The sequence below is a fragment of the Lepidochelys kempii genome, chromosome 6 (genome assembly GCF_965140285.1).
Source record: "Lepidochelys kempii isolate rLepKem1 chromosome 6, rLepKem1.hap1, whole genome shotgun sequence".
Classification (NCBI taxonomy): domain Eukaryota; kingdom Metazoa; phylum Chordata; order Testudines; family Cheloniidae; genus Lepidochelys; species Lepidochelys kempii.
This window is the reverse complement of record NC_136385.1, coordinates 96490040-96562128: the sequence shown is the minus strand read 5'-3', so window position 1 is coordinate 96562128 and position 72089 is coordinate 96490040. Positions and strand designations below refer to the sequence as shown.

Here is a 72089-nt window from a genome sequence, read left to right as displayed (position 1 = left end):
AATTTTTGACTTAGGCACCTAAATCTATCTGTGGATCTAGCCCTAAACTTCTCTGGTCCTTTGTTCTCTCATTCCCGTCTGTGAAATGGGAATAACACTTTAGGGTACATAGAAGCCGAGAGTCTAATTTTTGTACAGGGTCTGACCCAAAGCTTATTGAAGTTAGTGGGAGTGTTATCACTGACTTCCATGGACTTTAGACAAGACCCATAATGTTTTGAGTTCCTCAGATTAAATGTATTTTAAAAGCACAAAGTATTATTTAAACTTTGAGTAGTTACTATTTGTCAGTTCATTTGAAAAAAGGGGCACTGATCATGACCTGCATTTCTCAGTCTAATGCCTGCAGAAAAGATTCTATGGAAGCCCCTAGGTCATGCTACTTTTCAGTGCTTTTTCCATTTTGTCTATGCCAAAATATCTAGTAAAAATTTTACAGAATAAAATTGATTAAAATAAGTGATAATTTTATTGCTGCCTCTCAATCTACCAAGATTATACAGGACAGTATATACCGAATTAATTGGAACTAACACACGCTGAAGACTTGAATGGATTACTGACACAGGATGAATTAACCAGTTCAAAAATAAGCCCCAAACCCCTGGATCAAAGCAACCCAGAACTCTGGGAAGGTTTGGATCTACATCTCAACTTTTCATCTTGCCCCTAACTCTCTAATGAGTACCTCTCTCTCCATCCACCAAGCATTTCAGACAAATGATTATTTGGCTTTCTAGTTGCTCTCAGATCCTACAGGTGGATGCAATCATGTTTAAACATAGTTTTAGGCATTTTCCAAACTATGCTAGGAAAGACACTCTCCAAACACCCAGTAAATGTTAGTATGCTGTGTGGATTTTCATCATAAGACAGTAGTGCTGCAACTATGTTGTAATACGGTTTGGTCTTGTTGTTTTGGATGGGTAAGCACTTGTGTTATAACTGTTATTGAACCATGGTACAGATCTGGAAAACTGGATGGTGTTACCATCCAGTAGGAAGCAGTGGCTCAACAGTGTCTCAAATCAGATGTCAAGAATTAACATTCATAAACCAGTCGGAGAGCACTTCAATCTCTCTGGTCACGCAATCAGACATGAAGGTCGCTATCTTAAAACAAAAAAACTTCAAATCCAGACTCCAGCGAGAAACTGCTGAATTGGAATTCATTTGCAAATTGGATACTATTAATTTAGGCTTAAATAGAGACTGGGAGTGGCTAAGTCATTATGCAAGGTAGCCTGTTTCCTCTTGTTTTTTCCTACCCCCCCCCCGATGTTCTGGTTTAACTTGGATTTAAACTTGGAGAGTGGTCAGTTTGGATAAGCTATTACCAGCAGGAGAGTGAGTTTGTGTGTGTGGTTTTTGGGAGGGGGGTGAGAAAACCTGGACTTGTGCTGGAAATGGCCCAACTTGATGATCACTTTAGATAAGCTATTACCAGCAGGACAGTGGGGTGGGAGGAGGTATTGTTTCATATTCTCTGTGTGTATAAAAAGTCTGCTGCAGTTTCCACGGTATGCATCCGATGAAGTGAGCTGTAGCTCACGAAAGCTCATGCTCAAACAAATTGGTTAGTCTCTAGGGTGCCACAAGTACTCCTTTTTCTTTTTGCGAATACAGACTAACACGGCTGTTACTCTGAAACCTGTCAAAGACCTATATGGATACTGGCTTATTGGGAGTCTGTTAGCTCAAGAGGTATGGATTTTGCTTTGGAATGGGTGGAATTAGGCTCGATCGCTGCCAGCACCATAAACAAAGTTCTTGATATCATGGATGTGCTCTTATGATGTCAGTGGGGGAAAAAAGAGTTAAGCCACTTTGAGTGCTCTTGAAAATCCCACACATGTGGCCACAATTCTGTTACACAAGAACTGTAAAGACCAGGGCTGTAATACATAGCTTGGCACTGTGTATGCAAGGAAGATCAGACCACGTAATGCAAGGAAGGCATTACTGTGTTATAGTATGCTCCTGTGACATATTAAGATTTACTGTGCAGTTGGGTCTTAAATCCATCAGTGTCTGAGGCTATTGAACACTTTTCCTTTTTGTTGTTGCTCTTTTAATATTAGACAGTTGATCTGCAGAAACCTGTGAAGCTAATGAAAGCTGAGTGATGCTCCATACTAATCAGCTCCTGGATTGCTCTTGGAACTGACATTTTCATGAAGATAAAGCTAGGCTAATTGGCTCCTCTGAGTTTCTCATTTCAGATCGGCTTTTCTGGGTAGCTATTTAATCAACCACTTGTAACCTGGCATCTAATAAAGAAAACTTGTTGAATCATCTAAAATTGTTTCTGAAAATATTACTGGCCTTGAGATTTTTAGATGGGGCACAAAACAGAAGAATGACTCAAGGGACTTCTTTTCCTTCAAAGACAAATTAAAATCACAAACTTCATAGCTTTTGGGTTAGCAACAAGGTGAAAATGGAAATATTAAACCAAATGAATAGCATATACTCCAGGAATAACAGTAAACATAATATATTCAAATAAAAATGTAATTTAAATGAGCCAAATCCTCTACTCTGCACTCTCAAATACAGAGAAGTGGATGACAGATCTAAGGCTCTGTGTAGCTCTGCCTTCCTGGAGCAGTGCTCATCTGGGAGAAGGCAGGATCTGTTAGAGGTCAGGATTTGAAGGAGACAACCCATGGATCGCTGGCTTTCAGGGCAGGTGATCTCTGCCTCCCTGTCTCAGCCACTACACCTGCCCCACTGCACTCACTTATGCCACAACCAGCCCTACAGCACAGGCATAACTTCTGTGCCATGTATAAAAGTCAGAGGCTTGCAAAAATCCAGTTAGACTATGTGTGATGGGTTGTCACCCCTGGCATGCACTCTAGGAGCCATGGGAACAGCTGTGCCTCCTAACCCCCAAGCTGGGCAGGCCTCTCTCATACTGCTTTGCTGGTGATTCAGCCAGCCCCTCCAGGCTCTGTTATCACCCAACATGACAGCAGGTGGCGCTACACAGCAAAGTGAGCTACCAGAGCGCTAGCCCTTGGCCTGCGCCACTTCCCGCAGCCCCTATCGGCCTGGAGCAGTGAACCACAGCCAGTGGGTGCCGCAGTCGGCCAAACCTGCAGACACGGCAGGTAAACAAATTGGCAAACTCACCTGAATGCACATCTGAACTCTGGATCTTCACTGATCAAGGACAGCAACTGTGCGTGGGGTGCAGTGGAGGAAGAGGGGAATGATGTGTAAAAGGAGCACTTAGTGTTTGACTTTCACACAGCAAGGTGAGAAACTGGGCAAAGAACACTGCCCAATAAACTGTTTGGTTTTTTGGTCATATGCTTTTGAATCGTGGTGGTGGTTTCCAAAACTAATGCTTGGTTCCATTTTGTAGTGGTAAGAGGAATTCCTAGATACTGAATCCTGTTGTTGCTGATTCCACCTGGCGGAAGTTTATATAAGGTAATTAAGAGTTTGCACTGTAACTGTACATGTGCTAACTCTAAAACTGTAACTCTTCAGTCAGAAGAGAAGCATTACCAAGTGTGAAATACTAGCTCATTACAAGAGGTGTTATCTCCTCTCCAACAAAAGAAGTCCCATATACACCAGACCACTGTGGATCAGTAAACAAAAGACTTTGTTGATTACTCCCCCTATACCCAGGATGAGGTGACGTGTAGATGAACTTATCCCATCAGTTTGAACTCTAAGGGAAAGGAATAAAATTCCCTGACAAGAAGGAACTGTGTCTTCATGCTGCTTAGACTCTGTGGGGCAAAGATTACTAAGCATAAGCCAAAGATCTGCAGCTGCTTAGCATGGGTTCCCCAGCTTTCACATTACAGCAGCTTCTATTACCTTTTTGAACTTGTGCCCACAAGGGCTGGGGTGGGGGAGATCCTAGTGAAAGGAGGACACTTGGCCCTAAGAACTATCCTTTACTGAAGGAAGGAAGAACTTGCACTCCAATCTGCACGGGGAGCCCCTAGGACACGCAAAGGGGCTGCAGGGGACTCTGGCTGTTTGGGACAGTTGACCAGGCAGGACCCTGCCAGGGGCAGGGAGTCCTCTGCAGTGCTATATTTTCCACACTTATCTCAGGGTTACATGGGGTCACAGCTGGCTACATTCTTATACGTACAATTTATGCTTATTATACAAACTGACTTGTTTACAGGCAAAAATATGCTGAGCTATGCTACAATATCTTTTGGCAGGGTCTGTCGGACAAAGTTCATTGAAACTGCCTGCATCCTCCGCTTACCTCCAGTCACATACTCAGTCCACCACTTAACTCCTCACCAATCTTCTGCAAGCTGGCCCCTACAGAACTTAAGACTAATTCATTTGTTTTTGTATGTTTACCTGCTTTAACCTTGTACATAACTCACATTTCTTTTTCTTAGTTAATCTTTAGTTTATCATAGGATTGACTACGAGTGTTGTCCTTGGTTTGAGTTCTGAGGTGCAAATTGACCTGGGATAAGTGACCAGCCCTTTAGGAATGGGAATAACCTGAATATTGTTGTGATTTTTGATTAAGGGACCATCTTATCATGAAGGGAAGATTACCTGTGTGGCAAGATAGATCAGAGTAACCAAGGGGACTGTCTGTGTGTCCATGTTAAGGCTGTCATAGTGCTTGAGCAGTTTACACTTGATATTTGGTTGATGGAAATCTAAGTAGAAATCTAACTCACACCCTGTTTGAAGTTTGTCCCCTTTTTTTCAGTTTTCCCTGACGTTAGTGATCATGCTCATGAGCTACTCCAGGGAGCTTGACAAAGCTAATCTCTTTCTCCTAGTACAATTCTTATTATCTACTTACACAGCATCTTGTAGGTTTATAGGTGTGCTCGTATGGCTTTAGCCCTCAATCCTACACAATGATTCAAAAATCTACCTCCCCAATCCTGACCCATCTCCATCCATCCACTGTCACATTTCAACTGGTCTCTGACGTTTCTTTCCAGTATGTCTCACCGTCAGCTTAAATTTAATATGACCACAACTTAACTCCTTCTTCCCTACCTAGCAAGAGGTTTGTTTTATTTTAGTTTAATAAGGACACCCATCACCATGGTATTTGTGTACTATAAACCCTAACCACACCACTCCTGTGTAAAAACACCACCTTTCTTTCTGATACTCAGGCCCATAACCTGAGTATCCTCTTTGACTCAGAATCATAGAAGATTAGGGTTAGAGGAGACCTCAGGAGGTCATCTAGTCCAACCCCTTGCTCAAAGCAGGACCTAAACCACAACTAAATCATCCGAGCCAGGGCTTTGTCAAGCTGGGCCTTAAAAGTCTCAATGATGGAGATTCCACCACCTCCCTAGGTAACCCATTTCAGTGCTGCTTCACCCTCCTAGTGAGTTTTTCCTAATATCCAATGTACACCTCCTCCACTGCAACTTGAGACCATTGCTCCTTGTTCTGTCATCTGCCACCACTGAGAACAGCTTAGCTTCATCCTGTTTGGAGCCCCCCTTCAGGTAGTTAAAGGCTGCTATCAAATCCCCGCTCACTCTTCCCTTCTGCAGACTAAGCCCAGTTCCCTCAGCCCTCCTGCCCCCAAATAATTTTCATTGCCCTCCACTGGACTCTCTCCAATTTGTCCACATCCTTTCTGTAGTGGGGGGCCCAAAATTGGATGCAGTACTCCAGATGTGGACTCACCAGTGTCAAATAGAGGGGAATAATTACTTCCCTTGATCTGCTGGTAGTGCTCTGACTAATGCAGCCCAATATGCCGTTAGCCTTCTTGGCAACAAGGGCACACTGACTCATCTCCAGTTTCTCATCCACTGTAATCCCTAGGTACTTTTCTGCAGAACTGCTGCTTAGCCAGTCGGTCCCCAGCCTGTAGCAGTGCATGGGATTCTTCCATCCTAAGTGCAGGACTCTGCACTTGTTGAACTTCAGAGACTACTTCCTCTTTCTAAACAATATCCAAAAATTCCTCCATATCACCCTGAATATCTGGCCTTTTCTTTCTGTCCATACCACTAAGCCTCTTGTGCAGCAACTCATTGTCTCCAACTACTGCAACAGTCTCCTCTCTGGCCTTCCTGACACCCGCTTCTATTCAGAACACTGCTGTTACAATCATCTTCCTGGGTAGTCATTCTGACTATCAGGGCACCATTTAGGGAAAGTGAGGGGAGGTACTTGCCCCCCCACCACCAAGTTTCGGACCACAGTGGCATGGAAACAGGAAAATGAACTACTGCTCCATGCTCTCACCAGAGGAATCAGAAGCCCTTTGTTGTGGTCTGAGAAGTTGCTTCAGGGCTGCCCCTAAGCAGCTGGACTGGCAGCTCTCCCTGGTCCTGGGAAATATTTCCCTGGCTCTGTCTGCTGCTTCATGCCTGGAAGTGCAAGAGCTGACCCCCCTGACAGCCTACATCGCCAGCAACAGTGGTAGCAGCCCTGGGACCAGAAGGGCACTCAAAGCACTTCATGTGGGTGAATAGCTCCTTGTTACCCAGCTGGTAGGATGAAACACAGGAGAGAGCAGTTTCTGGATAGCTGTGGCCAAGAGAAGAGACCTGTTGAGTGCTGATCTCCTTAAGTCTCTCTTTTTCTCTCTCTCTCTACCACAAAGCTGACCAGTTTAATTTTCAGTGTAACAGCCAGTGTTTCCCTTATACATTTCAGTTGCTGCTAGTGGAAATTAGAGGAAGTTATTATACATACCTATAACTTCTCAATCAGAAAATAAAAATGTTTTTGTGACCAGTTGTTTACTTGGGGTGGGGGGGCACATTGAGCATTCTCAATCAGGGCAAACTGTGAAGAATGGGGCAGACAATCCCCCAAACTGGTAGTTATTCTAATTAGATTCACCAAGCCAGCACCAAAACAGCTTCTACAATACCTTGCTGGTTACCCACAAGCCAAAAACACAGCTCCCTTAAAGCAATCCATCCTTGGGCTCCCACCCAGACAGCCAAGTCAAATATGATAAGGATTACTGAAAATCTTGTTCGTCATACATAAAGTTCTACCAATCCCGAGGGATCGGACACATTACCTGCCAGGTCAATTAATATTTCAGATCTCACCCAAATACACACTTAAAACCAATTCTTCTTGACTAAACTAAGATTTATGAAAAGAGTATTTTGGTTAATAGGTCATTATACATAAATATATGAATAAATTTCTTAGGTCAGTTTTATAATAAAGATGGTGAGTAGCTGAACTGCAAAAAGTTCTTTCCAGAATCAGTTAATCAGATTATAGTCCAAAAAGGCAGTCCATAGACAGAGTTTGTTCAAATTCTTCAATGAGAATTAGCAGGACAATCCAGACAGGAGCTAGAGACCTCAGTCTTGTGATTCAAGCTTCCCCTGACCAAGCTTCAGCAGCTCTGAGATAACAGGATCAGGTCCCTAAAGTTATTTTACAGAACTCTGGCAGGCCATTGATAGCCTCTTGATGCAAGTATTACTTGGGTGAAGCACTGTGGCTTTGAAATAAAACCTCCTATTTCCTATGTATACACAGGTAATTATCCATTAAGCAGTTCATAGACAGTTTACTACAAACTTCAAAGAGAAATATAGCCAATGATATCATACCAAAGTTCCATCTAAATGTTAATATTCCCATCTGATCTCTGAATCAATAGAATATAGTAACAGACAGGAACCATCTGGTTACATCGTTAATTTCTAACAAGATACCTTTTAGTATTTAGTATTTCTAACAAAATACCTTTTAGTATTTACCTCTACTTAAACAATAGACTAGAGCTTTGAAATGCAAACCATCTAACATGGCTTTGCTAGCTATTTATAAGGAATGGCCCTAATTACCATTTACATACTTTTCTAATATGTCTTTAAAGGTAGAATTTGGGTCATTTAGCCTGCTAGTTTTATGGCTCAGTGTCACAGTTTTCATTTTTGAATTTGTCTATGTACCCCTGGAGGGCTCTTAATCCTTCTAGGTTGTAACAGCCTTGGAACAGGTCTCTTTACTAGTTTCATTAATATACGAGTATGCCCTTGAAATAACATTGTTTAGAGGGCAAATTTTCTTAACATTTAAGACATATAGTGTCATATTTTCATAAAGGCGTACTTAAGAATCATCCATTTGGGACACTGCAGATACATATTCAGGATTTCTATATTACATTATAGAACTGAACAGTTTCCAGAGGCTAAAACAGGCTTTCAGATCAGTCATTTGTAAATGCAAGTTAAATTTTTAAATTCATTTTCATGTTTTGAATCGTTACACCTTTTGTACCTTGAATTGAAGTGTATTTTCATTTGTGCTGGAGAAATATCTAATGCATTGTATAAACAGATTACAATGTTTAAGACTTTATTTCTAATTACTGAGTAACTTAATATGAAAAGAAAACACACTGTCATTGGAAAAGGGGATAACATTTTTATCTACTGGAAATACACTTTCAGGTGTCTTAGTTGATAGGAAACCCATATCGGCCAATCTATTGTGATTTTTTTTTCTAATTATCACTTTATAAGCTTTTTTGTCTTTCCTGTTTTTTAAGACATTGTGGGGAAAAAATTGTTTTCTAATTTGTTAGTTATTCCATGTTTTAGAAGAATGTTTGAGGGGAAACTCAACTACTTTAGATTTCATAACTTTTAAATGAAAAATGAGATGTACAAATTAAGAGTGCATATGTTTTCTTCCAGAAGGTAACACAAATGAAAATAAAGTATGTGGGTGTTTGGGAGTGATTGGTGTGACGTTGTAAGGACAATGATATTGAGCAAATATTCTGCATGGATTTTATTTACCCGTTAAGTTATTAGTTCTTGTATTAAGGCTCCGATTTACTGATATAGGAAACTAAATGCAAAATAATGCACACTGAAAAACATAATCCCAAATATACATACAAAATGATTGGGTCTAAATTAGATGTTACCACTCAAGAAAGAGAAGTGGGAGTCATTGTAGATAGTTCTCATAAAACATCTGCTCAATGTGCAGAAGTAGTCAAAAAAGCTAACAGAGTGTTAGGAACCATTAGGAAAGGGATAAATAACAAGGTAAAAAATATGCCTTTATATAAATCCATGGTACGCCCCCATCTTGAATACTGTGTGCGGATCTGGTCACCACATCTCAAAAAAGATATACTGGAACTGGAAAAGGTACAGAGAAGGGCAACAAAAATGATTACTGGTATGGAACAGCTTCCATGTAAGGAGAGATTAAAAAGACTGGGACTTTTCAGCTTGGAAAAGAGACGACTCGGGGAGGATATGACAAAGGTCTATAAAATCTTGACTGGCATGGGGAAAGTAAATAAGGAAATGTTATTTACTCTTTCACATAACACATGAACTAGAGGTCACTCAATGAAATGAATAAGCAGCAGGTTTAAAACAAACAAAGGGAAGTATTTCTTCACATAACACAGCCTGTAAAAATCTTTGCCAGGCGTTGTTGTGAAGGTCAAAACTATCACAGGGTTAAAAAAAGAACTAGATAAATTCATGTAGGATGGGTCCATCAATGACGATTAGCCAGGATGGGCTGGGTTGCAACACCATGCTCTTGAGTATCCCTAGCCTCTGTTTGCCAGAAGCTGGCAGTGGACAAAAGGGGATGGATCACTTGATTGCCTGTTCTGTTCACTCCCTCTGAAGCCCCTGGCATTGGCCACTGTTTGAAGACAGGATACTGGGTTAGATGGACCATAGGTCTGACCCAGTATGGTCGTTCTTATGATACCTCAAGGTTTGGGATTGGGAATATTTTGCTGAATTATCTCCTGATTGTTCTAAATTTACATATCCACTTAAAATATGGCTTTGGTGTTTCTATATATTTTTCTTTCTTTATATAGGAATTAGATACAATGCTCCTGTCAGCTACTGTCTAAGTTATCTGCAAAAAACCTAGAGTTTTCATGTACCTATGTAACCCCTGAAATCATGGTTAAAATTGCCCCACCTACCAAAATCTGAAATAGCGCCCCTCCTGACTATGTCACCGTCCACACTCTGAGTCTCTGGACTAGCTCCCTCTTCTTCACCATATCAAATTCAATTTTCTGGTCTTTTCCATAAGGTCCTTTGCAACTTAGTCCCTCCCTACTCATTGGCTCCTGTCCAAATCTTCCAAGAATAAGCTTTCTTGCATCAGCACATTCTGTTTCACAGCTGAATTAGAATAGCCCTTCCACTTTTCAGGAGATGAGGGGCTGCTGTTCGCCCCCTCTGCATAGATATGAATCATAGAATCATAGAATATCAGGGTTGGAAGGGACCCCAGAAGGTCATCTAGTCCAACCCCCTGCTCGAAGCAGGACCAATTCCCAGTTAAATCATCCCAGCCAGGGCTTTGTCAAGCCTGACCTTAAAAACCTCTAAGGAAGGAGATTCTACCACCTCCCTAGGTAACGCATTCCTGTGTTTCACCACCCTCTGAGTGAAAAAGTTTTTCCTAATATCCAATCTAAACCTCCCCCACTGCAACTTGAGACCATTACTCCTCGTTCTGTCATCTGCTACCACTGAGAACAGTCTAGAGCCATCCTCTTTGGAACCCCCTTTCAGGTAGTTGAAAGCAGCTATCAAATCCCCCCTCATTCTTCTCTTCTGCAGGCTAAACAATCCCAGCTCCCTCAGCCTCTCCTCATAACTCATGTGTTCCAGTCCCCTAATCATTTTTGTTGCCCTTCGCTGGACTCTCTCCAATTTATCCACATCCTTCTTGAAGTGTGGGGCCCAAAACTGGACACAGTACTCCAGATGAGGCCTCACCAATGTCGAATAGACGGGAACGATCACGTCCCTCGATCTGCTCGCTATGCCCCTACTTATACATCCCAAAATGCCATTGGCCTTCTTGGCAACAAGGGCACACTGCTGACTCATATCCAGCTTCTCGTCCACTGTCACCCCTAGGTCCTTTTCCGCAGAACTGCTGCCTAGCCATTCGGTCCCTAGTCTGTAGCTGTGCATTGGGTTCTTCCGTCCTAAGTGCAGGACCCTGCACTTATCCTTATTGAACCTCATCAGATTCCTTTTGGCCCAATTTTCCAATTGGTCTAGGTCCTTCTGTATCCTATCCCTCCCCTCCAGCGTATCTACCACTCCTCCCAGTTTAGTATCATCCGCTATGATATGATATGATAGCACAAAGTATGAGTCTGAACAATACTATTTCCTGTTAAGTTTGCTAGCAGTAGAAGTGGTCAACACTTTTCAATTTCTGATTAAATTTCAAAATTTCTGGAAGAAAGTAAGTGAGGGACATTTTGACAAAAGGTTCACAATTCACTACCAGTGCCATGTTTTCTATTCAGTTTTATGTCTGGGTGGGAGTTTTCAAATGTTGTAATTCTAACCAAATCTGGAGATTTAAATAAAATGGGAAGAATTTTCTACAAAGCTTTTCCTGATCAGCTCTGCAGGGGAGCTTGGTGGTTGCTCTCCACTCCTCAGGAACTTGGGGTAGAGAGGGTGTAGGTTAGCATTAGTTGTGGTGTTGCCCTTTGAGGGTCTTTCCCAGTAGGGTTGCCAACATTATATTTAAAAAACACGGGCCAGACCTCAGAGGACCCCAAATTTGACTTGAACCTATGAAGGCAAGTCCCTTTCCCCACCCCCATTCTTCCAAGGGTTTCTCTCTCTCTCTCCAGCTCTGGATGTAGCAGAGAACTCAGGGCCTCAGTTGCTGGGCCAGAGCCGCTGCAACTCCTGTTCAGGTTTGGCACAGGTGCTGGGAGCCAAGCTGGAGACTGCAGTTGCTGATCTTTGACTGCTGCAGCACTGTGCATCCGGCTGGGGACATTGGTAGAGATTCTGGGAGCCAGGAGGCTATACCCCGGGAGTATTGACACACATCCCCTCCCCCCGCCGCCAGACAGAGCTCCTTCCTGACTCCACCCTTCAGTGTAACTCAAGGGCAAACAGCAAGGATCAGCAATCTTTGGCCCATGGCCCACCAGGGTAAGCTCCTGGCAGGCCAGGCTGGTTTATTTACCTGCCACATCTGCAGGTTCAGCTGATCACAGCTCCCACTGGCCGCAGTTCACCGCTCCAGGCCAATGTGGGCTGTGGGAAGCGGCGCGGGCTGCAGGATGTGCTGGCCGCCAATTCCTGCAGTGCCCATTGGCCTGGAACGGCAAACCGCAGCCAGTGGGAGCTGCAATCAGCCCGACCCACCTGGGGACTTACCCTGGAGGGCCGCGTGCCAAAGGTTGCCGATCCCTGGCACACAATCTGTACACTTGCTCTGCCTGACAGAGCCTGCACAGGGAAAGCAGATGGGATTGCTGCGCTTAAGGGTTGGAGTCAGCAGGGACCCTGTCCAGCAATGGCACAGAACTCACAAGGTGCATCTTTCCACTCCCCTCCCAACCCTGGCCCTTGAGCACCGCCTCATCTGCTCAGGTTGCCAAACCTCCAGGATTGTCCTGGAGTCTCCAGCTATTAAAGATTAATCTTTAATTAAAGATTGTCATGTGATGCAACCTCCCAAATATGGGGAACCAAAATTGGCAGCCGACAGCTTCCCCTCTGCAGCACTGAAGGGCCAGGGTCAGAGGGGAGGAGAGAGGAGTTGAAAGATGAGGCACCTGTGAGTACCGGCCCCCTGCTGTTGAAACGCGGGATAAAAGGCGTCCAGAGGTGAGATTTAGTAGGGGACAGGTTTCAGAGTAACAGCCCTGTTAGTCTGTATCTGCAAAAAGAAAAGGAGGACTTGTGGCACCTTAGAGACTAACCAATTTATTTGAGCATAAGCTTTCGTGAGCTACAGCTCACTTCATCGGCAATTATCTGTTTAAACACTGGACGTCGCTTATAATTAGGTTGACTAGATGGCAAGTGTGAAAAATCGGGACAGGAGGTGGAGGGTAATAGGTGCCTCTCTAAGAAAAAGCCCCAAATATCAGGGCAGTCCTATTACCAGCAGGACAGTGGGGTGGGAGTAGGTATTGTTTCATATTCTCTGTGTATATATAAAGCCTGCTGCAGTTTCCACGATATGCATCTGAGGAAGTGAGCTGTAGCTCACGAAAGCTTATGCTCTAATAAATTGGTTAGTCTCTAAGGTGCCACAAGTCCTCCTTTTCTTTTTCCTATAAAATTGGGACATCTGGTCACCCTAGTTATAATACAGGGCTATTGGGAACCCACCAGCTCTTATTTGCGCCCCACCCCAGCTGAGGGAGCACAAATCTGTTCCATCCCAGGGTCACGGGTGAATTACAGCGGGACTCCCAACAACCGACGCACACGGCCCGCCTCAGCTGCTGTACCACGCGCTCTTCGCCGTGCCTTGTAGGTATTGTGGTGCTGGGCCCGTGATGCATTCTGGGTATTGTAGTCCGGACGTTCGATCTCCCTGGGCCAGCGCTGCCAGGGTTGCGATTCCCTTCTTGAGATTCGGTTGGCCGGGCGAAGGTATCCGTCGGTATATAATGTGCTCAGCCAATCCGACTGGGCCATGTCGGAGAAGCTATCGTCCAATGGGCCGCCCGCGCTGTGAATGGCCCACAGTGTTTGGTTGTTGTCGTAGAGCTGGTGTGGCGTGATTGGCCCCCTCGAGGCAGGTGGGCGGGGTGGGGAAGCCGGACTTGGGGCTCCTCGGCGGCGTTGTGGTCTCACAGGAGCCCTGCGATGGATCTGCGGAAGCGGCTGGCGTGGCTACTCTGCGCCGCGGCGCTGTTGAGCTGTGGCCTAGCCACTGCGGGTCAGTATTTAGGGCCCCGAGGGCGTAACCCCCACGTCCCTCTCCCGGGCGGGGCAAGGGGCTCGCCTCTCTACCGCCTCCCTGCCCGTGGGGTAGCCGCCCCTCTAGGACGGCAGCGCGGGGTGCCGGCCTTGGGGGAGAGCTGGGGGTGGCGCGGGGATGGGGGCACTGGGGCTTCGAGGGACTCGTGGCTCGGCGACACGGGCGCGGGGAGAGAAGCGTCGGGATAGTGGTGGGGACTGGAGACAGTGGGGTGGCTGATCCAGGGATAGGTGCGGTGTGGGGTTAAGTGAGGATGGGATGGTGGGATTTGGGGGCACGGGTGGTAGTGGGGTGGATGGGGCAGTGTGGGGTCAGTTGGGGAGGGCATGTCAGGATGGTGGGGGATGAGTGACAGCGGGGTGGTGTAGAGTCAGGTGGGGAGAGTGTGTTGGGGTGGTGGGAGGATGGGGGACAGCTGGGTGGCTGACCCAGTGATGGTTGTGGTCTGGGGCAGGGGTTGGCTGCCTGCGGGCTGATTTTTAGTGGCCCTCAGCTGCCAGTCAGGGTTCCGGCTGCGGGCCCCATTCAGCCCGCTGCTGGCCTGGATGGATGGAACCCCGGGACGGGACCCGGCTGGCAGGGGCCGGCAGCTGGCAGCGGGCTGAGTGGCGCAGCGTGCTGCCGGTCTGGGGTTCCATCTGCCATGTGTGCTGCCGATCTGGGGTTCTGTCCGCCAGGCCCTGCCAGCCAGGGTCCCGGCCGCTGGCCCCGCTCAGCCCACTGCTGGTCTGGGGTTCCAGCCACCAGCCTCTGCCAACCGGGGTTCTAGCTGCCAGCCCCGCTCAGCCTGCTGCCAGCCCAGGGTTCCGTCCATCCAGGCCGGCAGCAGGATGAGCGGGGCCAGCAGCCGGGACCCCAGACAGGCAGCGTGGGCGGCAGATGGAACCCCAGACTGGTAGCATGCTGAGCCACTTCTCAAAGGTTGCCGACCCATGGTCTGGGGTAAGGTAGGGAGGTGGTGTTGAGATGTTGGGGTATAAGTGACAGCAGGATGTATGGGGTGCTCAGATGATGAGGGGAAGGGGAATGGGTAACAGGTGGCTGACCTAACTTGTAGTGTGGGGTCAGATGGGAACACATGTCAACAGCTTCTAACCTTCTACTTTAGATTGTTGCTGGTGATGGACTTGTCTGTTTTGATAAACTGTTTTAGGGAAGGACTGAAAAACATCATGCTTGAGTTAACACATCAACTGCCCTCAATCTGTTGGCTCTTATGTAGAGTAGAAAAAAAGGTGATTTTATTTTTTAAGCATGTTAGCAAAGTGCCGTTAAGGGGGATCCTGGAAGGTGTTAAGAATTGTGTGCACTGGATGCCAATGTTTTTAAACACCTTGTAACCAAAATGTGTGTTTATAAAAATACCCTTTTCTCTAATTTAGACATGTCCTTAGTAAGTAAGCAGTGCTGGAGTTTCTTCTGTTAATAAAATGTCTTTAGTGTTGTAAGTGTGCATAATACATCGACAGTGCTTCGTTATGTTATTCCAAATACTTGTTAATTGCATTGTTTAATTTATCTCTCTTTCACATTCCCTCAGCCTCCAGTTCACACAACCTTCCCATGTTTTTACAGACAGATGCTTGAAAGGATGTTATCTGGCTACAGAGGCTATGTGTACGATAACATTTTTGTCAGTAAAACTTTTGTTGGTCAGGGGAGTGAAAAAACACACCCCAACCAACAAAAGCATCGGTGTGGACAACGCTATGTCGGCAGGAGATCGTCTCCTACTGACATAGCTACCAGCACTTGTTAGGGGTGGTTTAGTTATGCTGGCATAGAACAGCTACGTGGGAGACCTGACACCGGAACAATTGTAGCAGTACAGCTGTGCCACTGTTGTGTCTGTAGTGTAGACATAGGCAGAGACAGCTTCACCCTGAACTTTTTGGGGAAAAGATGCCTCCCAAATGGGCTTTTTGGAAGATTTGTGATATTGGGAGGTGTCACTTAAGAAGATGACCTCATAGTCAACCTGATAAGTTTTTGGTAAACAAGTCCTAGACTTTTTATCTTTTGCGTATGCTACCAGCTAGAGGGTTAAAAATTGAAGGTTGCCTTGTTCAAGTACTGGATCTCCAATACCGTTGTCACAGCTTTTGTAGATAACATAACTGGCCATCTGTGTGTTTCCCAAAGTGTAGTACAGAAGCATCTAGCTTTCTGAAGTCAAAAAGATAACATAACCCCACTTACCCAATACACTTGCTATCTACCACTTCTCAGAGTGCTTATAAAGAAATTACAAATGAAAACTGGTCTCATCCCACCACATATGAATCAATCAGTCGTACATGCAGGATATTTAAGTGCATGTGATTGGCATGGCTGGTATGTAGCATGTAATTTTTTTGACAGGGCTGTGTTCTCTGGAGTGTGATATCCTGGTAGTTGAACTTTGAACCTAGTACTCAAGGTTTTGTTTTGTTTTGTTTTTTTATACAAAATTAAATTGTGAGTAATTGATGGTATGATGAATATCCTCAACAATAGGGTATGTTTAAAACACATGGCACTATGTATGCATGTTGGCTGCCCTCTTGGTTGAAATATGGGGGATTGATCTGGGGACCTCCAGAGCTAAGAGCATGAACAGCTAAAGAGCCAAGGCTCTGTAGCTGAGGGCTGTAACAACTCATATCCTCTGTGGATCAGCACAGAGAGGGGCTTGGAACACATATTCACCTGTGTATTATGTATTGCAGAGTTCGATTCTGTCACCAGATTTTAATTTTCAGATGCTTAAGTTAGGTACAAACATCTATAATAAAATACATAGGTAATATGTATTTGGTGTGTTAGGTGTTGCTAAGGGGTTGCTATGGCTAAAACTTGGAATGGTCATCATGTCAAGATCCAGATATAACTTTGAATGTATCAAAATGATTTTTGGCAGCCACTGTGATCCTGGAAAGGCATTTCTTAACTAACATTTGCTTTAGAAGGTTATTTTGTGAACTGGTTCTGGCTTGTGACTATTTTCATTGGATTCTCTGATATCCTGCAACAATAGGCCTATTGGTACTTGAAACATTCTTTGACGGGTCTGGTACAAGCCTAGAGGCTTGATGTTGAATGCTAAAACTCAGTTGTTTCACACTTGGAGCAGGCCTCCCAAGTGGATATTTGAATTCCTAAATACTCACCCATAACTTCTGGAGGCTAATCCTAAATCATCTGGGATGTGGAAAAATTATTTCTGAGCAACCTCAAACTCTTGAACCTGCAATTTAATTGTCTGGATTCAAAAGTTTTTGATAAGGTTTCTATTTCGGTTCATAGCTTATCAAATACTGTTTTTGGCCTTGTAACCAAGACTCACAATCCTAGTTTGAAATCTTAATTTAATGAAAACCTTAAACTTTGCTCAAATCAGTAATTTATTGGAGACTTCATGCTTGCTGTTAAGCCAAGAAAAGTGTTGGGCCTCAAATGAATGCGCCTCGCCATCTGTTTATAGAATAAGATGTAAATATGTTTGAAAGAGAGTGTGATTTAGATGAGGACTCTCTTGATGTAGCTCAATCCAGATAAAATTTATAAGATACTGGAAGACATGGCAAGGATTACATCTACCGTTTTGGTTGAGGTTCTGTATGCACCACTTGTCAGTAGACTTTGCAGTCTCGGGTGGTGTCGGACTCCCCCCTGTTATTGGATGATAGGCTTGTTTTTGTTTAATCTGCATTGGGTATGGAGATATCTAAACAGTTATTTAGTGGGGTCCTGGAAAAGACTGTTCCAAATCTTTCCCTCCTTCATGGACTTCTTTGGTTTCTTCTAGGTATGTTTATGGAGTATGATACTTACTTGTGCTGATGTGTTGGTTTATTTCATGTCTTAAAGAGTCAGAAATAAATCATGACCTGGTATTACTGATCTTCCTGCAACAAATCAGTTCCCGAATTGTGGAAGTACTAAGAGAAGGCCTGATATTTCATTATTTTGGCTTTATAAGTGGCTTCCAAAAAAGTCTGTGTAAAATACAAATGCTGAAATTGCTGAGTCTAGAGATGTGTTTCTGCAGACCCTCATGTACAGTTCTGGTTGTTATTTTTTTACCCACCACCTCAGTCACAGTATTGTACTTGCTAATGCTGTTCAAAAGTGCTGCCATTCGTTTTAATCACATTCTTCCTATGTAATACATAGACAGTCCTCCAGTGAGAACACTTAGATGGGTTAAGTAGGGATAAAAGAAATCTGTTTCTTAATTATGAAAGTTTAATATAATCATGGACTTATGAGAAGAGTGTGTGTGTGTTTGTTTTTGTTTTTTCCTGTTTCTGTTTGTACACACACAAGTTCAGGTTTCACATCATTTGCTATTGTTACATATTGGAAATATTTCATTTGTACTTCAAGGTGTTCTGGTACTTCTGAGCCATCAGAATAATGTTTTTTTTCCTGATTCATTCCTTTTCACTAAAATCTCAAAACCAAATTACTGTAGCCTAAAATTTTATCCTTTATTCTTTTGTTGTTGCATATAACTATTGCTGGTCCGATTTGAGGCTTTGTCTTGCACGGATTTTTCTCTCTCTTTTTTTTTTTTTCCCCCCCCCACCCCCGGAGGTATTTTCCATCCTGTCTGATAGAGGAGGCATTCTTGGCAGCTGCTGTTATGCTGTGCTCATCCTGGCTGACTTGAGTGGGAAGTAGTATGCTGAAGTCTGATCATACAAAAATAAATATTCCCTCAAAGTTCCCTTGTAGTCTAAACCCCAGATTGTAATTTGTAGAAGAGGATTGCTGTAGAGGTAGCTTTGGAAAAGTTCAGCCAATAGTTGGAAAGGGGTTTGAACGAACCTTGAATGTTGCCATAAGAGGACTAATACTGACTGGCTACCGTCTTTGCAGTGCACTAATGGAATAGTGGTGGGACAAATAACTGAGTAGGACAATTTGAAACTAACCTTGCTGAGGCAACAGCTTGAAGTGATGGTTACTCAAACACCACATTCCTGGTGATTGGCTGTAATAAGCATGGCATTGTGTACAAATTTGGTTCAGGAGTCTCTTACCTGAAGTGCGTTTTGGGTCAAAATTTGGTATAGTCAGAAGAATTTATCCATGTGAGGAAAGTCCTTTTTTTAATGTTTCATGTTTGTTTATCTTTTTTTTTTTCCCCTTAAATAAGTAAAGGCCAAATTCTATTCCAAAGTATAAACAATCAATTGTCCCTCTCAAAATGAAAGAAATGGTCCCTAGTTAATAAAAACACACACAGCCCTGCATTGATAGTCCATTACTAAAATATCTTGGGTATTGGTTGGTTGTGTGGTATTGTTCAGAATTTGGAGCATTTACAAAAATCTGAGTGGAAAAACTTAATTCTCAGAGATAAGTTGGGCCATTCATGAGGCTTTTGGGAGATTCCTTATGGCACTACTAGATCTCTGGCTATTTCCAAAGGATGAATAGCCATCTTAGCCTGTAATTTTAACACTTTTCTAGACTAAACCTAACAGAATTTCTCTACTGTTGCTGACTGCCCCACAGTGTTGCACATTGACACCTGAGTTGTCCATTTTTTTTTTTTTTCCTCCTGGAGTCTGGGCTAAACCTGTCTGACCTCTGGTGGTGGTCTACCCTCAGATGGCCCACACTGCACAACTTTTTTCCTAATTTCTGGTTCCTCCCACAAAATACAAAAAATGTCTTACCCAACCCTTGTTCCTAGAGGTACTTCTAATGTGGATAGTACACACTATCAGTCCTCTTTCTTCATCATTAATAGGTTGGGTTGACTTGAGCTTGTGAGTGCTTAAAAGAAGTGGCAAAACAAGTAATTAATCCACATGAAATGCCTCATACTTAAGTACTGTAGGTAGAATTTCATTTGGGGCACAAGACAGTTCAGGGCTGATGAAGAAATTTTGCATTAAATTTCTAACTAAAATGTTCTTTTTGTCTTGTATTGTCGGCTTGTTACCTTTTAATAATCTTCACTATCCCTCCATTTGCTTAAAAAATGGTAGGATTAATTTCCAATCAGCCTTTTCAGAACTAGCATCTATAGCACTAGGCAACCCTTCAAACAGATCCAGCAAATGGTAAGTGACCCACTTTTTCTGAGCTTGGATTTGCATTTAGAAAAACAAATGAACAATTAGCTCTAATCACTGTTTGGCAAGTGCATAAACATTATAATCTTTGATTCTATTCACTGGACAAACATTGGTTAATAATTCCCTCTTATTTCAAACCGTGACCTACCACTAGCCCCTCATTAACACCTCCAAAAGATCCTTTTTAATTCTCTCTCAAAGTAGGCGTGCTTTTAATTATAACTGTAATGTCCATGTTCTGTTCAGCAGTTCTGTGTCAAGAATTGTAGGTCTGTAAATGATCCCTTTGCTGTTTGCATTATCCAGTATCACTGCAAGTTAGTCTGCCTAATTTAACTGGAAAATCATTTAAGAGCCCAGTACAGCTAAATAAATTAAAATTGTTTTTGCCTTTTTTAGCAGTCTGGTTTGGAAAGAACGTCTGTGTAACAGCCTGTTAACTATGTTATACCTGCAGCCTGTTAATTTAGAGCTGGTTTCTTCTAAGAGAAGCTACATGATGCAACTGCAATGAAACAGTTCCATTGTTTTGCTTTTGAGACAAAAACAAAACAAATTTAGTCCTGGTTTGTACTGCTAATTCCCCTCACCTGTCCCACCTCAATTTTGCATTTCTGTCCCTATACACATGTAATTGTTGTGAATGGGCAGTTTCATATGTGTATGGAGGGAACACACCCTATTAGACTGTTGGTATTTTGTTTTGTATGACTTTGCCATACAATTAATAAAGTCCTTGGATTAATCAAAAAACTAAAGGAGGATAATGTAGTTAATCAACATAGATTTATGAAAAATTAACTTGATATTTTTTGAGATTATGAGTTTGGTTGATAAAAGTAATAATGTTGACTTCTGTAAGCTGTCTGACTTGTTACTACATAATGTTTTAATTAAAAAACGAGAACAGTATAAAATTAACATGGCACGTATTAATGGATTAAAAATTGGCTGATAGGTCCCAAAATGTAGTTGTAAAGGAGGAATCGTCATCAGCTTCCCGTTGGATCCCACAAAGATCAGTTCTTGGCCCTCTGCTATTTAAAGTTTTTATTAATGACCTGGAAGAAAACATAAAAACATCACTGATCAAGTTTGCAGATGACACACAAATTTGGAGAGTGGTAAATAATGAAGAGGACAAGGACACTGATTCAGAGCAATCTGGTTAGCGTGGTAAACTAGGTGCAAGCAAACAGTGTGTTTTAATATAGTTAAGTGTATACTTCTTGGAACAAAGAATGTAGACCATACTTACAGGATGGAAACTACCCTGGGAATTAGTGACTCTGAAAAATATTTGAGGGGCGTGGTGGATGATCACCTGAACATGAACTACCAATATGATGATATGGCCAAAAGAGCTAATGCAATCCTCAGATACATGAACAGGGGAATCTTGTAGGAGTGGAGAGGTTAGTTTACTTCTGTATTTGTCACTGATGCAACTGCTATTCCAATACTGTGTCCGGTTCTGGTGCCCACAATTCAAGAAAGATGTTGATAAATTGGAGAGGGTTCGGAGAAGAGCCACGAGAATAGTTAAAGGATTAGAAAACATGCCTTATAGGGATAGACCCAAGGAGCTCCATCTATTTAGCTTAACTAAGAAAAAAAGGTTAAGGAGTAACTTGATTACAATCTACAAGTACCTACATGGGGAACAAATATTTAGTAATGGGCTCTTCGTTCTTGCAGAGAAAGGTATAACATGAAAGCTGAAAGTTGAAGCTAGACAGTTTCAGACTGGAAATAAGGTGTACATTTTTGACAATGAGGGTAATTAACCATTGAAACAGCTTGCCAAGGATTGTGGTGGATTCTCCATCATTGACAATTTTTCAATCAAGATAGAATTCTAGAAATTGTTTTAGGGAGGTTCTATGGCCTGTGTTGTACAGGAGGTTGGACTATATGACCACAATGGTAACTTTTCGCTTTGGAATCTATGAATAAATATATTGCTAAAATATACAATGCCAATTAGCAATGAGGGGCTATCAATGCTATTTTAAAATCTTACTTTTGGGAATGTATTAGCTGATATTTGTTGATTACAATGAATCTGCAGATGACACCTAAAGCTGATGTCCTAAACAGTTGTGGCCATTAAAAATATCCTTGTACTTGTAAAGCATTAAATAGTATTGTTGATATCTTCAGAGTGCTTTGCAAGCAGTTAATCCCATAGTATTGTAACTTGACCTTCCTATTTCAGTTTCTTCCACATCTGTAAAATGGGGATAAGTGATTTGCCCAAGGCCATAGAGGTTGTCATAGTCAGGATTAAAATGCAAGATGGGATAGCATTCCTGATGGCTAGTCTGCAAGTCTGTATTTAGAACACTAGGGCCATGTCTACAGTCACTACCACTTATGTCTTCAAAATCTATTGTTGCTCAGGGGTGTGTAAAAACACATCTCTGAGCGACATAAATTTTGTGGGCATAAGTGGTAGTGTGCACAGCGCTATGTTGGCGGGAGAGCTTCTCCCACTGACATAGCGACTGCTGTTTGTGGAGGTAATTTTATTATGTCAACGGGAGAGCTCTCTCCCGTCGACATAGAGTGGCTACACGAGCATTCTTACAGCAGCTCAGCTGCTTCAGTACAGTTGCTCTGCTGTCAGCTCACTAGTGTAGATGTGACCTAAACTATATCATTTTCGAAAGTAAAGATGTTAATCTGAGTGTCATACCTAAATTCCAACTGATTACGTTCTGCTTCCTAATTTCCCCTACATTTTCAAAACAGATATTGGATTCTTCACTTTCTTACCTAAATTGATGTGCAGATTTACTATGTGCTTCTAAACATCTGTTGCATGTCACCATGAAAGTGCTGCACTCCAGTAGTGGGAGAAGTAATTGCAGTGTGTGAGATTCTGAGTTGAAAAGCATTATAGTTTGCTTCAAAATGGAAAATACAGCTAGCATTGCTCCTTTATTAAACGTTTATGGTAGTTTTATAATTTCCTACTGCCATTATTGAATCTGCCAGGGCAAGGCCTGAGTGCGTCAGGAATGAACCATGGTACTTATCCATGGTACTTACATGGCACATGGTACTTATCTTTCATGACAGGAAGTCAGACTAAGTGAAAAAGGGCAAGGGCAGCAACGTCTAGTAGTTGACTTCTAACACTGGCTATTGCATGGCAGTAAACTGTAGTGCAGGGGTCGGCAACCTATGGCATGCGTGCCAAAGACGGCACGTGAGCTGATTTTTAACGGCACACTGCTGCCTGCTGAGTCCCAGCCACCAGCCCCGCTCAGCCTGCTGCCGAACTCAGGCTTTGACCCCGGCAGGCAGCAGCATGCCATTAAAAATCCTGCCCATCCCGGCGCACTCTTCTCTGCCCCCCTCCCACCCTTCCCGTGGGGGCAGGGTGAAGAAGCTTGGTCCTGCCGGATGCTGCTGCAGGGCAGGCAAGCTCTCCCTTCCCCCGACATGCTGGGTTCCTGCCCCATCTCCTCTCCATCCCTGCCACTGATCAGCTGATGGCCCTTGCAAGGGAGGGGGAGAAGTGGAGCCGCAGTGAGCTCGCTGCTCCAGGGAGAAAGTGGAGAAGAGGTGGGGACAGGGCCTTGGGGAATGGAGGTGGAATCAGGGCATATCCCCTCCAGCCCCCTGCCGTGAGCCGCTCTGGGCAGGGGGCTGGGACCACCCCAAGATCTTAGCCCACACCCCCAGCCCTCTGCCCTGACCCCTGCACCTCCCTCACACACCTCCAGCCCTCTGCCCTGCACCCCCTCACATCCCAGCCTCCTGCCCTGACCCCTGCACCCCCCCACAACCCCAGCCCTGACTCCAGCACCCCCCCATACCCAGCCCCCCATGCCCTGACTGCTGCACCCTCCTCACACTCCCCCAGCCCTCTGCCCTGACTCCTGCAGCCCCACACATTCTCACCCCCCCACACACATTCCTACCTGCACCCCTCACACCAAATGCGAGCTGCCCAGGTAAGCACTCCACACCTAAACCTCCTTCCCCAACCCTGGGCCCCCTCCCTCATTCTAGCTCCTGGCCAGATCCTACACCTCAACCCCCAGCCCTGTGCTCAGTGCACTCCCACCCTCAGCTCAGTGCAGAGAGAGAGGAAAAGAATGGGCTAGAACCAGGGAGAAAGTAGGTACCCACTCTGTGTGGGCAGGGCTGGGATCCCAGGCGGTCAGCGGGCTGATTGGGGCCGGCGGACGAAACCCCAGACCGGCAGCAGACTGAGTGGCACCGCGCTGAGCTGTTCAGCCCACTGCCGGTCTGGGGTCCCAGCCGCCGGCCCCGCTCAGCCCACTGCTGGTCTGGGTTTTTAGCTGCTGGCCTCTTGCCAGCCGGGGTCCTGGCCGCAGGCTCCACTCAGCCTACTGCTGCCTAGGTGAATGGAACCCCAGGCTGGCGGTGGTCTGAGCAGGCCAACAGCATGAGATCAGCATTTTAATTTAATTTTAAATGACGCTTTTTAAACATCTTGAAAACCTTGTTTACTTTACATACGACAATAGTTTAGTTATATAATATATAGACTTAGAGAGAGAGACCTTCTAAAAAACGTTAAAATGTATTACTGGCACGTAAAACCTTATATTAAAGTGAATAAATGAAGTCTCGGCACACCACTTCTGAAAGGTTGCTGACCCCTGCTGTAGTGGTTCCCAGATGGTGTCGGTAGAATCATCAGAGTTGTGAAGTCAATTAAATGTCATGTTCATCACAGTTTCCATCACTTGTTTCAGAGCTATTAGGGATAGAAAATCTGCAAGTATTCAGCCCCTTTGCTGCAGCAGAATGTGATGGCCTTCTGTTGGTTTTCCATCAGCACGTCTTTGCTTCAAAGGCAGTGTGTGTAAGTTAATAGCAGAAATGTTTTATTCTACATGCTATATACATATAGCAGTCCTTAATTGGCTAATATAGTACTTAGCACTTCAAATAGAATTTTGTGTTCAAGGTATTGAATAGCTATTATTTTATATAAAGCATACCTAGATTGGTGAAAGTAAGGTTTGTCTCTCTGAACTCAGCCTGTTCCAAGTCTTCTGCAGTACATTAGATTTCCTTTTCTAAGGCCCTGCAATGCATAATCTGAACATAGTAAGGTGAGTTAAGGACAGACCAGTAGCTTTAACCCTATTTGTCCTGACTCTTGGTTTAAGTGAAATAGTCAATGTTTTAAGATACTGCTGTATTTTGCGGAGTTATCTTGTATTTTTGCTTGTCCAAGTTGTATTTTATGATTAGGTCTCCTCTCATACTTGGGAAGGTCCCACATCATGTGTGACAACTCGAGACTCTTGGTCAAGGAGACTAGTGGAAACAAAAAATAAGAAAAGTTGTTTACAATAGAGTGAATGCATCAACTATGCAGGACCTAGGGCAAATCAAGATGAGAAATACAGGAATCTACAAAATACATTTGAAGCTGCTAAAAATAGATCTATGGTACAGTTCTATTTCCCTCTTACCTGAGATCACAAAAACAAACAAGACTGTGCAACTGACCTGTGTGTTCTAGAGTTCCTTGTCCTTCTTTTAGATGTATTAGTGAACTCAAGAGCTCTAGTATATCTCAAAAGAATAATGCTAAGCAATATTATTTTGTTCTAGCTAAATTTATTGCTTTTATTTAGGCAATAACACATGTTAAAATAGCTTCTGAACTAATTTTTAAAATTCTTTACAGATGAAGAAGGCGGTCAAGATGAGTCATTAGAATCAAAGGTAAGCAATAAGTCTCACCGAATGATGCGTTCCATTTTCTTCTCCCTCTTTGTGGGACTACTAGAGCAGGAGTTCTCAAACTGGGGGTCGGGACCCCTCAGGGGGTCACAAGGTTATTACATAGGGGGTGGCAAGCTGTCAGCCTCCACCCCAAACCCTGCTTTGCCTCCAGCATTTATAATTAAACACTTTTATATAAAAAAGTGTTTTTAATTTATAAGTGGGGGGGCGCACTCAGAGGCTCGCTATGGTGAAAGTGGTCACTAATGCAAAACTTTGAGAGCCACTGGACTAGAGCAAGGATCTGAAAATCAGAACTCAATGGAGTCTATTTAGAACCTGCCACTAACTTGCTGTATGACGTTGGCCAAGTCACTTAACATCTCGGAGCTTCAGCTCACCTCTTTGAAAAAAGAATATTTGTTACCTCATTGAGGGTTTCGTTAAGTAATACCAATAAAGACCTATGGAAATATTAGTCATTAAAAATGTAGCATGTGTAAGGCTACGTTTTAGTCATGGGTATTTTTAGTAAAAGTCATGGATGGATCACAGACAGTAAACAAAAATTCGTGGCCCATGACCCACCCATGACGTACTATATACCCCTGCCTAAATCTGGTGGGGAAGGAGGGGCGTGTGGCCTGGGACCCCTGCTGGTGATGGGGTGGGGGCTGGCAGGCTCCTTACCTGCCCCCTTGGGTTCCCCAGAAGCAGCGACATGGCTCTCCCTCAGCTCCTAGCTCCGTGCACTGACTTCGCAGCTCCCATTGGCCGGGAACCACAGCTAATGGGAGCTGTGGGGGCGGTGAGGCAGCATGTGGAGCTAGGAGCTGAGGGAGGGACATCGCCACTTCGGGGGAGCCCCCCATGGTAAGCGCCGCCCAGAGCCCTCACCCCCTCCCGTGCCTGAGCCCACTCCCACATGCACCCCAACTCCTGCTGCTGGGGAGGAGGGTGATTGCCTGAGACTGCCCCAGCAGCGGCCCCCCTGGGCCAGCCGCACCAGTCGCTGCAGAAGTCATGGAGGTCCTAGAAAGTCACAGAATCCATAACACACTCACAACCTTAAGCATAAGGAGAGTTGATTTACTGCAGAAGTAAGGTCATTTTCCCTCTTGTCGCTCCTTTCATCAGAGCATATCAACGTGCTTTAAAAAACACAAATTTAGCCTTACAGTATATCTGTGAGGTAGGTGATATACCTGTCTTACAGGTCAGGAAACTAAGGCAAAGAGACTAGGTGTGGTGGTTTTTTCCCCACTTCTTTCTCCCTCCTTATTTGGCTGTATTAAAGCTAAAACCCATCAATCTTTAATTCTAGTTCTTTGCTCTAAATAATAGACAACTTGCCTTCTAATTTTTCACTAATATTAGAATATAAATGGGAGATTTTAGGAGAGAGGAAACAAAGAATTGTGGTCAGAGGGTGATAGACTTGAAACTAATATTACAAGCACTAATATTACAAAACTGATAGGGCAAGTGAAGTCCCTTAGTAAGCTTTCAACTAAGTGTAATAGAAAAGCCTGTTACAATTCAGATGGAATATCTCAAACATGAAGTCAAGAACTGGTGGTGGAATACAAGATAGTACAGGAAAAGTTTACCCTTGGAAGGAGAAATTTCAGTCTACTTAGCTGTTTGACATTAGGACAAAGGATTCCCCTTTAGAGAGCCTTATACAGTCAGCTCTCCACTAAACACTTGGGTCCGTGTGTCCAAATTTGACTTTCCTGTGACTTGTGATAGTTTTTTCCCTTAAGTACAAAGGGAACTAGTCTCCCCTTCTGCTATACTTCCAATACTGTCGTTGAGTGCCTTAGCTTTAAACAGGTCATTCCAAATCAGCACAAATGAAGCTCCATTTTTCATATAAGCTGAAGTGATGTGCACACAAATCTGCATGAATGAAGAGCAACCAATTTTGTGTGAGAGTTTTGGGACATCTCCATTGTGAAAAGAGTTGCTGGTTTTGGTTTCTTTAAGAATTAAAGGGGAAGTGGGGAATAGGGGCTGAAAGGAACAATTCAACACATTTATCTTAACCTCAAGAGAGAGAAGTAACATATTCAGTTCAGTTTCCTAGTAGGCTTCATAAACCAAAAAGGGGTAGACATTGAATAGCAATAGTCAGTGAGAGGACTAGTCTCCTAAATTCTGCTCTCTTCTTCTCTAGACTTCCTTGCCTTCAGAAGAACAGGTCGGGGACCGCTCCACAGGAACCCGTGTTGTCGCAGGTCAGATCTTCCTTGAGTCAGAGGAATCAGACTCTCCCACTGAAGATGAAGAGCGCTATAGGAGCCAAGAAGAGGAGAAAGAGAGCATGTTGGAGGAGCTTAACTCTCTTGAAATGTCAAACCTATTAAATAAGAACTTGGAAGATGTAGCAAGGCAGAAACCAGGTAACTTTGCTTGAATTTTGCAGGCTTCATGAACCAACGGCAAGAAGCAAAATCAATCTGGAAAAATTTGGGAGATTAGTGGGATCCAGAAATAATCTTCATTTGTCTCAATTGTCTAACTGAATAGGGGGTTTCAGAATGCAATGGTCATTACAGCCTTAATTTTCCCTACCGTAATGTTGGCTAATACCTATATCATTTACTTCAGATGCACTTTAAAATGTTTTCCATAGTTTCTGTTGATTGCACAGCACAAGAAAATTCGCTCAAGTTAGAGAGCCTTGCTCCTTTTTTTTTTTTAAACAACTTGTGAATAGAGAGAACAATCCAAATCCTGAAGTTCTAACATGAACATGACTCATATCTTCTTACTTTGAAGTATAGATTATGATCTAAAGCTTTTCTCTCCCCAGAAATAGTCACTTTTTTGGCCTGATTATAGCTTTGTCATATGGGGAAGAGGGGAAACACTATAAGTGGTCGTCTTGTTCTGGTAGTTGATTGTATTTAGGTTTGAGTAAAATTGAGGAGAATGGAAGCAAACTTTGACATTGAGGCAACTTTGTGCATTGACAACTTCTTAGGAGCCGTAGGGCAGTACCTTATTTCATATAAACTAGGGTAACTTTTCAAATAAAAACCATGCCTAGTTGTTGTCAGATCTTCCAGGGAAGCTGAGTAGGAATAGCTTTTTAACTCGTAATGAAAAGTTAGAGTTCATCTGGTTAATATCCTTGCCTTGCAGCTGGCATTTGGGTATCCCTGACGTAGGCTGATGTACATAAAAAGGAAACAACTTTTTTAATGTGCCCAGAGTAAATTAACTTTTACTCTAACCTTATGGAAAATGGTGATTGTATGGTAACTTAATGTTTAACTCAACACTTTGTCTCTAGCAGTTCTTTTCATATGCCTTTTCACAAATGCAGATTAGTGTGGTGAAAGGAAGCAGTAATTGTGCAGAACTGCCTCTAATAACATCTGCTAACCTCTACCAGCACCATACACTTAAAAAAAAGTGACATTCTATAAAACATCTGTAGCCTCTTGCTAATACAAAATGCTCTACGCTTTTCTTGAGCACTTGTAGATGTTGCTGTAGATGAGTATGACATCGTACAGAGATGAAAGATATTAATGAAGTGGGAAAAGTGAGTAAAAAGACTTTTTAGTAGTATGAGCAATTGTTGCTAGCCTTCAGATTCAAGCATCATGTTTAGTCAGCCAGGCTTCTTAATTGAAGGTGAAATTTCATTAAGATACTTTGTATCTTCCCATCATAATGCCATGAAAGTGCTTTGTTTTCACATTGTTCAAATCTGATCTGTAAAAATACCTCAGCTGGTTGCCTGGAACATTCCCTACTATAGCAAGATAGCTGAATCCCAGACTAGACTGTGTACAGCCACTTAGATTGTCACCTGAGTAAATATGCTTACTAGCCCGTACTTGATATCTTAATATTTATAAGTTTATAAATAACTTCCTCTTATACTTGCCTCTCATACAAAGTTCATGGTTCCATTTTTCTCCTGTAACAGCACTATCACAGTGTGTGGACTGTAGCATCTTGCATTGTTTTAGGTGTTAGTAAAAACACCTGTTTGTGGGAGAAACAAATACTGTGCCCGGATTTAAAATAAAAACAAGAAGGTGGTGCGGGTAAGGAAATAGGATATGGCTAGCTGAATGTTTGACTACTAATATCATAGCTATGCAATAAGGTGTGAGAGGCAGTTGTAAACTAATGCCACCATCTAAAGTGCTGCATGGTTTGCTTGGTGCATTTTATGTATTTATTTTCCTTCCTCTAAAACATCCAGTATTTTCCACTGCTGGAGGCCAGGAACCAGACTTGATGAATCCAGTAGTTTGCTCTGGCATGGTAAATTCTAAATTCATTGAACTTTAGTCTTGGCCTGAAAAAAGCTGTTGAGTGCCAAGAAGGTGAACTAGTGAGTGGAAGAGGGGGAAATGTTCATTGCTATTGGTTCATATGAAACCATCTTTTGTCTATTTATGCAACTTCGAGAGAGAGAGGTTCTTTATCATAGTTTCAGTTTTACACTACATTGACCAAGCAGGTGCAACCTAAGCTGACTTAATATTTTTCCCCTTCATTACTATGCCATGTCACCAGTACTTAAAGACCTTTCTAACTTCATAGACTTTAGCATAGTGTTATGTGAAACCAGCTTAGGGGGATAATGCTAAGTAAATTTAGGATTCTTATAAAAAGTGAATGGATATTCTTCCATAGCTTTTTGATTAACATGGTTAAAAGGAGGAAACACCAAAAAAGTAACTTTTAAAACTTCCCCTTGACATGGAAAAAATTGTCAGGCCTTCCAAAACAATAACTGCAATACAGACAAAATCCAAGTTCTCAACAGGGCTGATGCCAAGGTGCTGAGTTGGTTGGTCACTGATTGTGGACATCTTTTAGTTCAGTACTTGAGCAGGTGACAATAGAATATACATGTAGTCAGTTTAATTCTGCAGACTACTCCAGGATTGGCAGTTATTCGTGACTGTTGTGCTAAGCCCCTGTGCCATAGTTGCTGGGGCTGGCCAATAACTGTGTGCATATTCTGAAGAAAAATCATTCTGCCACTAGTTAGTGTGTACCGTTGGTCAAGCAACTAACTTGCTCACACGTCATTGTCTTCCCAAAAATGAAATCTTTGGAATTGTCCAACATAGCAGTGTTCCTAGTAATTCTAGAAGAAGGCTTGTATGTAAACAGCTCTTCTTTTTTATAGAGGAGACTTAAAACCTATATAATAATGTATCTTTAAAATATTATTGATACCACCCAGCATTCAAAAATCATAAGTTTGGCTCACTTAAAAAAAACCAAAATGTAAAGTGTTTTATGGCTTTCTAGTTTCTGAGCCTTCAGGGAGTCATGTTTTCAAACTTTTCTTTCTAACCCTGAGGACTAGAAACCTACATTTTTGTTTAAAGTTGAGAGTATCTTTTATTCACGTGACTCCAGGAGCCAGGGCTTTAATGAAAATACCAAATTGTGAGACTCATGATTAAATTGTGAGAGTTGGCAGTGCTTATAAAATGAGAAGCTTTCATGAAAACTAGTAGAAATTTCCTCCACTTTTAAAAAAATCCATAAAAATTCAGTGAGATTTAGATCTAGATATTTCTCTATGATGTTAAGAGACTCAAACTGCAGTATTGCACAAGTTAATACATGAGAACCGACAAGTCAAACTTCCTACAACCAAATGACAGTCTAATAATTCTTTTTCATTGCCCTAGCTGAGTGAAGAGCAATACAGGAGCAAGTAGAATATGGGCACTGGAAGCTAAATTAAATTCTAGCTTTGATATCTTAAGACTTCTAATAATCTAAAATGGCTAATAATATAGTACAGATAACATTAAAATGTCCTGTCTTTATTTCCCTTTTTATAGTGTTGCATGAATAATGAAACTGCAGCTTAATGAGTTTGTGTTAGTAAAACTCAGAAACCTGGCATACAAAGAACAGTCCCCTGTGGTGGTGAACAGTTTGTTTGCTACATTGTGAGAGAGACAGATCTCATTCCTGGGTTTTTGTTTTTTGTTTTTTTTTTCAGTTTTGACAGCCATCGGAGGCACTGCAGACAGTGAGCCCTGCCACTTCCCCTTCCTGTTCCTGGAGAAGGAGTATGTAGAATGTACTGCTGATGGGAGGGAAGATGGCAGGCTTTGGTGTGCAACAACCTATGATTACAAGAGAGATCAAAAGTGGGGCTTCTGTGAAAGTGAGTAGCTAGATACATTTCTTTCATCAAAGAATATTTACTGAGCTTAATGGTCTCCTTATCCCTTGTGGGCAATTGTCCCCATAAACATAAGGTTTCCACAGTAGAAGTAATGGGAAAGGGAGAGCCATCCTAGTGACATAGATGCCTATTCCTACATTATCATGTGGTACTCCCACTTCCTGGGCTCATGGAAACTGAAAGTGACCTTAATGCATAAAATTTCTCTTGCAGAAAGGAAGACAAAATATGTGTGTTTGAGGATATTTTCTCTCCTTTATCCCCCACCTTCCAGAAGGATGATTTGAGCAGCCTGGTGATAGCAAAATAAATGAAAGACTAGGCAAATGCACAAAAAAGGGTGGCTATAAAAACCCAACAGCCCATTGAGACAACTTTCTCCCTCATTGCCAGCACAACCTCTGTATCTTGTCTTGCAATAACAAGATCATGTGTAGGGTCCTACCAAATTCACGGTCCATTTTGGTCAATTTTACGGTCAGAGGATTCAAAAAATTGTAAATTTCATGATTTCACCGATTTAAATCTGAAATTTCATGATGTTGTAATTTGTAGGGGTCCTGACCCAAATAATGAATTGCGGAGGTTATTGTAGTGGGGGTTGCAGTACTGTTACCCTTACTTCTGCGCTGCTGCTGGTGACCGCACTGCCTTCAGAGCTGGGCAGCTGGAGAGCGGCAGTTGCTGGCTGGGAGCCTAGCTCTAAAGTCCGAGCTGCCGCCAGCAGCAGCACAGAAGTAAGGAGGGCATGGTATGGTATTGCCATGCTTACTTTTGTGCTGCGGCTGATGGGGTGCTGCCTTCAGAGCTGGGCGCCCAGCCAACAGCTGCCACTCTTCGGCCACCCAGCTCTGAAGGCAGCGCAGAAGTAAGGATGGAAGTACCACGACCCCCTTAAAATAACCTTGCAACCCCCCTGAAACTCCCTTTTGGGTCAGGACCTCCAATTTGAGAAATGCTGGTCTCCCCTGTGAAATCTGTATAGTAGAGAATAAAAGCACACAGAAGACCAGATTTCATGGGAGGACACCAGATTTTACAGTCCGTGACACGTTTTTCATGGCTGTGAATTTGGTAGCGCCCTAATCATGTGGCCAAGGAAGAATCTGCCATGAATACTGGCAAAAACAGAGATTTAAGAGACCAGCCTCTTGCATTTGATTTAAATCACTTATCTTTTTTAGCTGAAGAGCAGTCTAATAAGAGAAGACAGATGCAGGAAGCAGAGGATGTTTACCAGACTGGGATGAAAATCCTTAATGAGAGCAGTAAAAAGGCACAGAAAAAAGAGTAAGTCCCTGCTTGAACATTAACATAGATCTTTCTTGGGAAAAATGGATGACTTGGTTTAGTATGATGTCTTGTAACCAGGACAAAGCTTAATGAGACACTGGGTTTTAGACTTGAGTGATACTAGAAGTTATATAGATTGAATTTCATATAAGTCAGTCATGTGGCATTGAGAATAAATGGTAACTGGAGAACATTCACAGGAACAGAAACTCATGACAGCTTTCTTTGAGTAGATCCACAAAAAGTAGCCAGACTTTTTCCAGCATGGCATGTGTGCAGATAATTCTAACAATGTTCATTGTACTGCTAAGCAGTGCAATTCTCTACTTCAGCACAACAACCATTGTTTTTCTCCAGCCATGTAACAAGAGCTAGGCAGGAGGAATTTTTTTTTTTTTTCCCCCACATACACAATTTCCAAGATTTAAAAAAAAAAAAAAAAAAAATTCCATCCTAAAGCAGGACAAACCTAAAACCTTTTGAAATCTTCAACAAAAAGCAAGACTCACCCCCCAACAACCTGAGTAGCCAATAGCCCAGTGGTTAGGGTGCTCACATGAGATGTGGGAGACCCAGGTCCAAGTCCATGCTTTGCCTGGTGAGTCCTTAACCACTTGTCTCTGGTTTCATTGAAGCTAATATGTTTACATGAAAAGTTTTTGCTAAATCAGCATTTTCTCAGTTAAAAATCAAAAAAAGACTTTGTCAAAAAATTCCTGGCCCTCTCTATACCTAACCTATGCTGAGAACATGAATTGTAGAAATTGTTTTTGTTATAACATGTGGTACCTACTTCAGCAGCAGAGAGGAATATCTTAAAACCGCCTCTGCAGGATGTAACAGCTGCCCTGTATGAACTCTAAAAACGCCATATCTAGATTCACTGACATTTGACATATCCAGTGCCTGTTTGGCACCTTTGACTCTCCTCGGATCTTTTTCCTTTCAACTCAGGATCTCACTGACTTCTTCAAAGATTAGATTAAAAAGATTCAGTATGACCTTCTCTACGGTTGCTTGATTACCATGAAAGCACTATATATAACTGCTGAGTATTGATTCTATTCTCTGTTCTAGCTAATTAACTCAGTTACTACAATTTAATTTTGTATAACGTAAATGGATACATGCAAAAGAGGAAACCAAGGAAGAACAAGGGTGAGATGAAACTCTCATTCTGCTCAGTCTGGTTTCTTTTTGCTCTATCCATCTAGTAAATCCAGCTACCACTTCAGATCTGCTCATGACAATTTCTCCTTCAGCAGCAACGTCAGGTAGTTCCGACTTACTGTAAATACTATAAATCATGTGTATTACAGTAGCATCTAGAGGCCACATTTGAGATCAGGACCTCTTGTTCTAAAGCACTCTACATAGACATCGTAAGATACAAAGACCTCCAAAAGTTTAGTGTGGGCAAGACAGAGTATGCGAAAGGCAGCATTATTCCACATTACACACGGGAACTGAGGCACAAGAGGCTAAGTGATTTATCCAAGGTCAGGCAGGACATCTTTGAGAAAGCCAGGAATTGGACTCTGAAAATCTGGTTCCATTCCAGTACCTTAGCTGCAAGATCATCCTTCCTTGTGTGCTTTAAATATTATAGGAATTAGTAGCGGTGGTCTTTCAGTTTCAAGTCGCTGTACTCCTCTTTCTAAGGATATTAAACATAAGACTACAAGAGAGTGGTGCGAAAGAAACCAACATGGAGCATGAAGCATAAAGACTTATTTACAGGGGAGAAAGGAAGAAGTGCAGAGAATAGGAGGGAAATTGGAAAGCAAACAAATAGGGAAAAAGGAAGAAGTGAGACAATTTCCTTTAAACCATTCAAGGTAGTTTAATATCTTACACAGATTAAAGTATACAAAACAATTTTTTTTATACATTAATCTGTTTAAATAGTACTTTTTGGGGATCACAGTGAAGAGACCTTTTGTGTGTATTTCAACCATGGATCTTGCAAAATCAACAAAACTAATTTAGCAAAAAGGCCTTTTCCCAAAAACTTCTCATGGTTAATCTGGCTACTTCATTACAACAACAGTAACAACTACATAATCATTTTAGCCCAGTATTTGTATGGAATCCATTGGTGCTTTTAGTTTTTTAAATTGATTTAATATTGAAGTGAATCAAGATAGTCAAGTTGATGCCCTCCGTTTTTTTCATGTGACCTATGAAACCACTATAAAGCACTGGTGATGGTAAGTTCACTTTGTCACTAGATCCTGTGTCTGGTGTCTTCCATTACCAGAACAACAACAACAACAGAAGAAAATCCTCTGTAGTGTAGTGTCTGACTCTGGGAACTGTTAAAAAGGCTCATGAATAATATTACATTATATGCTAACAATGTATGTGGAGGACTGTGAACCCATGGATATTCTCTTAATTTGTGGTGGTTTAATCATGTGAGGTTTTGAATATTCTACTGTGAGTGACAGGTTGGATCACAGAAACCTCTTAGGGGTGCCAAGACTACTTCTGACCCTGCTTTCCCTGCCAGCTTGGGACTCCAGCACCCTGTCTTGTGGAGCCAGACACGCCAGTCTGTTTCAACCCGGACCCAGGGTCTGAACCACATGCCCCAAAGCTGCAGATTTAACTGAAAGCAACTTAAGAAGTGTTCCTGTCTCTAACACTCAGATGCCCAACTCCCAATGGGGACCAAACCCCAAATAAATCCATTTTACCCTGTAAAAAACTTATACAGGGTAAACTCATAAATTGTTCGCCCTCTGTAACACTGATAGAGAGATATGCACAGCTGTTCTCCCCCCCCCCCCCCCCGGTATTAATACATACTCTGGGTTAATTAATAAGTAAAAAGTGATGTTATTAAATACAGAAAGTAGGATTTAAGTGTTTTCAAGTAATAGCAGACAGAACAAAGTGAATTACCAAGCAAAATAACATAGAACATGCAAGTCTTATGTCTAAGAAAACTGAATACAGATAAAAACATCACCCTTAGAGGAATTCCAGTAAGATTCCTTTTACAGACTATTCTCTTTCTAATCTGGATCCAGCAATCACTCACACCCCCTGTAGTTACTGTCCTTTGTTCCAGTTTCTTTCAGGTATCCTTGGGAGTGGAGAGGCTCTCTTTAGCCATCTGAAGACAAAATGGAGTGGTCTCCCAGGGGTTTAAATAGTCTTTCTCTTGTGGGTGGACACCCCTCCCTCCCCCTGTGTAGAATCCAGCTACAAAATGGAGTTTTGGAGTCACATGAGCAAGTCACATGTCCATGCATGACTCAGAACTTACAGGTAGCAGCCATGGTTCATATGCTACCTTGAATGTCCTCATGTAGACTTCTTATGTGGATTGGAGCCTTCCAAGATCCATTGTGCGTTAAGTGCTTCTTGATTGAGCACTTAACTTGCAAATTCCTTTCTAAAGAAGCTGACCAAATGCCTTACTAAGATTATTTAAAATCAAAAAGTATATAGCCAATATTCATAACTTTGAATACAACCATGACACATGCATACAAACAGGATGAATATATTCAGTAGATCATAACCTTTACAGAGATATGTTACATGGCATATGTAGCATAAAACATATTCCAGTTATGTCATATATACATTCACAAGCATAGTTCCATAAAGCCTTATGGGATGCACCGGCACACCGTCCTCCTGAACTTACTGCCAGAGACTTGGACACTGTCCACGGTGGAGGCAGTACATGTAAAATCCTTGTTTGTCTTTGGTCACACTCCCTTTCAGTACCTTTAAACCATATGATGTCATTCATAAGTGTTCTAGCAAGTTTTGGAGTTCCTGGTCCCCAGATGCCTGAGAATAGGTTGGGGTGTAGTGTTGCTAACAGAATGCAGACAGCAATATTTGTTAAAGTGTAAGTGTCTTGGCATTTAGCCACCAATGCCATGAGGTGGTGTGCCTCGGTTTCCCCTTCTACACACAGCATGGGCCTATTATGCTTTTGCTGCTGTGCCAAGCTTCCAGCCTGTTTACAGGTATAGACTGAAAAGTAACATGCTTGTGGGACTGTCTTGTCACCATCCCTAGCATGTACAACAGTTTCTTCCACAAATCAGGTCTGTCCCACATCTTTACCACTAGTATTAACTCCTTTGTTTTAAGCCATATATGAATTAGCAAAAGACACCAGATTAACAGCAAATCTATGGTGGACAGGCTTTGTTCACATGATTTAGCTTGTTTGATGCATTTTCCCATTTCTTTGTGCCCCCTGGTAGGCACTCTGATGCAGATTCTTCTGCCTCCTTGGAGAAGGCTTTTAATTCAGCCCTGTGTTTGATGCTTTGGCAAGGAAAGGGTATACAGCACCCATGCCTGCCCTTGGCACCCCCCCTCCCCCAAATTTCTCTGGGCTGGACCCCACTTCCTTGTGAAGTTTCACCCATGCAGAGATTTTTTTTTCCCTCCTGCCTTGAAGAGACAGTTTTATTTCTTACAAGCGTAGCAAGTACAACATCTTTCAGTGGGGTGCCTTGGATTGGTAAGACCCCTTTTGGACACCCCACTTTCAATTCCCAAAAGGCTAGCTGGAGGGGTGGGTGTCCCCTTGCGGGAGATCAAACCCCCAGTCTTCCCTTAAACCCTGATCCACAGGACAGGGGTCTGGCATTATAAATGCAGATTCTTCACCCTCCTCCTGGGAGAGATCCTCCCTACAAAAGGTGGATGGATTCTCCAGTCCCCCCTCACCTTCTGTCTGGGCTTCCCACTCTGGGCTCCCATCTGGGTCAGACACTCCTGTGTCTCTAAAAAGGGAAGGTGACCCTAGTCCGTCTGTGGGCTCACAGCTACCAGCTATGACAGACCCTTCACAGGCCAGCAAAATTCCCCCCCCCCCCCCGTCCCCCCTTCACTCAGGTTGGGCTTGCTTCCAGCTACAGAGTCCTTGGGGTCTGTTCCCACCGCAGTGGTCACCAGGACCCAAATTCTACCTTCAGGACACATGTCTCTGTGCAGCCCAGGGCAGGCCCTGCCCCCTGCTGACCTGCAACTTTCTGGCAGTCAGTAGCTGGGGTGGCCCCCCGCCACAAGGTGGTACATTCCCCTTCTCCGGGGAGATGATTATGGGACAGGAGCTGTCTTCTTCCAGCCCCTCCCTCTGGAACTTGCCTTGAGCCTCGGGGCTACAGGAACTGGCCACAACCATCCCTGCCCCCAGAGCTGCATTCTTTACTGCTATGGAGGAATCTAAGAGACACCCTCCTATTCCCCCAGCAGTCCACGTGACCTCCTCCTAAGCATAAGATTCCTTCTCACTGCTAACCAACCCTGGGACAGATTCTGCCACATCAAAGAAATCATTCCCTAGTAGAAACAGTGCAGAATGTGTTGTTTCAGAGTAGCAGCCATGTTAGTCTGTATCCACAAAAAGAAAAGGAGGACTTGTGGCACCTTAGAGACTAACAAATTTATTTGAGCATAAGCTTTCGTGAGCTACAGCTCACTTCATCAGATGCATTCAGTGGCAAATACAGTGGGGAGATTTATATACATAGAGAACAGGAAACAATGGGTGTTACCGTACACACTGTAACAAGAGAGTGATCACTTAAGGTGAGCTATTACGGTGGGGGGGGTGGAACCTTTTGTAGTGATAATCAAGGTGGGCCATTTCCAGCTGCCTGTTTCCACTCAGCAAGGGACACTTATTCCTCAGGTGCTCAGTGGACTTACAATGATTGCACCTCTTGGACCCCTCTGCTTGTACAGGAAATTTGGGATGAGTAACAGGGAATGGGGAGGTGAACGCCCCCACCCTCCTTTTTCCCAGGGTAAAATGGTGATTCTACTTTCCCCCAACCTTGTACCCCTCTGCCAGTGGTTTGTTTAATTGCAGCTTGCTTGCTCATAAGAGTCCGCATACCCAGCTAATTCAACCACTGCAGTCACTTTTTTGTCCCACAAATACTGTTTTACATTGTCACTGCACATATTCAGGAATTGTTCCTGAGTAACCAAATCACACATTTCTTCCAAGCTTGTAATGCCTTTCCCCCTCACCCATTTATCTACCAAATTTCTCATTTCATTTAGATAAGCCACATTACTTAATCCAGATCCCTTCTCAAGACTCCTGAATTTAACCCTGTAGGTTTCAGGTGTAACTTGAAACTGTTTCAAAACCAGTTCCTTAAATTTACCATAGTTTGAAGCATCATCAATAGGTATCGTATTGGATATGTCCAGAGTTCTGCCAGTCAATTTTGCTATCAATGTGATCATCTTTTGATGTTCAGGGATCTCATGGAGGGTGCACAGTCTCTCAAAGGTGATGAAATATTCGGCAATATCGCTGGATTCATCATACTGTGGACATAGTTGCTTTCATTTGTGGATTTTTGGGGCAGTGGAACCAGCAGCTGGAGGGTTTTCTCTCCAACTCCATAACAACCAGTTCATGCTTCTGGGCCTCCACAGCTCTCTTGTGGGCAGCCTCCTCTGCATTAATGTCTAATTGTCTTTATTCCATCGGTCTCTTATGTTTGTTTTTCTTTCTCTTTTGCTTCCAGTCTAGCCAGCTCTAGTTTAGTAGCTGCTTCACTGGAAGTCATTTTTCTGCTTTCTGGTGCTGGGCCACACCCCTTCTGCAGTTTACTGAAACTGGGATGTACTCAGCTCAGGGGCTTCTTAGAGACAGGGACTTTCGCAGCCAGGGCTGGCTCTAGGCACCAGCAAAACAAGCAGGTGCTTGGGGTGGCACATTTGCAGGGGCAGCATTGGGGCTATCCTTTTTTGCTTGTGAGCCGGCCCTACAGGTGCTCAACCAGGTAGATGCTGTCCCGACCCCCAAGCTGATGCTGAAGTCCAGGTGGAAGAGCCGCAGTGGGTGGCCAAATCTGGCCCTGGGGTCCAGCAGCAGCGTAGGGGGAGCCCTGGGGCCGCTGTGGTTCGCACCGCCGGCTGAGCCATCCAGCGGGCTCCAACACGTGGAGCGCAGGACACTTGGGCTGGGGCCCACCCCATGGGGCGCATGGAGCTGCCTGCAAGTGCCGCAGCCGGGGCCGGGCGAAGCAGCCAGAGCCGCCCAGGGGCTACGGCTGAGCGGCCAGGAGCAGCAGCAGTGTGGCCACAGAGGGGACCGGTGCCCTGCCATGCAGGGCCCGTGTCCCGCTCTCTGGGGCTCCGCTCCCTGCCAGCCGCTCCCTCTGTGGCTGCCCTGCCCCGGCTCCTCAGCCCCCTGCTGGGGCGGTCCCCCGGGCTCTGCCCTCCCAATTCCCAGCCAGTCCTGGAGGTGGGAGCCACGGCTGGAGAGACCCTGGGCTGAGGCGCGGCCCAGGAGACCCACTGCTTACCCTGACCTTTCCAGCATTGGACCGGCTGGAAGCGAGGGGGGAGCTGGCCCTGCAGGCGCTCAACCAGGTAGATGCTGTCCCGACCCCCAAGCTGATGCTGAAGTCCAGGTGGAAGAGCCGCAGTGGGTGGCCAAATCTGGCCCTGGGTCTGGGGTCCAGCAGCAGCGCAGGGGGAGTCCTGGGGCCGGGAAGGAGTCGGGTGGATGCAGCCTCCGGCCCTGCTACTATCATGAGCGGAATGCTGATGACCCGCCCTGGGTGCGAGTTACCAGTGACCCAGGGCTCGGGTGGCAGGGGGGGTGGGGGTGCGAGCCCAGGGCTGGGGCAGCAGGGGGGTGCGGGTGGGGGGGGAGGGCACTGGTGGGGGCTAAAGGGGAGAACCCAGAGCTAGGGCGGCAGGGGGTGCGGGTGGGGTTGGGGGGAGAGCCCAGGGCTGGGACAGCCAGGGAGAAAGGGGGGAGCCCAGAGCTGGGGTGGAGGGCAGCCAAAAATGTTTTTGCTTGGGGTGGCAAAAAACCTAGAGCTGGCCCTGTTCGCAGCGTCCAGTGTTCAGCCTTTTTGGGCAATTTGCAACCTGTGCAGTTCTAGCTTGTTCTGATCCTCACTTTTATTTATTTTGCTTCTTTTTCTGTCCCTACTTCCCTTACCCAAAATAAGCAAACAGAAAATAACAAACCAGTAACCACTTTGTCTGTCTGTTCTCCAGCCACCACACTTAAAACTCATTTAAAAACACTACCAGTATCTCAAAGCAATCAGCTGTGCACAGATCCTGCTCGACTATGCCACTGTGACGGTTTGGATCACAGAAATCCCCTTGGGGCTGCCAACTGATGAGCCAAGACTACTTCTGCCCCCGCTTTCCCTGCCAGCTTGGGACTCGAGACCCTGGGTCTGTGTTGGAGCAAACTGGCATGTCTGGCTCAACAAAACAAGGTGCTGGAGTCTCAAGCTGGCAGGGAAAGAAGGGGCAGAAGTAGTCTTGGCACATCAGTTGGCAGCCCCAAGCGGGTTTCTGTGATCCAACCCCTCACACTGTGTTTAAAAAGGAAAACGCCTGCAAATTAGGTAGTGATGGATATAGAATGATAATTAGGACAGAGTGAGGCAGTGAAGTTTCCTCTGTACCTTTTAGCTTTACTGATAGAACTTGTTTTGTTTGTTTAAAGGTAACTAAACCTATAATTACATTCTTCTTTAAGAGCATATCAGTATCTTCTGAAAGCAGCTGACATGAACCATACCAAGGCAATGGAAAAAGTGTCTTATGCTCTATTGTTTGGGGATTACCTGAAGCAAAACATCCAGTCTGCTAAAGAGCTGTTTGAGAAACTGAATGAGGAGGGATCTCCTAAAGGGCAAACGGTATGTATGCTCTAAAGCAGTAGTCCCCAAACTGTGGGAAATGCCTGTCTACGGGGGTGCAGAAGAATGTTTGGGGGGGATGCAGCAGGGCCTTGGCCAGTCCCCAGGGGGGTCAGAGAGGGAGCGCCGCTCAGCCCGATCCAGTCGCGGCTCCACTTCCAGCCTTAGCTGCCGGCTCCTGGCCCCAGTCGTGGCTCCCAGCCATGGCTCTGCTCACGAGGGGACATGGGCAGATTACAGTAGGGAGGCACTGGTCTAAAGGGAGTTTTGTTTAGCATTCATGTTGTCAGCTTCAGCAAGGGCTGGATGGGCCATGGAGACTGACCTCCCCTCTCACCTCTAGAATGGGATGAGAAACGTTGATAGGGGAAGCTGGCTCTGCTTTTCCTTGGGCTATAAATGTTCTGTGGATAAACAGGGCTTAAGTCTCTTGGGCTGCAATCCTAGCATCTTTTTTGCTCTTAAATAAATAAATCTGACATCTAGAACTGATGTTTTGACTTAATGACATTTAGAAGTAAATCTTTTTTTTTTTAAATCTGTGTGTAAGTAGCGAGTTCTGGTCTGCTCATCGCTTTAACTAACTACCAGCTTGGGTGTAGGTCAGGAAAATACAGGCAGATACAATTTGAAGACTCTAGCCAACCAAATATCTTTTAAACTTCTGAGTCAATGGCCCAGTGCTGTTTGTTTTTGGCTATGGGATTTACATAAAGATAACTGCTGATATTTAAGCTCTTTCAAGGTTATGTAGGTTCCACTGGGAATTTAACAACTGTTGGATGAAACATAATTGCCCTTTTAGTCACAAACATACATGTTTTAAATTTTCTAGAATTGTGGACTTTTGGTTTCAAAGGCTGTAGGTATCAACACAGAATTTTCATTAAATATTTACACATACACTTTATGCAAGGTATCAATATCTGATTGTGAAGGAAAGCCTCATCCTGACACTTTAGACTTTAGTCTGAGATGGTTTCCCCCCCCCCACACACACACACTTCTCTCCCTTAATTTCTCTTGTTGCGTCCATCTTCTTCCTCACACAGACCTTAATGTCATTGAAGCACCCGCTCTAAATAGGAGGCTGAAAAATAGTTTTTGTTAAAATGTCTTTTATAAAAATATGTAAACTTCTGGTAATGGAATGGAACACAGCTATTCCTATAAATATAACCATGTGCATATACTAATCATATTAAGTGGGATTTTTTTTTGTTCTAAAAGTGCGTGTGCTAGTCTAAAGGCATTATACAGTCTAAACATATGACCAGTAATGTATTACTTCAAAGATCTCCTGCCCCATTCAAGTAAACTCCCTCACTCCACTCCATAACCTAATTCAACCCCTCCTCCTGGAATCTTAGAACACCGATATTAAGAGAACAGATTTCACAGCATGCTCCATCACACGAATGCAGGCGATTCAAAGGCTTGTTAGCAGCATGCAAGTTTATTTGTAACTTGTCTAAAGGGTACGACTATTGTTTGAACCGGTTGTCTAAATTAGTACTGTTCCCCTTCCCTTACTCCCCAGTCCTGGCACAAACACAATAGGTTTTTCAGAGCTAGCAGTCAGGCTCACTGAATTTGTTATCAATGTGTTTAGCAGCTCTGAATATCTTGAGAGCAAATTACAAGCAATGGAACTTTTTCAGTGACTCTTACGGTGTAGGGCTGCTAAGTACTGGAAATATCAGCAGGAATACTTAGATTTTTTTTTCAGTTACTAAAGACTGTCCACAACAAGGAATTCTTGAGGGAGAGAGCTAGTGCATAGGCCCCTTATTCATCTAGTATTCATACTGCAGTACCGTCGCTACCATACATCTACACTAGAGGTTTTTAAGTGGAATTACATATTTGATTGTGGTTACAGATGTCTGTAGATTAGTATTTATAAACCTGTTGGCTATCAATTAACTCTAGTTAAAAACAGTACTATAGACAAACGCTCTGAGATCCTGTCTCCACAATTTCAGGCAGTGAGGTGCAGATCAAGACTGATGCATGATTCATGATTCACCTGTAGCTTTGCTACTTTTGAAATACTGTATGCAGCCATCACTGATAACTGATCAGCTGGTGTGGCTTCTGGTTTTGGTGGAATTATGTTAACTGTTTGCTGTAGGTGAAGTCTCTTGATTATCCTAACATGTCAAACTGTGGAAGTTAGCTCTTACAGTGTCACACACAAATATATCTTCTGTGTTCTCCCTCTGCTGGCCCACACAGCTGTACCAGGTGGCAGAGCTAGAGCAATACTTTATTTTTGTTTTTTCCTCAGAAAATTTTAGATGTCATAACTGATTTTACAATCGCAAATGATTACTACCCAGCAGCAAAACTGATCATATACAAATAATGAATTAGCTCAGCCAGCCAGTAAATTAAAGCAACACACCTACCCCCGGGATATACACTCAAACGCTGCCCGGCCAGATTTATGTCAAATAGGTTTTGCAGCATATCTGAAAATCCATCAGCTCTGGGCTATTTTGAACCAAGGTGGGGAGAAAGTTCCACAGTCCCAAAGCCCTCTTGGAGAACACCCTTCCAGCAGCTCCTTCTCTGTATAGAACTTAATTTTTTGTATAGAGCATTGAAAATTTAAGTAGTCCTCGCAAAACAGTCCATGTGAGAGAGAAATTATTTCTGTTTTACTAATGAGGAAACTGAGGCATAGGTTAAGGTGCTTGCCTAAGGCAACTCAGCAAGTATGTCAGTCATTATTAGATCTCTTGAGTCTTTGGCTTGCAGCTCTACGCTCCAGGGGATACTACACAGCACTGCCTCTTCTAGAACATAAGAGAAATGCATGGTAGCCTACTTGACCTTGGAGAAATCATGTACTTTATATTTAAAAATAAAACCTGTTGCAACTGAATTAGACATGGGTGTTACCCAAATAAAGTGGATTTTTTGGTCTGCTTATATGCACTCAAGTACCTGTTGTGTTTCCCAGGTCACTGCAACTTCATAGCAGTATAGGTTTCTAAACTGGGACAAGTCCTTTTTCTTGACATTTTAAACATATTTACCTTTTTTTGTTCCTAGTCTACAAACCTAATCCTAAAACTTCCAAACATTCATTGGCTTGTATTTTTAATTTCAGGCTCTTGGATTTCTCTATGCATCTGGCCTTGGTGTCAATTCCAGTCAAGCTAAGGTAACTCTGTCAATTCTTCGCTTTTGCTTTTATTTCACTTCAGATGCAAATGATTAAATATCTTCTATTCTTATTTTAGGCCCTGGTTTATTACACTTTTGGAGCTCTCGGAGGAAATCTGATAGCGCACATGTTTTTAGTAAGTGAGATTTCATAGCTAATTCACAGAACTAAAGTTAATAGAAATGCTCCTTTTTATCTAATTTTATATCTCGATTATTAAGATCATGAATGTTTTATATTCTAAACACCTAAAAGTATAGGTGCTTAGTTTGTATACACATGCTCTAGTGTTTAAAGTGCCTTTTCTTGCCTATGCATTCCATTACTTTTTAATACAGAAACCTTCCACAAAAGGTGGAAGCTAACGCTTAGGACTGGAGTCTCCTTCACAACTGTTTTGCCCTTATTTATCTCCAGGGATTTCAATGGAGTTACTCCAGAGTTACACTGGTATAAATGAGAGGAGACTCAAGCCCTTAAAAACCAAAGCAAGATCTTGTTTTTCTCCAACTGCACGTATAAAATGCACAAATAGAATATGATATATAAGATGCAAAACCTTTAAACAGAATGTGTTAAATTGTTGCTCTTGAGGCATGAAAATCTGTTTAGTTGTTTTGTGTGATTTAAAACACAAAGCTCATTGGCTACACTTGCATTCATTTGTAGGGCCCTACCAAATTCACAGCCATGAAAAATGCATCATGGACTGTGAAATCTGGTCTCCCCCCATGAAAACTTGTCTTCTGTGTGTTTGTTTTTTACCTTGTACTATACAGATTTCATGGGGGAGACCAGCGTTTCTCAAATTGGGGGTCCTGACCAAAAGAGAGTTGCAGATGGGTCACAAGGTTGTTTTAGGGGGGTTGTGGTATTGCCACCCTTACTTCTGCGCTGCCTTCAGAGCTAGGGTGCTAGAGAGTGGCAGCTGCTGACTGATGGCCCAGCTCTGCAGGCAGGAATGCAGAAGTAAGGGTGGCAATATCATATCATGCCATCCTTTCTTCTGTTCTGCTGCTGGAGGCGGCTCTTCCTTCAGAGCTAGGCTCCCGGCCAGCAACCGCTTCTCTCCAGCTTCCCAGTGCTGAAGGCAGTACCGCAACCCCCCTACAATAACCTTGTGACACCGACCCCACCCCAAAACTCCTTTTTGGGTCAGGACCCTTACAATTACAGCATCAGATTTAAATAGGTGAAATCATGAAGTTTACGATTTTTAAAATCCTATGACCATGAAATTGACCAAAATGGACCATGAATTTGGTAGAGCCCTATTTATTTGTGTTAGGACTAACTGGCTGACATCCCAAAAATCCTTCTGACCTTGTATTTAACAGTACGTCTAATCTTAAGCATTTCTTCTGCTGTGAAAAGTTGATGAAAGTCACATGAGTGCATCCGGCTATTTAACTGCATAAATGTCCAATAAGTGGCTGTATAACTGATGGTTCCTTGCTTTTGTATCTTTGCAGGGTTACCGGTACTGGGGTGGGATAGGAGTCCTTCAGAGTTGTGAATCTGCTCTCACTCACTATCGACTTGTGGCTAATCATGGTAAAAAAAAAATTCATATTAATGAAGGAGCAAATCTAGAATTACCTACAATATTTGTCTGGGCATACTTCAAAATATTTAGAATTTTATTTTCTTATACTTCCATTAGTTGAACACACTGGTAGGTTAGCTCTTACAGATATTGTAGACCAATTTATGATAACTTATTCCATGTATAACCTTTAAATTTAAAGTTTTAATTCTGAAGGATACCAAAGTACTTCAAATTGATATTCCCAGGCAGAATTAATCTTATAAATTAACTGATTTTTCTAGAAAAACTTAATAGGTTTTTGTATTTATTTCAAAAACATCCTTTGAATTCTGGAAATTCAGAGTTAAGGTTGGTTGTGGAACCTAACCTGTCTTGCACTGTGCACCATCCATGTACGGCAGAGTCACAACCAAAACTGTCTATTCCCCTTTATCATGTGCCTACAATACACAAAATCATAGCATAACTAGTTTGTTCTTGAGAAGTACTTACTCTAATATACCGGCCCCTATGCCCAGTTTATGGGATCTGAGTGAATGTTTGATTTCGATAAAACCAGTCTTTCTGGTGGTGTGCCAAAAATGTAGCTCTCAGTTGAAAGTTGTCTGCAAATAGCTTACTTTATATGTCTTTGTATGTTAACTTCATGTTGCTTTCCTTGTTCTTCTCATCTTCTTGTCACCAGTGGCTAGCGATATATCTCTGACAGGAGGCACAGTTGTGCAGAGAATTCGCTTGGCAGATGAAGTGGAAAATCCAGGAATGGCCAGTGGGATGCTGGAGGAAGATTTGATTCAATATTACCAGTTTCTAGCAGAGAAAGGAGATGTACAAGCACAGGTATGATCAGTGTGACACAGTGGGGTGGGACTCTTCCAGAGGCTGTTGGAGCAGTTGCAAATGTGTGAAGCTCTCAAGAATCCAGTTTCTTCTCTTGCTCCCAGACCAACATGGTTACTAGAGCTGATCAGAAATTTTTCACTGAAACGTCTTTTGATGGAAAATAGCTTTCTGATTATATTTTTGTTCTGTTAAAATTTTCAGGTATTTGTTGAGAAACCAAAACGTTCTTGGTTTTCAAACTTAAAAACTCCACCAATAAAAACTGACGAACACAATTTTTTTTTTTTTGGGGGGTGTGCTTGGAAAATAAAATTCCTTTTTTGATCAACATTCTAATGGTTGCTTTCCTCACACCCTGAGGAGGAGAGAGCTTTGCAACACTCCAACTCCTCTGGCCAGTTTAAGAGCAGAATTGGCTGTTCTGGAGGGAGCCTTGACCAGAAGGACTGTCACAGTGCAGGGCCTTCAGGACAGAGGAGCAGAGGACTGCTGAGGGCCTTGGAGAGACCAATATGACCATAGTTAGGTATCTTGTCTGCGGTTGTAAGGTGGCTAGATTTAACTAGAAGAACTGTCACGTGCAACCATCAATGTTCTCCATCCCCCTTTGTTGCTGTTTTCTGCCTCTGTTCAGTAGAACCCAACAGAATTCTACGTAGCACTAATGTTACATTAGAAATGTTCACCCTAAGGAATAAACATGGCACACTGGAGTGGCCTTTGGACTAACAACATACCAACCATGTATGGCAGCAGTGACACAGTTAAGTAGAAGGATTGAGAAGATATGATTTTTTAAAACTAAGGTAACAAATTCAAAGATGTTCGATCTTTTTTTTTTTTTTATATCGTAACAAGGATCTTAAACCTGGAGGAGCTAACTCATTTGCGTTAGCCTTTTGCCTCAAACTGTGGTGGCTACTAAAGCAGAATAATTTCGTTTTCAAGCTTATTTCCTTTCATCTTTATCTCTGATAAACAATTTGGTATGCTGTTTGCTGAGCATGTGATTAATTTATTCAATTTGTAATTATATTGCTTGTGTATAAAGCTTCTGTATACAGGGACACACAATGCGTTTAGTTTTTGTTTTCGTTTTTCAGGTTGGCCTTGGGCAGTTACATTTACATGGAGGAAGAGGAGTGGAGCAAAATCACCAGGTATCCATTTTACATCATTGCTGGCCTTTAGTGATAAATATAATGATTTACAAGAGAGTAAATTGTCTAGTCCTCCTGAAAAACTAAAACGGTTGTCTAAATGTTGGGTTGATACAGCAATTGTGACTGGCTTTCTTAGCTAGTTGTATGCACTATTCTGATTGGTAGAAGGACCAGATTCTCTCCCTGTTTACACATTAGTTGAAGACATTGGAGATGAAGTCAAAATACATGGTGCAAGATTCCTGTACAGAAGAGACAACACACTTCATTGCATATCTCAGTGACTGAGCTTTTGCATGCATAAGAGGCTTTTCGTGGTGTGCTGATGCATAGATTTGAAATTAGAATCTGGCCCTTGTTGTTTACAAGAATTGTTGCTATACAATAAATATACTCTTTCATGGTTGAATAAGCAGCAAATGGATGTGTGGCTTTCAGTACTGCCAGGTGTTCACAATTCCCAGCTCATTGCTGAGTTGGCTTATGCAATAGGAAGAAATTGACTTGCTGCAAAGAAAGGCAGGCAGAATTTTTAAAAAGCTTATGTGATGGTAAATGAAGATCTTATGTGTATCCCATAAGACTCAGAGTGGACATGTCATGAAGATGATTATTCCAGACTAATTCCCAATAAGAGAGTGAGTGAACTCTGCAGTTGTCTTTAAATCAACTGAAAACAAACAAAAACATCCTTTGTTCAGCATTGTTTTTGATCCATATGTATCGTTCAGACTGGGCACAGCCACAGAGTCTGCACTGAAGATGAAGGCAATTTGAAATACCTAACATGGAGTTTTGTAACTGCCAGAGTGATAGTGTTCCCACTCGCTCCTCAAGTATCAATCAAGAATTTATAACCAAGGAGGCCTCTTAGAGCCAGCAGCTAGTTCTGGTCAAACTGAACTTTAAATTTAGCCGATTTAAATGAGCTTTCCCTAGTGACATCAAACAATCCTGGGTATTCAGCTCAGAATAGTACAAAATCAGCTCTAAATATCTACCCAGATTGGAGAATGTCCTACGGACACACATGTCCCTACAATTAAGTTTTTTTTGGGATGAGTTAGGCTAGGCTAGTAGGGCTCAGCTGCTTAGACTGCTCACAACTGGAAAAATGAGGCATCACCTCCCTGAATTTTGGGGGAATGCCAGGCCCAGGGTGCCTGCTGGTCTAGGTATGCAAATTATGTGGGGGGAACCTCCTATTACATATATTTAATCATTCAGTGGACTTGGGCAAACTGTCTAATTAAACAGCTCCTGTTTCCCAATAGTGACACTCAACTTAGTGTTAAAATCTTGGTCAGAATTTTGGCCATTCTGTGCTTAAAAAGAGAGAGCCATACTGGAGATAGAGGAAGACCAGAAAGGTTTCATGAATGGCAGGTTGTCCTCAGACACTGTGTGTAGCTTTTTTCTATGGCGGGGGGGAAAAAATGCACCTGGAGGCAGTGCTCTCAAAATGGATTATGGAAAAAGAGCTGTAATTTTAGAGTGGATTTACCTTATGCAAATGCCTAGAGAATTCATCTTCTGAAACAGGTTAATATGAAGCTGCTTTGCAAATTGAAATTAATGGCATTATTTCTGACCCCTCGTGCTAACTCATGGCATGCCAAGAGATGTTCATCTTCATGTTGGAACCTTTACTGTACATCACAAGCAATATTTGGTAATATACCTGTTACCAGTGGAGTGTAATATAGAATCTATAAACACTGTTTGTTTATGGAGAGGAAATGCTTTTATTGACTACAATACTTTTGGACTCTTTCTTACAGAGAGCATTTGAATACTTCAACCAAGCAGCTAATGCTGGTAACTCGCACGCCATGGCCTTTCTAGGAAAGGTAAGACACTAGTATTTCCAAAGCATGCAAATGTGGATGACTGTTTCATTGAGGGTTGCTGGGTATTCTCCTTTTTTTGAAAATCAGTATGATTATTTAGTTGTCTAATTAAAGACTTAAGCTCCTCAATTAGGCATTCACTTTACCTCACCCTCCTTGTCTTTCTAAAGAGGCTTTGTTTTAATCTCTTATTGGACCAACTTCTGTTGGTGAAAGAGAGACACTTTTGAGCTACACAGAGCTCTTCTTCAAGTCCTAATGCTTTAGAGGAAGGTGTAAGAAACTTCACAGTAATCATTGTTTTAGTAATACAAGAGTTCTAGCTCTCCGTTATTCACTCCTAAGCCTTTCCAGCATATTCGGTCTGTGTGTATGGTATACACTACTGTTAATGGAGCAATATGGTAGCTCAACTTTTTCCAGAATGCCTTTTGATGAAATACAAAAGTTTCCAATAACAAAGCCTCCTAATCAACATAATCTAATTGGTTAAAGAGCAATTTCTTTTGATAGATGTGTTTTTCTTGTATTTTTAAAAGACCACTATTTAGCCTTAGTCTAAAACCACATCTTTTCTTATCTATACATGTTGAAATTTGCACTAAATAGAAATTGTTTGTATATTTTCAATGACAGCCAATAAAAGAAATGGACATGAATTCCACATGGAAAGTTAGTCGAGGTTCTTCACTTCTCCCACTTAAAACTAAACTTTGCCCCTTACTTAACTGTTAGTTCTGCTTTTGTCTCCTAGATGTATTCGGAAGGAAGTGATATCATACCCCAGAGCAATGAGACTGCTCTTCAGTATTTCAAGAAAGCTGCTGATATGGTATGTTTTTGGTGGTATGGGGTTTTTTTGTTTTTTGTTTTGTTTTGTTATATTTTTTTAATTGAGTTTTTTTTTAAAAAAAAAAGGCCATATCTGCTGAAAGGTAGATTGTGATTGTTCACAAAAGTCTCCCTTTGACTTCATTTTTTGTAACTTAAATAGCTAAAAATTCATATGTAAAGTACTTTACAAACATAGACTATTTCATAAGACCTAAAATTAAGTTCCTGACCACAGTGCTTCATGGAGTTTGCTCAATGCAACAGGTGCAACAATTTTTTTATGACCTGCAACTATTGCTTCTGGTTTAGATGTTTAAATCCCGTCTCTAAATTTCCCCTGCTGTGTGTGTGTGTGGTCTTCACTTACTCTCCTAAATGGTTGTATAGCAAAGCTATAAATTAAACTGACACTGTGTTCTACCACGGGCTGCAGTTTTTCTCTTGTCCATGCATCATATGCTTTCATTTATTTTGATAATATGCTCAGATTATTTTACTGAGTTTTAAATACGAAAGAAGCTTGAGCATTTAAAATTTTTATTTTATGGGAAGATTAGCTTGCGGCAGAAGTAGCCTTCTGGGAAAGAAATACAGTGCATGTATAAAATGTGGTGAGAGTGAAGTTCTTTGGGTTTTGGGATAAAGTGCTAGTACTTTTCTTACTCTTCCATGCCCTGCAAGATGACAACTAAGATTAGCAACTTGATTACTGCTTGAATTTGTCTAGATACCTGGGGTGAGATTCTCACCCCCTTTCCAGACCTTTTATACCACTCCAGCACTTTTTACCCAGCGTAACAGGATCCTAACAGCCCTGGTAGGGGGAGATTCCCCCCAGTGCATGCACTGTGAAAGACAGCTGTGTAAAGCTGCCTTCAGAGGAACACTCACAAGTCCTGGTGTATGGAGGTGGATGTCAGGGCAGAGCCATAGCATGCAGTGCGGTAGAGATTCTAGGCAGTGCGGCATGCCATAAATTGACCATTCCAGAGAGGTTGTCATAATTTAGGGCCCCAAGGCTATTTGCTACACCACAGGTCCCTCCAGTGCTCGGAACAGCCCAGACTCAGGAGCACACAGGTGGCTGAAAGCTATCTTAGTGCCACCTCCCCTTGGGGACTGCAAGTTCTGTGCTGTCTCTCTGAGAGTCACAGCATAGGTTCTTACTTCAGGAGTTGGATACATCCTAGTTTTCTACTGAAATCAATGGAGTGGTAACAGAATAAGGGTAGCACAATAGGCGCCAAGGAGAGGCTAGCACCATAGGCCTTAAATAGGGACCGTGGCATTTTAAAGAGTTTATGAAAATCTGTTAATCTTCAACAGTAGTTATCCTAGAGGATATTAAAGGACATATTAAAGACTTTGGTAAAACTTGTAGCCAGGTCTTCCCTCCCTCCCCCCCGCCTTTTTTTTTTTTTTTCCTCCTTAAGTGTTTTTTCCTTTGTTGTCAGGGTAATCCAGTTGGACAGAGTGGGCTAGGAATGGCTTATCTGTATGGAAGAGGAGTTCCAGTGGTAAGTCTGAATAGTATCTTTTCAGTCCTGATCACCTTGTGGAAAAACCAGTCAATTTCTAAAATACCTGGTTGGTAGAAGAGAGGTATAATAATCTTATTTGCTGATTTTTTCCTTCATAGGTAATCAATTTTTAGTTGCTCAAATCCTATGGATATAAGTCGTGAAAGTAAAACTCCAGTACTGAGAAATATAATACCCTTATATTTTCAAATAGCTTGAACAGCCAGTGCCCATTAAAGATGTTACTAGTCACAGGACTGAAATAATTCTTAAAATACAAAACCTACTATAAAATACTTTTAAAATCCAGCTTTATTTTGTCTTGCAATTAGACGTAGCTCTGAACTATTCCTGTTTATTTCTTGGTTCAAGGACACGCAAGTCTATACATAGATTTTTATGGAAATCTGCAGGGACAAATGCTTATATCACTTGCCTTGCTAGTGATTCCATGTGCAAGATATACCTTCCTGGAGCTCCAGGTATTCAGCTCTGCAAACAGATAAATTCAAGGTGTCTGTAGTTGAGCTGAACTATTTCAAAGCTAAATAGTGCAGCTAAGAGGTTCTAGAGCTGTTTTCTCCTGAAACAGTACAACGTGTCCATTCCATGTAGCTAAACAAACAAAAATTATGTCTATGCACAGCACTGCAATCAGCCATTGTAGTATCAAAGCTTTATGGATACCCGTCCTATAGCTACTGGCATAGGTTTTTGAAGCAGAGGTTTGTTGGAGAGCCTGTAAAATATTTAGTGATTTCTTGGGTGTCCTAAAAGACTGAGTTAATAGCCCCATTTTCTACACTTGCAGACAAGTGCTAGAGAATAGTCTACTCTGAAGAGTACATAAAAATCATAGAAACGTAGGGCTGGAATGGACTATCAGGGTCATCTAGTTGGGTCGTGCCTCAGTGCAGAGGACTGTAGTATACCTAGTCCACCCCAACAGGTGTTTGTCTATCTAGCCTGTTCTTAGAAACCTCCAGTGACAGGAATTCCAAAACTCCCTTGGAAGCCTAGTCCAGAACTTAACTACGCTAATAGTTATAAAGTTTTTCCTAATACTTACTCTGCAGCAAGGGAGATTTAGATTAAGCGGAATACTTCTTGTCCTGCATTCAGTTGACATAGAGAACAGTTGATCCCCATCTTCTCCGTAACAGCCGTTAACAATTTGAAGACCATTATCAAGTTCCCCCTCACTCTTCTTTTCTCAGGACTAAACATGCCCAGTTGTTTTAACTTTTTTCCTCATAGGTCAGGTTTTCTGAACCTTTTTGTAGCTCTCTGAACTCTGTCCAGTTTGTCCACATCTTTCCTAAAATATGCCTCCCAGAACTGGCCACATGCTCCAGCTGAAGCCTCACCAGTGCCAGGTAGAGCAGGACAGTTACCTCCCGTCTCTTACATATAACACTCTTGTTAATACACCCCCCAAGAATGATGATAGCTTTTTTCACAGCTGCATCACATTGTTGTCTTACTCAACAGAACTCTTCTTTGTGTTTTATATGTAACTCTTCTACATAGCTGGAGAAGAAGCATTAATTTATTTATTCTCCTGTTGTCAGCAAAAACATATAGACATTTATGGGCATATAATCCATTCTTGATGCACAGATACATGCATACAAGTCCATCCTCATTTTGATGAGGCTATATCTCCTTAGTGTGCCACCCTGCTAGGCTCTATAATGACTCAAGCTGTCTTACTGCAGAATTATGAACTGGCATTAAAGTATTTCCAGAAGGCTGCAGAACAAGGCTGGGTAGATGGACAGCTTCAGCTGGGCTCCATGTATTACAGTAAGTGGCTTCAGAATGTTGTTGCATTACGTATTCACTAGATGGCACTGGGACAGTAGGAGTGTGTTTAACATATGAGTCAGTACTGTATATTCATCAGAGGAATTTAGACCACCTAGCACAAAATATAGTAAAATAGTCTTCATGTTCCTTCAGTCTGAATACTTAGACCTTACCTGATGGCATTTTTCTTAACAAATTGCCTTCAGCTACTGTTTCTTAATTGTTTTAAATTAAAAACACAACTACTATATCCTTCATTTTGGTTGCCGTTCTGCCTTTGTGGGTATTCATTTGCAATCTCTGAATAGTGTTGACCTCAGGCATGGCTTCTTTCTTTGTAGATGGCATTGGAGTGAAGAGAGACTATAAACAGGCTTTGAAATATTTTAATTTGGCCTCCCAGGGTGGTCATATTCTGGCTTTCTATAACCTGGCACAGATGCATGCCACTGGCACCGGGGTGATGCGCTCCTGTCATACTGCTGTTGAGGTGAGGCCCTCTCTTCATAAATTTACAACCCAGGCTAATTTGTAGAGCTGGTCAGGAGTTTTTGATAGATTATTTTTGTGGAAAATGCTGATTTGTCAAAACAAAACTGTTCATAAGAAACAGTCGGTTTTGTTCTGAAAAAAAATTGAAAACGTCTTGATGCTTCTGAAATAAAAATTCCAGGTTTTTTTTGTTTTGTTTTTGAAATTTTCAGATAATTAAAAAATTGGTCAAAATTGAAACAATGTTTCAATTGATTCCAACCAATTTTTTTTTTTCCAGACCGTTTGTGAAAATCTTCAAGATTTTGACTTTGTCCCCATACAGGACAGGAAAATTTTCAAATTCTTAAATGTTCTTGGGACAGGAAAAGGGTTTCCCATCCAGTTCTACTGATTTGTGAAATTGAGTGAAAGTTACTGACTATGTAAGTAGGCTGCAACTCAGTTGAAATCAGTGGAATAGTACACTTCGCCCAGTCCCCACTGGTGTTGAATTTTTCCTGTTGAGTTTAGACCCTGTTTCACAGTATAACTTGATAAATGAACAAGCACCTATATATTCCGTGGCAAGGTTCCTAGATTCTGTGGCACTCTGCAGTGGCATCTGGAAGTGTTGCAATAGCTTCACTTAAATTAGAAAGAAAGAAAAAAAAAAAAAAAAAAAAAAAAGCAGGGGGGAGGATTTTTAATATGAAGGCAAACGATACAACCAAGACGGTAGTCCCTATTTATTTTGAAACTTGAGTTCTCCAGCTGGGGAGGGCTTCAATATTATCTTTGTAATGGAGAGCTAGAAACTTTTTTTTTTTTTAAAGCTGAGTTCTGAAGTAATGTGGATTCTGCCACAGATTTTGTGGAATGTGTGGGCCTTGTGCACAAACATATGCAATACAGACAATTCTGAATACTAAACAGCTCTTTCGTAAAAGAAACAAGAAAACTGGTAACCTCATTTTTCCTTGTGCTGTCTTGTCTGGGATACGTATTCACTTTTCTTGGGTTAGCCACTTATTCTTCACACTGGCTGAGGTATGGACCTCCTACAACAGAGACTGCCCTTTGGATCTAGAGTTATACTCGAAGAAACCTAGTGTTTTAGTGGTTTGTTTTGAGGCTGTTGTATTCCTGCTGTACTTCCATTGTTAAGGATGTTCTATTAGACTATTAAGCCACTTAGGTCCTTCTGTGTTTCTTCCTGTTTCCAGAACCCTTATTGTCCATTTAAATAAACTGTTTCAAAGGCTATCTAAGACGTACCTCTTCAGATCTTTTAAACAGTAAACTTTTGAAGAAGCTTCTGATAACTGTGTGTTCTTTTTTTTCCCTACAGTTATTTAAGAATGTATGTGAACGAGGGCGCTGGTCTGAGAGACTCATGACTGCCTACAATAGCTATAAAGATGGTGATTCAAATGCTGCTGTAGTTCAATATCTCCTGTTGGCAGAACAAGGCTACGAAGTGGCACAGAGCAATGCTGCCTTCATACTTGATCAGAGTAAGAGGCTATGCTAGCTTGTGTCAAAAAGTAGCTCACTGTGGATTAGTAGTAACTGTACATTTAACATGCAATGCATCATCAAGCAAGGCATACCTAGGACTAAATAGCTGGTCTGAACTAATAAGGTTTCTTGGACAGCAAGAATTCTCCCCCATCCTGACTGCCTCCTATATTCAGAAGTTATTGATTCTGTTTCTCTTGCCCTGTAAGGATATTTTTCTGGTCTGAGTGTTAATGAACATTTTGAAGTCGGACATACCTGTTTCAGAGTAACAGCCGTGTTAGTCTGTATTCGCAAAAAGAAAAGGAGTACTTGTGGCACCTTAGAGACTAACCAATTTATTTGAGCATGAGCTTAGGAGAGGTTGGGAGAGTGAGGCCTAGAGCTTTACTTCTTAGTGAAGTGTTGTTACCCTCTTATTCTTGACTAGAAAGCATGACAAATAGTTAGCTGGGCAGGTGAGCTCTTTCGTTAGACTTGAAAGAACTGTTTAGTAATTAAATCAAGCTTCACTAAAAATGGGTGACCAAAGTAAAGTCTGTGGCAATACAGCAGAGTTATCAGAACATACTAGAAGTAGAGTGATACATGGTTTTTAAAAAAAAATCTGGACATTTATCAGAAAAATGCTGGGTTCCTGCACAAAGTTTTGTGCGGATCTCAAAAATACAACTGCTATGAGCTTTGTGTGATTACCTTACCAAGTCAACCTATTGACTGCTAGTAGATTTCATAGTTTTGTTTTGAATGATGCTAAAAGGTGCCACGCTGAGCACCGTGATGGCTTCGATAGCCAAAAGGGATACAACAGTGGCAGGGTATTTTGGAAGCTTGTTCTGTCAGTATGTCTCAGTCTTGATCCTGAAGACATCACCTCTAAGAGTAAGAGGACAAGTTTCCATGGACTCTGAGACTGCCATTTGTGGTGTCACTCTTAAGAAGTGATCATATGTCCATTGGGGACTAGACTGACACAAATGCATTTTACATAGGGTATCAATTGCTGCCAGATAATATTTCAAATTTGAAACCAATACTTTAGAATTGAAAGAATTTTAAATGGAATATTAATCTCTTGACCCATGCAGCACTTCCACAGCCATCCCTTTATGTGTGACACTGTGTCAATAAAAGCCTAAAACTTCCACACGTTTCTGAAATGGATTCTAGCACTGCACACAGTGGGTAATTTTTCTTAACTACTTAGATCCTTCAACCATGCTTGGAGGTTACACGCTTTTGAAACTTGTATTCAGAGTTAAAATAACTAAAATTGTTCAACTCCTGTGTTCAAAAACTGTGCTTTTTAAGGCTGGATTTTCAAATCTGCCCAGCTTTCATTGAAAACAGTGGGAGTTGTCGCGTGCTGAGCTCTTGGGGGGGGGGGGGAACCTGTTCACTGTATTAGATGCCTACATGGGAACTAAAATTGTGATAATCTGGCCTCATTAAAGGTGTTAAGTACGCTGGAAAATCTAGCTACTAAAAATTTTGGGCTGTTATCACAAACTATTCCAGCTCCCGTTAGAGTAACAGTAGCTGTTATCTGCAGCACAAATTGTCTACAAGAGAAATAAACTTTATATTGTACCATGTCATATATGTTTTCTAACTTGTAATCCATTCTGCAAAGGAATGGTATAGTGCTACTATTGCAGGGATCGGCAACCTTTAGCACATGGCCCGCCAGAATAAACCCTCTGGCGGGCCGGGCCTGTTTGTTTACCTGCCGCGTCTGCAGGTTTGGCTGATTGCAGCTCTCACTGGCTGTGGTTTGCCGTTCCAGGCCAATGGAGGCTGCGGGAAGCGGCGCGGGCCGAGGGATGTGCTAGCCGCTGCCCAAGTTCCCCAAGGACTGAACTGGCCATGCGTGTAACTTAGAGCAGGCTGCTCTAAATTCCCTAGATTTCTCTAGCTGGAGTAATGTTGTGCCATATGTGGATTGCCCCTTTGTACTTTTGATCCACTTGGGAACCTAGAAAAGGGTATAGAATGGGAGGCATAAAGGTAGCTACACCAGCTTTACACCACCCAAAATTCTGTCCCCTTTGCACCATAAGTGGAGCACAGAGAATAAAGAACCAAAGGTCAGAATCTGACCCATGATCTCTGAGGCACAGCCGTTTAATCCAGCTCAGCAAAGGTTTTTGTAAATGGTGAACATGGACACTGACGTGCACATAATCAGAAAGACAGTATGGAGGTTCTGTGCCCTGTTCCTGCTTGACTTAATTACTTCCTTTTTTTCCTGCAGAAGAGGCCAGCATAGTAGGAGAGAATGAGACTTATCCCCAAGCCTTGCTGCATTGGAATAGAGCAGCCTCCCAAGGTAAGTCAGAGTTCAATGATGACAATTTCACTTTGACCACCTGGTCTAGTTTCTTATCTACAGGATATTAACTTTACTACACTTGTTTTATTTGAAAGGAGAGAGTAACCTACTTAGTATCGACAGACCGTTACTTTCTGGGTCATTCCTTGACTGAAATATTCTGCTGTCTGTCTAGGACTTACTCTTTATCCAGTTTTCAATATGAGAATTGGCTCACATACTACTTGAGTCTTCTGGGGATTAGACAAGATTCAGTGACTTTCAGCTCTGCAGTCTTACACTTGCTGCCTACCTTATAGGCTTTCCTACTAGCATGGCTACTGCTCCTAGTGATTTCCCTTCTAAATCACTACTTTGAAGGATTTATAATTACTACGACAATAATCAGACAGTTTTTGTAGTCTGTCTCAAATCTGTTTGATAGTCCTTGATGTGAGTGCAAACAATAGTTCACTGGTTTGGAGCACATCTCTTGGGGGTCATGTTTTCCTATGACTCAAAGAACAGATCTGTTTTTCAGAAAGCTGTTTTGCTGGCCACTGGCCAAGATTAAAGTAAGTCCTGGTGCTGTTTACAAAGAGACTGGGTAAGAAGGAAAAAGTCAAATATTTAAGATTCTTTCAGATGGCACATCCTTCCAAGCATATGTTGGTTTAACTATCTCTGAACTGATCCTTGAAAGACATAATGATCTAAGCGCTGACACTGAACTACGTAGGCTCGCTGGAATTCCAGATTTAAATCCCTTCAGGCTTGATTCAGCCTTTCATCCTTCTAAGCTAGAGTGCCATGCAGTTAACTGTGATGATGATCTCTGGAATGGGTCCTTATAAACTGAGGCTCTGCACACTGTAGCCACTGAATGTCCCATGGCTCCTTTCATAAAAGTAGAGGTTTACCTGTGTGTGGTTAGGAAACTTTCCTCACCACATCAGGTATGCTCTGTAGTGCTTACCTGGTGCCCTTCAACCCAGAGATAGGTATATTTCAGTGGTATCAGAGAGACAAGGTGGGTGAGGTAAATATCTTTTATTGAACCAACTGCTGTTGGTGAGAGAGACCAGCTTTCAATCTCCAGTAAAAGATATTACCTCACCCACTGTGTCTCTCCAATATCCTGGGACTGACACAGCTACAATTACACTGCAGATGGTGATATCTTAGTTTGCAGTGCACAAGGCATCTAGGCCACAGTAGATGCAGCTAGGTTGATGAAAGAATTCCATTGACTTGGGTAGCAGCTCTGGGAGAGGTGCATTTGTTGCAGCAATGGAAAAAGCCCTTGTGTTGCTGTAGGAAGTGTCTACGCTACAGTGGTACAGCAGTGTAGCTGCACCTGTGCTGCCATAGCGTTTATATTGTAGACATACCAAAAGTCTTTGGGCATGTGGCACAGATCTGCAGTGTTGGCTCCAACAAAACATTGGAAACATGGAAAAATTGATGTATGAAAAGGACTAACACACCAACCCATTTGACAAGTATTTTTTGAAAAAGCTAAAACTGTAAGTGTCTCTTTTCTGAGCCGGTGGGGGTGTGAGTATATTTTTAAATTAGCCAATATAAAGACATTGTAAGGTAAAAAATTAGCAAATAAAATAGTAGCCAAACCATTATGCAGGACACCCAAACATATTTTATAGATTTCCCAGAGGCTTCAGTCAATCTTAAACTGCAGTTATTTTGATAATACTGCTGTGAATATGGAACCCTTCATTATTTTATTACTTTGAACACTTACATGAAAGCAGGACAGCTCAGCTGGTGATGCTCTTATGAACACCTTGGGAATAAGATTCTGTTTTCATTGTGCAAGAAGAAAAATAAAGCAAATGATAAGATGTACAAGACATATTGAAACAAAATGCTTTTCTAGAAATCATCAGTGCATCTTAAAATGAAATTAGAAGAACACCTTGCACATCTCACTCGTCTCTTATACTTGTTCTGCCTTTCCTCTAATTAGGTTACACTGTTGCTAGAATTAAGCTTGGAGATTACCATTTCTATGGCTTTGGTACCGATGTTGATTATGAAACTGCATTTATTCACTACCGACTGGCATCAGAGCAACAGCATAGTGCCCAAGCCATGTTTAACCTGGGATACATGCATGAGAAAGGACTGGGCATCAAACAGGTGAGCACAGCTTGATATAAGTTATTAGTTTTATTCAAAGTATTATTTATTAATAAATATATTTGTATTGTAGTAATCCCTAGAAGCCCCAACTGAGATTGGTCCCTGCTGTGGTAGGCACTATATACAAGCCTGAATAGGATGTAAATAGACTGACAAAGGGTGGACGGCAGGAAATATTATCATCTCTGTTTTGGAGTTGGGGGAACTGAGGCACAGAGAAGAGTGACTTTCCCCAAAGTTGCAAGATGTCTGTGACAGAGACAGGAATTGAACCCAAATCTCCTGGGCTAACGCTTCCAAAGAAGAATATATGTACATATAAGAACTGCTCAGAACTCTCATACATTATTATAGGGACATTTAGTAGCAACCTGTCTCTGTGTTGCCTATTACTTTCCATCTAGAAAGGATTCTTGAGATCTTTTATTTTATTTATTTATTTATTTATCTCTCACCTCCTTTGCAGCAGGTCTTTGAAATCCAGCATACGCTCAGGCAAATGTGCTTTGGTTTTTTGGTTTTCTTTTGTTTTGTACCCCCCAATTAAATTAATTCAAATTTTCTCAGGAAGAAAACTTTTTTAAAAAAAAATCTCTATTTCTCTTCTCTTTCTTGGGTTCCTCAGAAAACTTTTGGCAGCATGCCAAGATAATTCATCATGAAAATGCTGGATCCCTGCTGTTGCCAAAACAGCAGCAGAACACCTGGATGGCAAGGAGCCAGGCCATGGACCCAGCACATGTCCTTAACAGTCCTGTCTCCCACTGTGGGAACATTACATGGGGTAGGGGGGAAAGAAAGGAGCCAAGCCAGAGCTCCCCCTCATCCACTTCTTGGAACTAGCACATGGCTCCATAGACCCATAATCCTCTCTCCAAAAAATCCCCCCCCCCTTTGATGGCAGCCTTTTCCCGTTGTGAGCTAGTGTGATTAGTCCTATAACTCAAACAATAGAAGTCTTTGATGCAATGCTGAAGATTCGGGGTTCAAACTGTGATGATGGGAGAGGGGGTGGAGTACAGATTGTTCCAGATATACAAAAAATTTTTATCTTTCCTTAACGTACACACAACAAGCCAGGAAATTGCATGTAAAAAACTTATTTAGGTTGGCAAGTCAAGCCACTGAAAGTTATGAAATGCCAGATTTGCGATTGCTATGCTATCTTCATTTTGCCACCTTATGTGTATGTATTATGTATCTTTAATTGCACGGTAATATACTGATTTTCCACAGAACCTCTTCCCTATTCAGTGCATAGGTTGGTTTCACAAGGAGGCAGAATTATGGTTGCAGTAGGCAACCGTAAATCTCTCACTTCATAATTTTAGAGTATTTGTGTTTGAAACTTTAATATTCTCTTAATGTGTGTGGGGGGTGTATGTTATAATAATAATAATAGGCAGAGCAGGTAGCAACACTCTTCTGAAAGTGGCCCAACATTTCCCATTAGAAGACCCTGTTTTCAGTTGCTTGTAACATTTTGCTAAACTGTAACTGTTTGGGAAAAAATTTTGCATGCTGGGTGTCTACCTCAGGCTGAATACTTTGTGGAAGATTTCAGCCAAATGGGTCAGCAAGAATGAGTCTAGGAAAATGTTTTTGCTCATTTAAAAAAATCACACAACCTTTTTTCTTTGAAAAGCTTTCATGTCCCCATGCTTTGGAACAGGGACTTGAAATTAGAAATGTACCTTTTGCCATCTCCATGAAAATCTATTCAAATTTGGCAATATTATAAGCCTTTCAAAAATCATTACTATGTGCTCTGTAGAGTTATTAAATTTTACCATCTAAATTTCCAAAAATTGCATAGGCAGCCTTAATTCTGGCATTACCTAAAATTTGATTGCTTGGCTTTGCAACCTTAGTGTTCTTTTAACAATCTTTATTTGCCCCTGGGGGGGCAGGAGGAGGAGAGTGTGTGTGGGGGGAGAGGGAATTTCAGGCAGCTTCTTAAGTATTAAAGAAAATACAGATCGTTACTCACATTAAAGAATTATAATAGGAAATTAGAAATCAGACTCTTTCAATTAAGAAAACACAGCAATTTACAAAGTTTAAAGGAAAGCCCAAGTTTGTGTTTACAGTAAGTAAGGATATGAACATACCCTGTTTTCACTTTCACTAGTTAGTCAACTCATGCTTTTTAATTTAAACAAGTGCTTCCAGACTTCAATAGTTCTCAATTTTTGAAGTCTTTGTAAAAATAAATAAATAAATGGTGTTAACATCAATATTTCTAGAATTTGTCCCAAATGAGATGCTTGATTATGGATTTAAAAACAGAAGTTTTTCAAGGGATGGAGAATGGATTGAGAAGAACTATTTTTATTGCATTGGTTTAATATTTGAGAAAAATGAGTTTACCATGTTGTATTAGCTTCTTTCTAAAAAAGACTCTTGATGGGGGGGGCTGCTTTTAACAAGTACTGGGTATCGTTAATGTTCAAAATTGAGTTTGCACTTAACAAATTTATAGCAAATATTTTGTGTAAGGAACAAACTCACTAAACATTCTCCTTCGTAAAATAGCAGAAAGAAATGGAAATACAAAGTGTGTATAAAATAGTGTATAAACTGAACACAACAGCTATGATTCTAACTAAAAGCACTAACAAACTTTATGGCTAACTTCATTTCCCTTATTACTGCTAGTATAGCACAAGTGTGAAAAGGGAAGTGTTCTCTATCAGCTTGAACAAAAAGCTTGCTAGGGGAGATTTCTAAGGAATTCTCTCAACCTTTCTATCTTTTATTGAAATAAAACAACCAACAGTAATATAGCTAATATAACCCATCAGCACAAGGTGTATATAAGATGGTTTTCTGTATTTCTTAAAATTCCAATATAAATTAAGGCTTTGTCATGTAGCAGCAAGCAGAAAGATTATGGAGTCACTTGGTAGCATCTGCATAGTTAGGGTTGCATTCTAAAATGCATTCAATGAAGCCTAAAATACTGGTGCTTGATTGGTTGATATTCTCTAATGTCTGTGGCCAGTCTGCTATAAGGAGTGTCTGCGGAAGGGTGTTTTAGGATGAAGGCTCCCCTACTGCTTTGCAAAGTTCTGTGTGTGTATTAAAATATATTGATTGAACAGCCACTCTTACATCAATTTCGACAGTTTTACTCTCACAGCATGTGAGTATGGATGTGGATGCAAATACATGGCCTGAAACAGAAGGAGGTGGGGTAGAACAGATCTTAATGAAATAAAGTTGGCCACAAAACAATTCTTCCTTTGAAAAGGCTTTTTTTTAATGAATGGGCATTATTGGCTCTTATCTGGCAAACGGGCAAAGTATAAAAATTCCTTTCGGTATCGGAAGCTCTTGGCCCTGAAGTAACTGCCAGCTTAAATACCTTAATTTTGTTTGGATTTCTTTGGAAATAGATTTCAGTGTATTATGTATTAATTACAGGATATTCACCTTGCAAAACGCTTCTATGACATGGCAGCTGAAGCCAGCCCAGATGCTCAAGTTCCTGTCTTCCTAGCACTCTGTAAACTCGGGATTGTCTACTCCTTGCAGTATGTACGAGAAACCAATGTAAGTAATGCAGACACTTAAGAGTGAGGGCAAGGAATCTTTATTCCTAACTCTGGAACCTCCTTAGAAGTGGAAGCAAAGCATCACATCTCCACCCCAAACTCCGTACCTTTTAGGATAAGCTTTTCTGCACTGTCTTGTTTTCTTCTATGTCTCCAAAAAAATGGAAAACAATGCCTTTCCTACCTCTGCAGTTGCAGGAAATTGTGTGGGATATACTCATTTTATCCTAATAATTAATCCCCCAATCAGTGTTCTAGACGCTGTGCTAATACTCCCTTCAAGAGAACTTTCCTCGCCCAAAACTTGGTAACTTATGTGGGCAGGTTTCCCCAGAATTAAGCTTACCATCCCAGGAACAGCATGCCAGTGTTTATTTGCTTTCCTTCCTTGTGGCTTGATCATACTGTATTTGCACTCCCTTATATGTAACCATAACAATTCCACCCCACCCCAGTCAGAAACTATTATCAACACGATTATGGTGCTGTTCTCTCAACAGGGTCTCCACATAGTGCTTAGTGATGGGCATTAAAGAAATGTTTGTCTGGGTACCTATATGGCCCCCATCACCATATTATCTGACTGCCTCAGATGTTCATTAATTTAATGTATTCCCTCAACACCCCTAAGGTCAGAACACTCAAAGAGTGAGAGCAATGATAATACCCATTTTGCAGAAAGGGAGCTGAGGCACAGAGAGATTAATTGATTTGCTGATGGTCAAACAGGAAGTCTGGGCAGAGTAGGAGGCCTAGATTCAGTTCCCTTAGACCTGGTTCAGTGCCATAAGCATAAGACCATCATCCCCTTCTCTCTGTTTCTTCACTTCTGGTTTCTACTTCTGCACTTTTGTTCAGGACATTTGGCAGGCTCCAGCAAATGAAAAGAAAAAAAATAATAAAACTTCAGCATTCATCAGAAAATAAGCAAATGATACCTGAACTACTGCAAAATTCTTTTCCTGTAGTTTTCATGCAAATGTTAAGTCTTGAGCTCCAAGGAAGAAAATGCGATAGAAAAAAACCTTCAGTCTGAAGGAGGAGCAGAACAGTTTCTACTTGTTAATGTGGCAGCATGGGTTATTCTTGCCTCAGGCTTAAGACTGGTGGGTTAAAGGCTTTGCTCACATGAAAGATGTGTAACCACATAAGAAGAAGTTGCAGGTGTTCATTTTATAGTGCATAGCATTTCCTGTTGTAGCTGTTGAAACGGGAGCTTGATTTTGGTTAATCTGTAATGACAAATATTGGTACTGGTGTATTAAAAGAAAACTGCTAAAAATAAAACATGCAGGTGGCTTTCCCCAGAATTAAAGATGTCTGAAACTGCTATGACATTTCTGACTCATGCAGCCAGAAGAACATAATAGTGAGTTGTTTGTTTTGGTTTTTAGGTCAGAGAGATATTGTCACATCTTGACATGGACCAGCTGTTGGGACCTGAGTGGGACCTTTACCTTATGACTATCATCGCTTTGCTCCTAGGAACAGTTATAGCTTACAGACAGAGGCAACATCAAGCTATCCCCAGACCGGCAGGGCTGCGGCCAGCTGTGCAGCAACAAGAACCTCCACCAGAACATCAGCCTCCACAATAGCAGCAACCGGAATCTCAATGAAAAGAACTGTATTCTCCAGCAGAAACTATTTTCATTGTGATTTAGAACGGATCAATGGTCCTTTCCCTTCAAAAGAGGCTCAAAGAAGCATAAAATTCTGAAAGCTGCTTAGAATGATGCCTTTTTTCAGGGATAAGTAACTTTTTCTAGACTGATTTGAATGTTATTTCAGTGCCAATGGAATAACACAATGGCTTTTTTCGTGAAACACAAATGTGCTACTACAAAAGTGATGCCTGCTATATCCAATTTCTCTTTATTCAAAGTCCTTTTTCATCATCTCTTAAAGTGTGTGGAAAACATTGGCTAACATGAGCTGACCCATGTAGAAAGAAAAAAATGTTGGAACGCTGAAAACCTGAACTCTGCTCTTCTGAGTAAAAAAGAGATCGTCTAGAACTGTGAGAGAATTTTTTTTCTTGTCTGCATCCCAAGTATTCCTACAGACCTTATTTTAATTATTCTTTAATTATTTTAATTATTCACCGTTCACGTAGTCTCATTATTTGCCTTTGATGTTTTGACTGAATGTTTCCATTCAGAAGAAGCAAAAACAAAAGCAAAATCTGTAACTAGTGAGCAAATTTCTTGTTCTTTGTGATTTGCACTTTCAGGGTTTTGTTTTTTCCTTGCAGCATACATTTTGCTAATGGCCAATCTCTATTCCAGAAGGTAAATAGGGATAGATTGCATTTGTAAAATAAAAGAATGATTTAAAAAATCCTCCACTGAATGTCCTCCACAAACATTTGGAAAAGTGGTGAATATTTTCTTGTAGCCTCTGTGCAACTTGTGGGATTTCTTAGCACAAGAGCAAAAAGGCAATTTGTTAGTCTTCCTGCTTTATTTTTTTATTCTTGTCTCTCTAGTAAGGAGAGAGTGGTTAACCATAGAATGCAGCAAGAATTAGTGTTAAGAAAAGACTCTGATGGGGGGGACATAACCAGAAGCCTTCTCAGCTCAGTTATAGGTAGACTATTTTTCTAGTGTTTCTTTTATTAAAAGGTGGGACTCTCATGTTTCTCCAGCTAGTCTTACAACTTCAGCAATCCAGTCAGTAATTACAATGGAAATGACCTGTATCACAAGGTCTTATGCAGCTAAAATCTACATATCTTGCTACATACATAGTGGGTGCAGCAGAGAATCTGCCTCTATCTGCTGAGCACATCTAAATGAAGGGGGTACAAAGGGGTGAATTCCAGCTCCCTACTATTGGATCTGGATTTTCATCAGCATTGCTGCACTTCAGAGCAGCCTAAGAACTGCTCGGAAATGTGCCGGCTGGTAACAACCCCTCACTGGAACACAGGAGCATCTAGAGTGGAGGTGGTCCTAATGGATTATGGCTCCTTCATGTCACCAGAGCAGTGGAAAGGTGCCACCCTGGGGTAGAGAATCTGACCTATAAACTCAAGGTTCTTGTTCTGTAAAATTCTTGATAGTTGTTTTAACTGATCATAACCATTTGGAAGCTAAATGCACGAAGTAAATATAGGAGAATAGCTTTCGGGGGGAAGAAGGCAGAAATCTGTACTCCTTTTTCTCAGTAGCAGATATGGATATTTGTTTCCATATTAATGCTATACCCTGTGGATACACTATTTTAAAGCAAATTGAAATTTCAATATTCAAGACTGATGCTTCCTCTAGATCATACATTGTGCATTTAAAGAGTTAACTGCTTCCTTTTTAAAGGCTTTTGTTCAGTAGATCAGCATTTAAGAAAGAACCAGCCTATATGAAAAGGCTTCGAAACTGTGAGATCGTTTTGTACATAATGTATTATAAAGAGTTGAATGGGCAAGGTCTCTTTGCAGTTAAGTCGTTGCATTTTGGGAGAAGGGCTAAATATTCGTTTCTGGAAGCTAATGTTTTGTGGCTGACTGCAGTATTATGAATGCAGAAAAAACTTTTAGATACTCCAAGAGCATGGAGTCAGAATCTCACTAGGTCTTCATGGAAGTTGCATTCTGGGGCAGGAGGATGTTTCAATTCTATTTGAGAGGGAACAGTATTGAATTTCTACATGATCTGATTAAAATGTATAGCAGTCCAGTACCTGCATTATTTAAAAAAAAAAAATTCAGTGAACTTCCAGACCTTTTCCCTCTGCAGTATTTTATCTCTTCCCTTGATTTTGTAGATCTCTCTAGCTCAGCATGAGGTAGTTAAAGGCTGGATGGAAAACATTTTCCAATTCACCACCACTGAATGCATTGTGTATCCATAATCTAATAGAGCTAAATTCTAATGGCTTAATCCTAGCTATGTGGTTTATAACAGCAGTCTTTTGTAGCTGGCTTTGCACATAGCTGACACATTTTACATTAAAGAAATCAACAGAAGGAAATATATCATCAAAACATTTTTTCATTTTATAGAATTGCCTTTTGAGGAGTACAACATAAGCAATAAGGAAGTTTTCCCCTACTGTTGACCATGGCTTAATCTTGTCAAATGGCATCCATTTGAATAAAGTGATAATAGCAGAAACTAGTTAATATGAATAACATCAAACTAACTCAGGGATTAAAGAAATATGAGTAAATTTTCTAAGTCCGCTGCCTACAAGGTGGTTCAGTTTTTCTGACAATCCCTTACTGTTCTGCTCCAAACTTCGCAGCCTATTTTTGCTTCTTACAAAAATAAGACTTAGTAATATTGAATTATTTCAGGTTGTGCACACAGTTTATCAACCAGTTCTTTCAATTTCCTAAGTAAGTAGGAGTGGGTTTTTAATTATCTTGCTGGTATTTGTTTTTATAGAGCATCTTTTCATTTTTAGTGGCACACCTTGTCTTTCTAGTTGTGTGCAAGAGCAATTTGAAGGGGGATTGGGTTTAAAATAAAATTCAGTTAATCACTTGGTGTGGCAGTTCATTCAAATTCTGTTTCTAATTCAATGAAGTTATGTTGCTAAAGTTGCGTATGCACCTGCCTAACTCTGAAGGCTAATATGCGAGTTCTGACTACTTCACCACTGGGAAGTTAGGTAACTTCAGTCAGAAATAAGTGATAATTTGAGATTGTACTTGGTTAAAAATCTACTGACCCTAAATTCTGCTTGGTTTATTTTCCCCTATATTTCTTTTCTCTCATTCTTTATTCTGGAAGCTTGAATGAGAACAGGGTTTCTGAATGTGAACCATACTGTGTTCTGAGGGTTAAATAATTGTATAGCCCCCCCCCCCACACACACACACACCCGGCAGTGTTTTAAGTGCAAACTTTACCTATGTAATCTTCCCAGTGCTTACTGTACTGAACAGTAGAGTACCCAAATGCCATCAGTGGGAGTTCTACATATGGAAAGAAATTAGGAAGATGAAGATCTGAGGAGACAATTTTATTCCAGTGACCTCAAATCACTAACGTTATGTACCTATCAACTTAAAAATGTTGCTTGTAATTTGAAAACAAAACTCTTAAATAGTTGATTTAACTGCCAAGTTGAGAATTTAGGATTCTGTCATGTACCTTTTCCTTGGTGATGTTTGTCCAAGGGTCTGCTTACATCAGTTGTCATTATTCATTTGTTTGGAAATATTTCACCCTATGACTAATAATTTCAAATGGGGAATAAGTAGCGGAAGAAAGGAGCTTGTGTTAATACAAATGTCCTTAATCATTTTTTCAAAACATAAAAGTGAAACTTTTTCCATGAGACTTTGGTTGTTGTGATAAACTTGCTGAAGTAAAACTCATCAACCTGTCTTTCCGTGTGACTTTTCAAGAAGGTTAAATGTATTGTCAGAGCATTTATAGTGTTCAAAAATATTATGTACCAATCCTGTTGCCATCAATATATCAATTAAGTTTGGCACATTGTTATTACAGGGGAAAGCTCAACTTTACCAACTCTTTCCTTTTTAAATAAGCAACCATAAAATGATATTTATGTTTGGGTTCCAGAAAATATTCACAAATATACAACAAGGAAAAGGCTTAGTATGACTTGAGAATTACTACAAGTGCATAAGGGCAGGCAAGGGCTACTGGCAAAAGTCCTTTTTGTCTTTATCAGCTGCAGCTGTTAAGAGGGTATTGTAGGGATTTTTAAAATTTATTTTGTATTTAAGGAAATGCAGTATAAAGGCTGGTAAAGTGTAATATAATTGTGTAAACAAATTATGTTAATAGAAAGATGTACAGATTCATTTTGTACTGTGTCTTTAATCCTGTGAAATAAAGTTACCACCTCTGTATGCTGTAAGATACTTTGGTTCTGATAACAAACTGTTCTAACCATAGGCTAAAACTATATATAAAGTCCTGCTTCTTTGTATTTTAATTCCAAATGCTGTCCTGAACACACAAAAGCATTGCATCTGCTAATTCAGGGAGGCAGAGTTGGTAAGGCACTGGGAATTGGGAAACCAGGGTTGTAATGCCAGATCTGCACAAGTACCATATACCAAGTCTATGGCATATTGCTTAATTTCTGTACCTCCATTTTCCAATATTTAAAATGGCAATAATGCTTGTTGCAGACATGGAGCTGCTATGTAACACTGATCTGTAATAGTATGTAACTGTGTTTGACCTGGTCAGTGAATTAGATTCTTCTTTGAGTGGATGCAGCCATGTATTCCACTTAGGTATGTATGTGCATGCTGGAGTCAGAGAATGTGCCTAGCAGTACCAGGGCAGGGGGAGGGGGACGCTCCTATTTCATGGCTGTAGCCCCACCCCTGACTATATGCAACCCCAGTGTCTCTCAGTTCCTTCTTATTGCCCATAGCTGGAGTCGAAACTCTGTAGTTTTCAACTTCACAATCTTCTATTCAGTGACTTTTTTTTTCTAGTTGTATATAGTTCATTAGTACCCCAGTATAGTGTGTGTTAGACTTTGTGTTAGTTGTAGTTAAAACGTTGGCGGGGGCGGGGGGGGGATTCCCAGTAACGATCCCCACATGCGGTGCGTGGTGTAACTAGGCAAAGCCCATGTCAAGAGCAGTGTTCAATTTGTAGATCGTTCACTAAACAGACTCAAGTGGCAAGAAATCTTTGTCTGAAGCAGCACCTGCTCAAACAGGCCATGCAGCCTACTTCAGCATTGAGGCCTTAGTCACATTGTAGGTAGCCCTTGGGTTCGAAGAGTGCTCCCGTTTTGCATCCTGGAGTTGGCACCTCTCTGAAGAGATGGAGGAGTCATTCCCCATCGAGTGCTCCGAGGAAAATTTCACATAAGGCCAACCGAGGCCACTCCAGGTCCTGTGGAGACTTGTCTCTCTCCTCCAGAAGGGGAGAGTAGATTAGCACCACGTGAATGCCAGTGTGCATGATGGAAGAGGTCCCGTCAACCTCTTCCCACCACGCAGGGAGCTGTGCTGTTGACATCGGTTCCAGCCTGGGGGTATCCATCCATTGAGTCTGGTACCGACAAGACCAATGCCAGCACCAACTGCTACCACCCCAGTGGTGTATCATGCAGCAGCAGACCTCCACTGCCTTTCTGTCCCAACCTCTCCCCCGGTCCAGGACTTTGCCAGGGCTGTATCTTTTATAGCCCCTTTGGCTGAACCTATGGGTCTGTCAGCACTGCACCCCATACTCAGTGGAAATGGGGCCAGTACCAGAGTCAGCACAGAGGACTTCCTTGGTACTAGGAGCTTCTCTGGTACCCCCATGACTGGCGCCCCCAGTGTTGCCGTGGCAGCAGTCACCAGTCTCCGCTTCAGCACCATTACTTACTTTTGGTACCGATCCTTACTTTGGGACCAACACCACTCTCAGCACTGGAAATAATGGAAGCGTACTTGGTGCCAGCAGTACCATTTCCACTGTGAGCACCAGCCCCCTCCTCATTCTGGGCTATGGATAAGTCAGACTGGCTGCACCCTTATCCCATTGCTATATCACAAAGCCTGGGGACTCCTCGGTGTCTAAGTCAGGATCTTACTGCTCCTGCTCTCCATTGCCTGAGTGAGGGCCATGCATGGAGCGTCAAGGGTACCAGGATTGATGCTCATCTTGTGCTTAGGACTGGGTCCCCTGGCCAATGCCTACTGGCCACCAAT

General features: G+C 42.0%; 1 protein-coding gene across 2 annotated transcripts; it reads left to right on the top strand.

The window, feature by feature from the left end:
* The first annotated feature begins 13536 nt into the window (after nucleotides 1–13536).
* SEL1L (SEL1L adaptor subunit of SYVN1 ubiquitin ligase) lies at nucleotides 13537–70272 on the top strand. 2 transcript variants are annotated; one of them, XM_073349350.2, is made up of 21 exons: nucleotides 13537–13686; nucleotides 25486–25523; nucleotides 27703–27928; nucleotides 31525–31692; nucleotides 32898–33003; nucleotides 41519–41681; nucleotides 44800–44853; nucleotides 44933–44992; nucleotides 46329–46410; nucleotides 47091–47245; nucleotides 48352–48408; nucleotides 50193–50261; nucleotides 51016–51093; nucleotides 52550–52612; nucleotides 54334–54421; nucleotides 54766–54914; nucleotides 56247–56412; nucleotides 58671–58745; nucleotides 60715–60887; nucleotides 64317–64445; nucleotides 65842–70272. In XM_073349350.2, the coding sequence occupies exons 1-21, from the start codon at nucleotides 13614–13616 to the stop codon at nucleotides 66043–66045; spliced, it is 2376 nt and encodes a 791-aa protein (XP_073205451.1). In that variant the 5' UTR covers nucleotides 13537–13613; the 3' UTR covers nucleotides 66046–70272. The 2 variants fall into 2 exon arrangements, with proteins under 2 accessions (XP_073205451.1, XP_073205452.1); XM_073349351.1 differs by lacking the exons at nucleotides 54766–54914; nucleotides 58671–58745; nucleotides 60715–60887; nucleotides 64317–64445; nucleotides 65842–70272 and having other exon boundaries at nucleotides 56247–56323.
* Nucleotides 70273–72089: the final 1817 nt, after the last annotated feature.

Bases quoted from the DNA above. Each gene is read 5' to 3' on its own strand.
- SEL1L (XM_073349350.2), top strand. From the start codon at position 13,614: ATGGATCTGCGGAAGCGGCTGGCGTGGCTACTCTGCGCCGCGGCGCTG. The intron at 31,693-32,897 runs GTGAGTAGCTAG...TATCTTTTTTAG, and splicing joins AAAGTGGGGCTTCTGTGAAA to CTGAAGAGCAGTCTAATAAG. The intron at 54,915-56,246 runs GTGAGGCCCTCT...TTTTCCCTACAG, and splicing joins CCTGTCATACTGCTGTTGAG to TTATTTAAGAATGTATGTGA.